Source organism: Euphorbia lathyris, chromosome 1, assembly GCF_963576675.1.
Source record: "Euphorbia lathyris chromosome 1, ddEupLath1.1, whole genome shotgun sequence".
Taxonomy (NCBI): domain Eukaryota; kingdom Viridiplantae; phylum Streptophyta; class Magnoliopsida; order Malpighiales; family Euphorbiaceae; genus Euphorbia; species Euphorbia lathyris.
Genome location: NC_088910.1, coordinates 12,476,047 through 12,548,135, shown reverse-complemented (window position 1 = coordinate 12,548,135; position 72,089 = coordinate 12,476,047). Strand labels below are relative to the sequence as shown.

Sequence of the window (72,089 nt, the reverse complement as noted above, 5' to 3'; positions counted from 1 at the left end):
TTTATTTTATTTGTTTCAGTTTTTTCAATAATATTATATTAATGTTTTCACATGAAAATATATATATTTTTATATTAAATAATGTTATACTATTATTTTTAAATAATAATATATATTTTAATTGAATTTATATAAACAATTGGTTGATTAATAAATAAAAAATATAAAAATACAAATCCGATTAATTCACGGCTAATCTATGTTAATTCTCGAAGGTTCTGTCTGTCCGACTAGCGTCTAGCTTCTTTTTACAACCTTGTACGACTTGACTTCATGCCACCAAAAAAATATTATTTACTTAATTCAATTGCTTAAAACTATAATCATAGTAAAAAAAAATATTTTTTTTGTTGTCATGTATCTAACATAATGATGTAAAAGTAAGTCATTTCTAATATATTTGTTATGTTATTATTCCTGTTATTATTATCTTTTTTTTGTTTAATTGGAATGAATATATTGAAATAAAACGAAAATTCAATACACACTCTATCCTAGTTGAAAAATTAAGATGATCAATAACGTAAGTAACTAAACCACATGATTGATAGTTACATGACATCCCACTTTAGTAATGTAAACTTACCAAACATTTAACATCCATGCACAACTTTTTTCCTACTCTCTCCATTCTCAAATAAGTGTCGTTTTAGAATTTATCACACAAATTAAGAAACACAATTAATATGCACTTAAATTAATAAATTTACATGGATTAACTAAATAAAAATTATCTCTCCTATAATAGTTGGAGAAAAAACTTTAAAAGCTTAAAAAACACATAAATCAAGACAAAATTTAAATGCTTAGACCAAAAAACTATACTAAATTTTATTGAAAAACGAAAACGACACTTAAAAAAGAACAAAAACAATTATCTAAAACGACACTTATTTGAGAACAGATGGAGTATTTAATAATTTGATGTACAATCTTCAATTTTATTTTGCACGTATAAAATTATATAATCTTTTGGTAACTTCTCACTAAAGTACAACCGGTAATTATGAATGGTTAACATGAAGTCAACGCGTTACATCAGCAATTTGACCTCTGTAAAAATCGAAAGTTGACCGTTCAACGCATAATCAACTCGCCACATCAACAATTTTAACATTTATAGAGGTCAAATTACTGACATGGCGCGTTGACCAGTCATAATTACTGGTTGTACACTTTAGTGGGATGTCACCAAACAATTGTATAGTTTTATATACAAAATTGAAAGTGTACACCAAAATATGAAAAATAATAAAACTTGTACATCACGTATGTAATTTACTCTAACATCTACTATTAGATATTAGCTCCTCAATTTCCACTCCAAAAAAAATAGAAGGAAGTGTTTGATTTTAAAAAAAAAAAAACAACTTTTAGCATCTATTTCAAAAAGAAAATAAGTGTCCACTATTGAAATAAAAGTTACGCAACACCAAACAATAACAAATAAAGCTCAGTTATGTTTGATTGTTTGCTCAGCTGCAAAGTTGTGTCCGTTTTAGTCTGGTATGTTGAAGTGTGATATCGACGCTGTAATTTTTCCTACTCAACACACTACTAGTTTTGATTTTATTATCAAAGATGATTCTAGTAACGTGATCGATATGATTCTAAAACGTTTGTTAATGTTTTTTATAGTACAAATGAGATATATTATGTGTTTGACTTTATTATCTCTGAATGTAAATCCCTCTATGTAGATATCATTAACTGTCGTATCAATTTTGTTAGTTGATCTACAAATCGTTTACCGTTTGTTAGTTGATCTACAAATCGTTTACCGTTTGTTAGTTGATCTACAAATCGTTTACCGCATATTCTAACGAAAGCTGCCGGTTCCAATCTGGTTGTGGAGTGAAGATGCATGCCCCCTCTTTTTTTTTTTTTTTTTTTTGTATCGTTTTACTTTTAAATTCTTAATAAAATTCTCATTTTCCTTAAAGAAAAATGAAATGTTTGTTTTCAAAACCACAAAAATATAACTTCTGAAAACATAAGCCTTTTCAAGAAAATCTTATTTTGAAACTTTTAACAAAAATTATTTGTATTTATTAAATTTTAATTAAATTATCTTAATTATTTCTGCAAAACACATTTTTTTACATTTTTCTTATTTCTATAGTATTATTATAAAAAACAAGATTTTATCCGTTAAATCAATTATTAATTTTTATTTAGTTATTTAGATTATTTTAAATAATTTACATATTACATTTAAAAAAATTTATATGTTGGTTTTTTTCTTTGGTTCATAAGGATACATCACCGACAGTGGTGACTAATCCCTTTCGCAGATGGATTGCACCTCTATGGATGGAACTGCTGGCCACGGAAATTCTTTTCATTCCCAAAAGTAAGGATCAAATTCTGGACATTTGATTAAAGGAGGAACCTTTACCATTCTACTACAACCCCGTGATTTGGTTAATTTAAAACATGCTCATAGTAAAGATTTTACATACTAAATGCAACAATTCATTACAATTTTAAACACTAATAATAAATTTGTTGACAACAAACCGCTAACACTAATAATTAATTGTTGACAACAAAAAGCTAACTGATACAATAAACAGCTAATTGAACACCAATCTATCAACTAACAACTGCATTTGATACATGCCTTAAGTATGCATTTGACACTGCTTTCTATAAAGCAAACAAAAATGAAACTTACTTTCCTTATAAAAATGAAAAAGCTAATATTAAATTTTTCTTAGAGAAAAATTGCCCTCACTTTCACCTTAATTTCAAATATAGCTTTAACTTTCAATTCAATTTCAAAAATACCCCTAATTTTAAATTTTGATATATATTTACCAAACATTTAACCCTTTTTTACCATAACAGTTTTTCCTACATCACCTCCCCAACCCCACAACAAAAAATTCTGAAGGGCCACAAAAAGGCCAAATTGACCCTAAACAAGATTACTTAATTGTACTCTTAATAGAAATTAATTAAAAAGCACCAGGCTCCACCATAAGTCTGTTAAACTAACACACCCAAATTAACTAAATAATGAAATAGTAGTATCACATGCGAAAGCCACTTGCAAAATCCACATGAAGACATTAGATTTGAACAAAAAATATACTAATATAAAAGCTCAAGATTCTGCCCTGGTCAGCATATATTTTTGGAACTTGACCCACATACTTGATCCAGGCAAGAGGGGTCACTCATGGTCCACACCGACCACAATACAAAATAATCCCTTTTAAACCAAGATCAACGATCCAGATAAACTATACATTTTTCAATTTCTTTTTCTTTAAACTACTGTAATATTTAATACATGAAAAAAATTAATTGCCTGGCGCCTCTGTTAATTTATTTGAATCTTTTTTTGGCAGCATTCCCAAACTTCTTTCACCCACTACACAACAAACTACACTGGGAATATTATTATTTCTTAAATCTAAACTATATTATCATATAGATTAACAAAATTAGCAGATAAAAACAAATCAAGTAGGGGGCAGCTCAAGAAATACCAGAGAGATTCCATATCTTTCAGTCAATAAACAACTACAGGGACTACTACTAGCTATAGTTAGATCAGTAGGAGGAGAAAGAAACAGCAGTAGTAGCTTCAATAGAATAGATAAAATAAAACTAAAAGGACATCAACAAGAACAGTAATAGCTGAAAGAAAAGACCCCCTGCCGCTTATATACAATATCTAATTAAAAAACACATACCAATGTCTGTGATAATTTGATTGACTCGATCCTAAAGATTGATTCTCTGTTTCTTTTTTTTTTTTTTTGGAAAAAAATTGAAGAAAAAACCATAACAGAAATCTCAAGAATAGTAGCTAAATGCTGAATTCTAGATGGTGTTTTTGAGGTTACCGTTAAACTCTGTTCTATTGTGTTCGATCAGTCCGATTCCTGCTACTGTTGTTATTGTGTTGATTTATCTGGCCTTTGATTGTTGATTCTTTCTTTTGCGGCGAGGAAGAGAAGAGCTGGCCGAATCCGAAAACGGAGCCTGATTTTGAACTTCCTCTGAGAGAACAAACAGGAACATTGAGAACCGGAGTGACTCTTACATTGGCTGAGTATGACCTCTCCATTCCTCGGTGTTTGTATCTTGGACCGCCGTTAAAGCTACTTGGACTGCTAGAACTTCTCTCTAAGCTCTGAAACACTATTTTACCTGACGAGTTCATTCTCGGACTATCCACAGAAACACCTCTGCTCGTCACTCCACTTGATTCTCCCCCGGACGACCTTCGCATCGGACTCCGGCCATTCCTTGTCCCAGCGGTTGGATTATTGCAGTTATTGTTGCTGTTATTAGTATTAGACTCTGACCTTGGCTTCACCATTCTCATTCTAGGGGGATTTGGATTCCGATTGAGAATAAATGGATTTGGATTAGGACTTTGCAGAGGATTTGGTTTCTCTGAATCAAGGGAGAGTCTAGGGAGATCCTCGTGTTCGTGGCTCGAAGACGAGGAAGAAAGCGATAATCTCGAAGATGAAATGGAAACGGACTCGCAATCAGAATCCTTCAACAACGGCAGACTCAGAGACTGATCTAGAGACGCGGAAGAGTTGCAACTGCAGGATTTTGAACTCCTATGCAGGAAATGCTTCAACGATTTGGGGTTAGGGTTCGAAGAAGAAGAAGATAACGAAGACGACGACAAAAACGACGTCGAATTCTTGTGAGCTTCAGCTTTAGCATTTGCGTTCTGGTACAACTTTTTCAACCCCAACAACTCCTTCCATCTACTTGAACACCTGGGAGCTTTAGGCGAAAACAAGTAAGGATCAGTACCAGATATTTCCATCTCCATTGTACGGCAAGATTTGGCCGTATCCGGCGATCTGATCTCCGCAAAACCATTAACAACAACAGGCTTAAAACCAGCAGCCACTCGAAGCGGCATCAGCTTACCGTCAGCAAAAAGCTCATCCGCCGGAAGCATAGTTACAGAATCATCCAACCGGAACTCAAAATCAACAGGATCTGGAATCTCCAGCGGATCTTCCGCGGCCGGATCACACGAAACAGACGGCTTAGATCCTTGTTGCTTCGAAGCAGCATCCTCTTCCCGGCTGAAAGAGATTCTAGGACTCAACCAACCATAGGAAGAGTAAGTCGCCGGCGGGAACTTCTCCGGCGACACTGCAATGTTGTTCACGCATGCCGACGCCATCACCGAAAATCACGGAAATCGAATGGGAGTGAGCGGAGGGGTTTCGTTCATTAACGGAAATGCTCAGGTGATTTAGATCTAGAGAGAGAGAGAGAGGGGTTTTCTTTGGCGCTTATGTTTAGGGTTTGGAATGTGTCCAAAAACTTTCATTGGCTTCTTTTATATAATAGTAACAGCGATGCCATAAGTACTATTTCCTTCTCAGGCGGGTCCGACGTCGTTTTCAGATTTTCACTTGTGTTATCTCTTTTTCATTATTATCCAAATCTTTGGATTTTGCCTAATTAAACTTTCAGTTGGTGCAATTATTCTTTCACATTAGTTTAGGTTCGGTATTTATTACTTTAATAATGCATGCATCATATGGTGATACTATGTAATCAAATTTAAATCTAAAGTATTAATTGCTTAAATATCAATTATATTGACATATTATAATTAAATTTATATTGCTTCAAAAAATAATTAAATTTATATTTTTATAGGAATTCTTGTATTTATTTATTTATTTATCTAATTTTCATATTATTATTGGCAAAAAAAAACACAATTAAGCCCTTGAACTTTGCCTATTTTAAAGGTGAAGCCTCAAATCAATTATTTTTCTACATTAACCTCTTAATCATTGATTCTATTATGGATTCAACCTATTGACGTGGAAAAATAAAAATAAGAGTTTTGAGTAGGAGAGATAGAAAGTAAAAAGTAAAAAGAAATCACAGAAATCAATTTGGAGTAGGTTGTTCCAAACTCGATTTTCTCCTCTCCCATTTCGTGATTTTCAACATTAGAATCGTCAAATCGATCTCTCCTCTAACATCAAAATCCATTTCTAGGAGGTTCAAGCTCGATTTCCAATTTGGAAGAACTTAGTGAAAATCGATTTCTCAATTTTTTTTAACTTTTTACTTTCTCTCTCATAGTAAAGAAACTTATCTTTTTACTTGTCACATGGAAGTGAAAATGTCCATTGTGAGCATGTCAAATGCCTTAAAGGCTCGTATCATCCAAATTCGATGGAAAAATTAAGGTTATGATTTAAGCTCCCCAATTTTTAGAGTGTGGATACTCATTTTTGTCCGAAATATTTTTCAGGCTCTCAACAAATTTCTAACAAATTTTATGAATTATGTCAGAATAATAGTAATTTTATCTTAAATAAATTTATTAGAAATAACTATATTTTTTATTTTTTGATTAATTATATTCTGAAACATACTTAAAATAAAATTCGCTAAATAGAAATATAATATTTGATGTTGAAAACCATTGAGATCTTACATGTTATTTCAATCTAACTCGATTTCATTATGAATTTCTCGTTGAAAATATACGTCAATAATGTTTTAAAAAATAATTTATTGTATTAGTATTGATTAATATAATTGATTTATTATATTAATGTTGATTATATAATTGACTTGTAGCTTAGTTGGTAATGCATATTGAGTTTGTGGAAAGAGATCTTAGGTTCGATTCCTATTAAATACATCCGCATGAAGGGTTCAGGAGTTTTAAAAGTGACTTGATAAAATTTAAAATTAAGTGCTGAAAGAGATCATAGGTTCGATTCCTACTAAATATATCTGTTTCAATCCTTCAACTGTTTAAACGATACTAACAAGTCCAATTTTTACAGTAAGTCTGACGAGTTCTAATCTAATTTGTAAACATTCCAGCGACACCAACGTCCATTTTAAGGCCTCAATGACAAGTTTATTCCTCTATTTAAATTACACATTTATTTCAATTACCATTATAAGTCAACTCAAGGCTTTATATTTTTTATAAAATATCAGAAGACAGAAGGTCATGTCACCCATCTCTCTCTCACCTAATTAAAAAAAGGCATATGTTATAGGTCTGTAAAGTCAGAAGGAGATCATTGGACGCACGTCTCAATGATCGACAGAAGTCTGAATTCAAAAACAACTACTTTCCTTAAACGGCAAAATCGGCAAAGAGATAAGAAGTAATAGAGAAGAGCAGAAGTTGTTTCTTTTTAACGGCTTTCTTCTTATTCAAACAGATAGTTTGAAGGTCTAACCTATAAAAGCCAATCTCAAGCTTCATTTTCGCAACTAATCTTCACGCGAACAAAATATAATTTGCACAAGTGAAAACAAGAGCAAAGAGCAAGTATACAATTAATTTCATATTCGTGTAAGCATTTAGAGAGAGATTAGTTCATCTAAATTTCCAATCAAAGCCTTTCTTTTGAAAACATCAGAAGCTTTATTATTGCTTCAGTTATAGGCAAGTAACAAGAGAGTGGTAGTTGAGTGTTGTAGTAAAGGACGGTACTTTACTCAAACTTAGCCTAGTGTGTAAAAGGTTTTTGTGCTCTACCTGTGAAAAAGTTCTTTAGTGGATTAAAACTCAAAAGAATGAATTTTGAGGGCTGGACGTAGGCAGAAGGTCGAATCAGTATAAATTTACCGAGTAACTTCTTTCCCTTATGCTTCCTTTTATTGCTTCTAAATATTGCATGCTCTAAATACTTATCTCGATACGGATCTTTAGAAGCCCTACTAAAAGAGTAGTCTTCTAAGTGCAAGAGTCAAAAGTAGAACCGGGTTCAGTAGACTGAAAATTTTGTAGACTGAACTTGCCTTTGATCTCGAGAATTGCATTTGTGCTGAAATTGACTTAAACATAAAAGATTCTAAAGGTTTAAATTACTCATTAATTCCATTCACCTCCTTTTAGAACTAATCTACCATATTAGGGATCAATAACTTTCTGTTTTATTTTATTCATTTTAAGTAAAAAGTTAAACTAGTTAACTTATCAAGCGAAATCGGGGCCATGAGGATTTTTTTATTTTAAGTTAATGCATTCTCCGTTCAATCGTTCTGTTTTAGAATTCAGGTTTAAGCGCATTCATCGTATTAATTACAATTATTTCATTAAATGCTAAAAATATCTACTGTTCTTGAGAGGAAATCTTTCTGGCACGTCCACACTTATACATTTTTCCACGCACGCAGTAAATTTGAAAATTAGCATATATATTATAAATATATCGCCAACAATATTTTGGCATGTCGGGACCTCGAAATTTTTTTTACAAACGTTTTTTGTTTTAGTGATGTAACATAGGAACAAAAATTTTACAAAATTTCCTCAAATCGATATTTTGTGATTTGTTATTTATGTATTAATATCACTAACTATCTTTCGGTTTACTCCCAAAATTTTTTGCCACCTTTTCCAAGTTGTTAGTCAAACGTTAATTATTTTGGCATTGAGTTCTTTGCTTTAGTTTCTTCATATCCTTGATCTAACTGTTTTTTTACTATTAGTAATATTAATTCACTTTTTACATTAGTAAAACGTTTCTAATCGTATTTTTAGTTGAGATGGAACCCATGAAGAATATAAGTCGAGAACAACCTATTATAGACTATGAGGAGAATCAAAGCATGAACCAAGATGCCAATATGAATATAAATATCCCAAAAGGATTTGTTACAGAAACTGTGCATCAAATGGAAGGTGATAGTCAACCACCAATGCACATCTCAATTCTCGACAAAATTGTCGAAAGACAAATTATGAATTTGTAACATGGAGAAGTATTTGGATGATATTTTCAGGTTTATAAAAGCTAATACCAACGTTTTTACAAGCTCTAAGACAACCTACTGACAAAACTAGGATTAATAATATCAATAATGAGTTTAACAGAATCCCAGAAAGATGTCCTAAAATTGTTTATAAAAATCTGAATTCTCAGAATGTTGCAGAAAGCGCATGCAAGAGAAAGCATTCCCCAAGGAGAGAGTTATCGACCACATGTTCCTCGCGAGGAGAATTTACATTTAATGAACGAGGAGATCGAAGAACCTCAAAGCATGCTTCAGTACCAATAAACATGCACCACATCAGGTCTCAAACATGACCCAATAAACACTCAAAGTATTACAGGGATAACCAAGCTCATAATTTGGAGGGTAATTTGAGAGGTCAATATCGTGAAAACGTTCAAGAAAATAATAATAATCATTTTCCAAGTGTACGAAGTGAAGGTTTTATGAAGCGGGAGATAGGCAACATATTCGAAACATCATACATGAAATTTATGGACCCATGGCCCATGAAGTATATTGTCCGGATTTTCAGAAAGTGCACCTCAAACATCAGTTTTATCTGTTTCTTAACAATTTTAGAATTCTAGATTTCCTTGTTTTCAGGTGAAAATGGACAGTTTACAATTAAGCATATCACTCGATTCTCGTTTCAATACAACAAAATTAACATGGAGCAAAACTTCGATATGCTTCATTTATGTTTATTTCCCGGATCATTGATTGGACAAGATTTTACTTGGTATACTACCTTAGAACCCGAATCTGCCACCACTTTGGGACGCATGGAACAATTATTTCATGCTCAGTTCCATTAAACTGAGCCCGAGGTATGTGTCGTTGAATTATCTCGTATGGTTTAACACAGAGGTGAGCCCGTTGAGACTTTTATTAATCATTTTAAGAAAACGAGGCATCATTACCGAGTTAATATTACCGAAATTGAATTTGTTAAACTTAAGAAATTCCAAGGAGTTGATTTTTGTGATTATTATGAACTTGTTGCTACAGTTTCTGAATATGAATAATTAATGTGTGAGGATCATCATAGAAAGACAAATTCTATAGGTAATTATCATGAACCTTGACAATCCTGACACCGGGACCGCCCACAATGCGTTTAAACGTAAAACATACCCTATTACAATTTACATGTGAGTACTTATCTTAAGGATGGATTTAAGTGAAAACGACATTTTCAGTGAAATTAAAGTGTGAACCGACAAGATTCGAAATAAAAGGGGACAAAATGATACTAATATACTCTATAGTCAAAGATTTTAGTAGACTGACTTCATTTTATCAACCAAAATGACGAAAAAAGGGAAAACAGACTAATGTGCAAACTAAGGTCAAACGCCTCTAAAAGAACCCCGCTAAGGTCGATCGACTTTGTCTAACACACCCTCGCATTTTTCCTTGTGAAGTTAAGGTGATCGACCTTATTCTTTATCCTGATAAGGTCGATCGAACTCGGTTTCCAAAAAACACACAAAATCAAGAAAATCAACCTAAACACAATAAATGCACAAGATCTTTAGGTCTTTTCATCTGTCATCTTTGTAGCGTGTCTTGGAGCTGTCTTTAGAGGTTTAATAAGCTGATTTGGTGATTCTCATCCTTAGGACTCGTAGCCAGAGTTCCTTGAACCCAACAAGACAAACTAAGAGGTTTTAACACTTTTAGTGTCGAGCCAATGAATTCCTTATTCCATAGCGAGATCTCCTTCCATATTCACTTGGCCTTAAGGTCGGAACTCTTATTCTTCTTCTCGATGAATTCTTCGACTATTTCGGATGTTCATTGTGCTTTCCGAACAAACTTAAACTTGTGAGTGTGTTGGGATGGTTTACTAACAGATTGATGAGATATTTTGGGTGGATTAAAGCTTTGAAACTAATAACCTTCTTCCTTCTCACTCTAGAATATTTTCAAGTTAGGAGGATGAAATCTCTCTTTCTCTCTTTAATTCTCTATGAATCAATTAGCAAAACCAACCCCTCCCATTTCTGGCACGCTGCACGGGTTATATACTAAGAGAGAGGAGGATTTGACATGCTACAATTGAGGTATGACTTACTCTTATTTCCTAAAATTGATGGCTGATCGACCATTTCTGAAACTTTCTTTAAGGTCGACTAACCATAGTAGTTGATGACATGTTGTTCTTACAATATATCAATAATCAAAACTGAGATATTTTACGACATGAGCGATTTATCTTGAATTGGGTTGATCGCCTTTAGGCTAAGGCCGATCGACCTTCTATGTAAGTTTTGCAATTATTATTCTTGTCCATTTCCTTGAAACTTTGACTCGTTGTCTTAGGGCGAGCTTTCGTCAGCAATCTATAGTTCAAGGTTAACAATTCATACATCATCGAAGTCATAAATTTTTATGCTCGTAGATGGTTCAACTGTGGTTATTAGTTGTTTATTGTTTGCTATTGTAAAAAGGTAGTAGATATTATTAATATATCTTAAAATTAAAAAAAATGAAAATTAGAAACACTAGTAAGATTTGATTTTTTTTTTTTTTAAGAAAAAGGTTTAGGTAAAGGTAGGCCTACCCACTCTCAAAGTCAGGACAAACCAACCTCGATGAGAATTTAAAGTGGAATTTACAGATCACCTACCAATAAGAGCTAAATTTTAACGGAGTGGGGAATCAAACCTCAAACCCGACAAACAGAGATTTAACTCCTTACCACTTAAGTCAATCCTCATTAACTAGATTTGATTTCCTTTTAAAGCTTCTAGTATTAGAAATGCAATTTAACTTCAAAAAAAAAAAAAAAAAAAAAAAAAAAGGAAAAATGTACTCATAACCATTAAGAGAAGGACAACATAAGTATATTTGAAGATAATGTTTTAGACATTGAATTTGTAGTTGGTAAAAAGGCATAATAATTCATGCTTTTGGAAATTGATCTCAAAAGCACAAAGTATAGTTTGTGTTGGCAAAAAAAAGTAGTAATAATAACAATATTAATAATAATTGGTCAATCATTTATTTATCTCTATTTTTTCATCATAAAGTGGGTCAAGGTTTGCATTCAACTTTGTATATTATTGTACATTAAGATATGAATTTATAAGTTTATAAATAAATAAAAATAAGATATGGATTTACAAAACTAAAAGCCCGTTGTCTCATTTTCACGCCACCTAATACATGGGTTTTTTTACATTATCTAATTATTAAATTATGTTACAAAATTTAATTTCTAAAATATCTGTATTCACTTTATATAAGTACGATTTTATGCCTAACTAGTTTTTGACCCGTGCGATGCACGGATTCATCTTAATATATAAATATTAACAAAAATATAATTAATAATTACAATTAATGATATAAAAAAAGAGGAAGTGACACCTCAGCTCCATCGTTACTGTTTTATATTATATATAGATATGCAAAGAAATAGAGAGATTTTAGGGATTAATTTAAATTATGTAAAACTTTTAGATATAGATATGCAGAGAATTAGAGAGATTTTAGAGATTAATTTAAATTCTGTAGAACTCTTAGATGTAGTACGGATAAAATAATCTTTTTATAAATAAATATAATAATATAACTAAAGTTAATATATTATATTTTTTATTATATTTTTTATTAGTAAAAAGGAGGAAGTGACACCTCAGCTCCATCGTTACTGTTTTATATTATATATAGAATATAGATATACAGAGAATTAGAGGGATTTTAGGGATTAATTTAAATTATGCAGAACTTTTAGATATAGATATACAGAAAATTAGAGAGATTTTAGGGATTAATTTAAATTATGTAGAACTTTTAGATATAGATATGCAGAGAATTAGAGAGATTTTAGGGATTAATTTAAATTCTATAGAACTCTTAGATATAGTACAGATAAAATAATCTTTTTATAAATAAATATAATAATATAACTCAAGTTAATATATTATATTTTATATTATATTATTTATCAGTAAAAAAGGAGGGAGTGACACCTCAGCTCAATCGTTACTGTTTTATATTATATATAGATATGCAGAGAATTGGAGAGATTTTATGGACTAATTTAAATTATGTAGAACTTTTAGATATAGATATGCAGAGAATTAGAGATATTTTAGGGATTAATTTAAATTATGTATAACTTTTAGATATAGATATGCAGAGAATTAGAGAGATTTTAGGGATTAATTTAAATTATGTAGAACTCTTAGATATAGTACGGATAAAATAATCTTTTTTATAAATAAATATAATAATATAACTAAAGTTAATATATTATATTTTTTATTATATTTTTTATCAGTAAAAAAGGAGGAAGTGACACATCAGCTCCATCGTTACTGTTTTATATTATATATATAGATATGTAGAGAATTAGAGGGATTTTAGGGACTAATTTAAATTATGTAGAACTTTTAGATATAGATATGCAGAGAATTAGAGAGATTTTAGAGATTAATTTAAATTCTGTAGAACTCTTAGATATAGTACGGATAAAATAATCTTTTTATAAATAAATATAATAATATAACTAAAGTTAATATATTATATTTTTTATTATATTTTTTATCAGTAAAAAAGGAGGAAGTGACACCTCAGCTCCATCATTACTGTTTTATATTATATATAGATTTTAGAGATTAATTTAAATTATGTAGAACGTTTAGATATAGATATGCAGAGAATTAGAGAGATTTTAGGGATTAATTTAAATTCTGTAGAACTCTTAGATATAGTACGGATAAAATAATCTTTTTATAAATAAATATAATAATATAACTAAAGTTAATATATTATATTTTTTATTATATTTTTTATCAGTAAAAAAGGAGGAAGTGACACCTCAGCTTCATCGTTACTGTTTTATATTATATACAGATTTTAAGGATTAATTTAAATTATGTAGAACGTTTAGATATAGATATGCAGAGAATTAGAGAGATTTTAGGGATTAATTTAAATTCTGTAGAACTCTTAGATATAGTACGGATAAAATAATCTTTTTATAAATAAATATAATAACATAACTAAAGTTAATATATTATATTTTTTATCAGTAAAAAAGGAGGAAGTGACACCTCAGCTCCGTCGTTACTGTTTTATATTATATATAGATTATATATAGATATGCAGAGAATTAGAGAGATTTTAGGGATTAATTTAAATTCTGTAGAACTCTTAGATATAATACGGATAAAATAATCTTTTTATAAATAAATATAATAATATAACTAAAGTTAATATATTATATTTTTTATCAGTAAAAAATGAGGAAGTGACACCTCAGCTCCATCGTTACTGTTTTATATAGAATATAGATTTATAAGGTTTGAACCTCAGTTTATAAATTTCAAATCCTAAAAAAAAATATTTAAACCTCTAATTTATAAAACATAATCCCTAAAATATATAAAAAAAACGATGATTTATTTAATTTGACATTATTTAAATTAGTACTTAACATAGTTGTAAATAATTTTTGAAATCTGAATTTGTGTATAAGTTCTCTAAATGAATTTAGACACAGTTTGTTTGTCGAAAAATATTATGTACCCAAAAATATTTGGTAAGAGAAAATAAAATAAATATTTTCCGTTGTTTACAACACCGGAAACAATGGAAAATGGGAAGAAGTGGTGGTGTATTTTTAAAAGGTAAGAAGGAATGGAATGTCGAATACAAGATTGCTCTACTGGAGGATTTTACACATCTGTACGTAAAAAATGCTAAATCAAACTTATTCAAATTTTATATACATGTTATCATCTATATGGTCCATAACTAATTTTTTCGTACCACTATAAAACGTCTTATAATTGAGTTAGATTTGGACTAAAAAAGTAAGATTAGTTCGTTTTGAACAAAGTTAGAGAAATTATTTCTCATCATATATTTCATCAAATTGGGTTTTGTAATTAAATACATGCTCAATGAGCTAATTAACTACCCCCAACCTTAATTTGTCAAAGATTGAGGTCTAAATCATCCATGATAGGAGCAGTTTCGGCGATATGGAACCATCCTAGTAGAGTTTTGGACCCTTTCTCGCCCTTGGGCATGGAGTAGAGTTTTAAAATCTTTTCAAACTGGTAAAACATTTTCTTCATACATATATTTTCTATTGACTAACATAAAATTTTCTATTGATTTATTTTTCTAAACAAATAAACACTAAAAAGTTAGGAAAATATTTTTCTACATAATATTTTTCGACAAACAAACATGACCTTAATCTTATATTCTAAGGTTTTAACTTTATTATTCTGGTTTTTGAAGAATTTATTATTTTATTTTAAATGTTAACAAATGAATAAATATAAATTAAATATGTGTTACCATTTTATATGTCAAAACGAATTCCTATAGTGTATATTTAAGGGAAAAGTACACAGAAATTCATCTTTCAAAAATTATTTACAACTATGTCAAGTCATAATTTTAGATTATGTCAAACTAGTAAAATCAGTACTTTTAATATATTTTAAAGATTAGAATTTATAAATTAAAAGTCTAGAATATATTGTTCAGAGTTTAGAATTTATGAATTGGAATCTAAAATTTATAAATTAGAAGTCTAGAATATATTGTCTAGGGTTTAGAATTTATGAATTGGAATCTAGAATTTTTAAATCGGGGTATAAAATCATAATAGAAAATAATGACATATTAAAAATTAAGTTTGGTGATATATAATTTAGTTGTAATGAACGTTTACTTCCTACCCATATCTATGCCGATCTTTGTAAGAAATTTACTTTTTTGGGGCTAAACGCCCCGCATGAACGGCCAGATGAGATGGTTACGGTCAGTTCACCGGGAGGATCGCCCTCCCAATTCGAAGGTATAAGTGAGGAAGAAAAGCTTTACAACTGCAATCACCTGATCCCAGCTAGGTAATCTCATAGGATGTCTTCTTTTCTCAAATAAACGAACCAACCGTTGTTAGCCTGCGCTTTGGGCGCTTTTCGCCCATTGCGGAAAATTCCCCACTGCTGCCTCCCGTAGGAGTCTGGGCCGTGTCTCAGTCCCAGGGCTCAACCCTGGACAGGCGGTGGAAAACATTCCAAAAAGTAAGCAAAGAAGTAAGCAAAAGGTTTTATACTTAATTATGATATTTTGGAACCATTTAATTCACATTCAGTAGTCAGTAGTCGTTTATTATTAGCTAATAATAATAATTATTAGTGAAATTGTAATGAAAATATTACTGTTAATATATATTAACATGTCTCATACATATTTTAAATTAATCAATAAACAAATTATAAAAATAATAAATAATAAAAATTAAAAGTAATAATTTAATGAATAGAGAACACCCTAGAATAATATCATACAAAATGGAATAACATTAAAAAAATATGCTTCATACAAATAAAAACTAATTTTATCAAAATCAAATAAATACAATTTTTTTCAAGGGAAAAAGCTCTTTGGATAAAAAAAACAACCTAAAAATTATTGTTTTACAATTATAACCAAACAATATTTTGAGTAAAAAGCTAAAAGTAACTTGGAAAAACTAGAACAAATACCGCTTGTTTAACATTGTTGCTATCACTGAGAGATGACAAATGTTAGCAGATTTTTTTTTTTTTCAAAATAGCTACAACAATTATAACCAAACTTGTTGATTAAACTCAATATATTTTAATTTGATATATTAAACAATTGATTAAAAATGCTAAAACGCCATTTATTTCTATATATACATGAGAATAGAGAAACAGGAAAAAAAAAACTTATCTTTAGTTAGATATTTATACAGTAAAAAAAAACTTATCTCAAACTATTGTTTTAACTAAATTAGGTATTCATAACCAATTAAAATATTATATTTCAAAAAAACTTAACAAATATAAACTTAACGTGTACAATTATATATTTAACAAAAAATACAATATGAAAAATTAAAAGATCACCTAAAAAAGAACAAACACGAACTTAAAGATCACATCCTTCCTCAGACTCAAAGTTCGAGTCTTATTAAAGAAAAATTAAGGATCGAAATGCCCCCTAAGTTGGGGGCTAGATCAATTTAGCTGACATTGAACTTTACACATTAGCTGAGTAATTTTTGACAAATTAACTCAAATTTTAGGTATTAAAACTGATTATATTTACACTAATTTATCAAGATTTGTCGACTTGTGGACTGAATTGATACCTAAAGTTCGATTTCGATTTGAAATAACCTGATTGTCTAACTTTAAAAGTCATTTTGACCCTCAATTAAAAAAAAAAGTTCAACTTTTCCACTGCTTGCTTGAAAGGCCAATAAGATATTTATTTGTAGAGACAACTAGCTTGACACGGCGTCCGGTTAACTTGACACCCAACTCGGCAGATGCCAATCTCACCTTGCACAAAATGTTAGCACATACTTTCAAAAGAGCTTCTTCATCCCTGAAAGAAAAACAAGAAGTTAACTTCGTATATGTTTGTTTCCAGCAGGCAGGGGCATCGAGCAGCTCAGCAGATCCTCCCCTGCAAATGTAATCAGCTCCGTTGGTAGTTTTGGTTGGCTATACCCAGAGTTAGATGCTGCTTGCCACGAGATCGTCAGTCCTTCCCTACAAGGAGAAGAAAGTACGCCAAGTTTAGCTTAATGCTCATAAAACTAATGAAGGGTGCCCAATTAGATAGAAATATCACGAGTATTTTAGTTGCAAAACGGAATACTATCATCATGAATTTTTCATTAAGCACAGCACATGAAGTCTATTTATTCGACTCAAATTAATAAGAGGCAAGGGTTTGGAATTCTGGTTAATGTGACAATATTTGATCAATCTTTAAGAGTTAGTTTACAGATGAAATGCAAAAGAGGCTTATTTCTCCGACTATATTTCCAGGTTCGATTCAAATGCAAAAAGATATTCAATAGTTTCACATCCATTAAGATCTTTTTTTCTAGTTAAAACTCACAACAGCAACAAGAAGATTTTAATTTTTACTTGGTTACTTCCTCTTATCATTTTCAAAAGGGGTGACACCATTTCAATCCCCAACACTTGTGGCATACCCCAACACTTACAGCATAGTTGTTAAAGGTGCCCCTAGGGAACAAGGCACTTGCGCGCTTTAGCACCTCAAAGGCAGGTGTTGACACCAAGGCAACGACAAGGCGCGCCTTTGTGTGCCTGACCGTGTTTATAGAAGGAGCATCATGGCACGCCTATATGTCACATAGGTTCTTTACGGGTATTTAGGAACCTTTTAGGGTTTTGATCTCCGCTATTGGATTAGACAAATTTGGTGTCCAAAATAAACAACAACAAAAAATGAATGAGTTTGAAGACATACAAATACACAACTTGAGACTGACTTTGTATATGGGTATGATGAGGATGAAGAGATCAAATCCTTGAACAAGAATTTGGTGATGGTAGAGATAACAAGAGTGATGGTGATATATCATATGTGATGAATTTGGAGACTTTGATGAGAAGTAGCTATTAGCCAACTTAGGATTTAATATCTAGTTGAACACTTGAACTTTAATACGGGGTGATTGAAAGATGTGAATGAGAACTTCACTTCCTTTCATCATCTTGTGAAGAGTTAAAAATTCTGAGGGGAAATCAGTTATCCAGAGGTAAAAGCATAATAATCAAATTAAACTTCATGTTTTAGCTTCCACCGTATGAATTTAGATGTAATTATGAGAGAGAGGCAGTCCTATCTTCTTGACAAAGTCTTACATTTGTGGTTTGTTATGGTTTTTTCAGCATGTTCTCGAATTAACCAGATTTCAGTATAAGTCTAGTTACAAGCAGAATAAACATGAAAAAGGAGAAGAAATAGAAATACCTTGTGGAACTCCTACAGATAGCATCCGATCAATATTGTCGATCCTCCGTTGTATAGATTTCAGCACCAAATTCAACGAAGAAACTCTCTTCCGAACAGCTGAAATCTTTGCAGCATGTTGCATAATGAATGGCAAAGGCGCATCTTCTAATAATTGATCGAGCTCTAACACCGATCAAATGCAACAAAAAATCATTCAAATTGAAGATACAATAACCATCTTAACAAAGTGAGAAACACTGATGATTACCTCGGGTAAGACGATCTATGGTGGAGTTAAGATAGTCCTGGCTTTTGACAGTGCTCTGAGCTTTAGATTCAAAATCAGTTATGACACTGGTTAACATAGTGGATAGAGATCTGGCCAATGCATCATTGCGATCTTCGATTTTGTCTTCAGAGAGTAGATTTGCTTCATTTTCGTTAGGGTTTTCTTCAGAGTGATTTGCATTTGGGCTTTCCATTTCGATTGTGGATTGCAGGTGTCAGTTGGAGCGAGGAAGAAGACGATAACCATATGAAGCTAATACGATACCCAGAGTGATTTTATTGAAACAAATTGAAGTTGAGTGGCCATTTTAAGACAACCATGTACGTCTAGTGACCAATGGTGTATTTAACCCCTCCTACCATTAGAATGTTGCTGCACTTGGAAAAGGAAAAGTTAGGATGCCTCCTACCATTTAGAATGTAGCTGGACCGGCAAAAAAAAAAGTTAACTCAACTAGTAACTGGAAAAGCAAAAATCTTTAAGTTCATCATCCAATTGATCAACCATAAAGCAAACAACTTAAGCATACCAATCAACATATAAAGAATAGTTGCATAACAAAAAATAACATTGATCAACCAACAACAACATTATCAACCTTTAAGCGATCAAATTCAGCATACTAATCAGCAATAGAGTGGACCAAATTGGAAATAATCCGTTTCAAATAACAGAGACAAACAACATAGATAACCATACAGCAAACAACTTAAGCATATATCAATCAGCAATAGCACATAAAGAGAGGCGTTCAATTGGTTCAATTGAGGGGAACCAGTTGGAAATAATTCAGTTCAAATAACAGACACAGACAACAACATAGATCAACCCTAAACAAATAAATTGATCAAACCAATCACAAATATGGCATTAGAAATACAAAATTAGAGAGGACGTTAAATTGAGTGGAGCAAGTTGGAATGAATCTATTTCCAATAACAGAAACAACACTTGCTAATTTTCATATGGAAAGAAACACCAAGTCATTACAAATGATCTGGATTCTGGACCACTAAAATGAAAAAAGCAGAAAGAATACATAATCCTCTTAATTAACATCAAATGAACTTCCTAAAGTGATCAAATAAATCTCCTCATTTATAAATAAAAGACATATTTCAGAAGTAAATAACTTCGATTTCAAATATACTGTTTACATGAAAATAGTACTGTTTTTTCATATGGTTGCAGTCTAGTTCATCATCCACAGAGTGCAATTAGCAATCAAACAGATCATATGGATCAGAAAACACAATCTCGCAAGCAACAGAAAACAAAGACAAATCTACTGAGATTATACGATTCAAAGAAGAAGAAAATTCCAAACCAAATGTATCAATCACCGAAGAAATAATGCAACCAAACAAACAAATTAAACACAAGATAATCAAACTTGAATAGCAAATACCTTAGCTCTCATCTTCGATCGTGCTGCTACCGGCGATTTCTGAGGAACAACCAGATTTTCTTTTCTAATCGAAAGCCCTAGTTGAAGGGTATTTTCGTAATCCAGCTTGGAGAGGTCCATTACTTGTCAAATGGGCCAATTAAGATGAGCCTCCGCTCTATCAAAATAAAACGTGGGCCGGACATGAATTTTTCTCAAAATAATACTTCTTCTAAGGCTTTGCTAGGGTGGCACGGGACGGCCCTAACGTTTATGGGAACGGTTTTGAAGAATTATCATCAAAATATTTGGAGACTTTTTTACTCTCATTCTCGTCTCATGCGGATCCCTACAGGAGACGGACAATCCTCACACCTAAAAATAAAATATTAGTTATCAATTAAAACCAATAATTCATTTATTCTATTATAAACTAATTAAAGATCTGCACATTAAACGAAATATATATTACGGGGAATATATATAGTACTGTTTAATTTTATAATTGATAGTTTAAAATATTATATCGACATTATAATTTTTATTATTTTTTTTACGATAATATTTGGATTATTGTTTTATATTTTTGAATAAGTCGAAATAATAATAGATAAAAAAAATTATATATATATATATAGGTGCCGGCTATTCTCACTAGTTTTGAAAACAAAGTATATGTACTTTGTTTTCTAGACCAATAATATAAAGACACATCACATCCAATTCTTTTAGAATTGTATATCGATCTACTTGCTACTCTTTGTACCAGTCACTTCCACTTTATGTTTATCTTCTCTTAATTGTGGTTGCATAGGACTTTTGGTTCTCTTCTTGCTTCTCATCAACTTTTATTCCACTGGACTTCTCTTTCTTCTTCTCCTCTACACATCCATCTTTTACATTAAGATTTCATCCAATTTCAGTAATTCTCAAGCTTGGGTACTAGTTTGAAGGCTTGAAGGAAGAATAAAATTGGGCTTCTCTTTCTTCTTCTCCTATACACATCCATCTTCGACTTCAATACCTAAACCTCCATTTACGTTCAGATTCCATGACCAATTTCAGTAATTCTCAAGTTTGGGCACTAGTTTGAAGGCTTGAAGGAAGAACAGAAGAGTCGTATTCATGATTTCAACAACCGAGGTGTAAAGAGAAGTTTCAGCCAGAAAAGGCCCATTTGACCATCTTGTACTCCAAAAAAAAGGTGAGCAATCTAACTGTATAACCCTCATTCTATGTTTTTGATAGTTTGTTACTTGCACTTAATTCAAATTTTTTACTTAGTACTTGTCTCAATTTATATTCGTTATTTGCTATGGAGAATCTACTTTTCCAATTCAGTTTGTTAAACTAGTGTAGACTTATAAGCCCTCAATGTAATGCAGTAGACATGCATTTTTTCTCCTATTTTTCATGGTTTATCTGTATTAGGGTGCTAACATTGTAAACCTTTTATAATCAATTTTTTTCTCTCACATTCATTTGCAGATTGGATTCTATTGTTTTGTTTTGTTCAATTTAGTGTTATGTTATCTATTGTTATGTAGAATATCAATTTCAATGTGTTATGTGCTTTTGCTTGTTTTTTCTTATTTTGGTAAGAGTTTTTTTTTTTCTGCTCAATGTTGTCATATTTGGAGCAAAAGTCAAATTTTCCAGTTGTACAAAGTAGTCTCAAGTGAATTAAGATTTTTACTTTGTGTATGGTGTGTATGTAATATACTCTAGATAGTATGAAGACGGCAAGTGTATACAAAAGTTTGTGCACTCGGTAACTGTTGAATCCTGGAATTGAATCAATTGGGTTTAGATTCAAACTTTTAGAGCATGATTTACTTGCTATTATGAGTTATTGAACCATTAATATATGAATGTAAATTTGTGTGTATAAGTTCATTTTATAGTGATATCAATCAACCTGTGCTCTGGTACTATATTATTCTTTTTAATGGAAAGTCATATTTCCAATCAACCTTATTTGTTACTACTTTAGCAATCTAATGCTTATTTGTTAGAAATCAGACCAAAGTAGGCATCAAACTAAAAAATAGATTGGCTAAATTGGCTGCCAAATTAATTGGGACAAATGTTGTTTTCTTCCCCATATATTTTTTTTAGGTGAGGGAAATAACATTTGGTTCTATTATAGAAGCTCCTACTAAGAATATCAATATATTCTTGTGATAATATCATGACAAGGCTAATGAATTCAATATAGAATATCATATCCAGATCAATAGCATGTTTAACAATATCATAAAACATTCTTTTAGGGGAAACAATCTCAACTGTCCAGACATAGATCTATAATTCAACAGAAAAACTAAGGAATTTTCTTCATTTGCCTAATTGTATTGATTCATTAAGATTTATCAACATGAAAACTGAACCCCTTGATCTATTACAAAATAAATAGACCACCAAAGTAATTAAAGAGATCAGTTAGTGAAGCTTAAAATTAACTGTATATTTTTTTATGGGTTCCGATATTTACATCCCTAAGGGCTGTAAATAAAAGCCGACAAATTTCTATTATTAGTGTTAATTTAGTTTTCCAATATATAAAATTTATTGATACTTAAATACTTAAATACATAGATTCATAATATATTGTCATATTTCCAATACAAATAAATACTTATTTTAGAATTAAAATTCTTTTTTTATTAAAAATATAAGAAAATATGCGAGTAATTAATGCTTATATACAGCTGTATATATCATTTGCCTTTTTTTTTTATAGATTTCTAAATTTTCTAGTTACATGTGATTTTCAAGATATCCTCATAAAAGACTACTTCATGTATTTAAATGTTAAGAGTCGTGTTTTATTTTTATATATCTAAGCCACAACTTCTCTTTGAATACATGCACAACCCCTTTAAAATGAACAAACAAAATCACATGGGAAACCCATTCCCATATAGTCTAACAAAAACTACATAACAAAGAGAAACTCTGCCTATAGATTTGATCATTTGATTTCATTAAAGTGGGACAAGTTCATCCCTGGAAATATCATTGTATTTTTTAATAGATCAGAAGTTAATACTAATGGAGGTAGAACCCTTGAGGATTTCTATTGATCAAGGAGAATATAAATACCCAAGAGTTTACAAAAAAACAAGCCCTATAATTATGCTAATGTGATAATTACAAATCAATCAAATAATATATTTCCTAAACAAGGTAATTACATATCTAACACACCCCCGTAGTCAAAACGGGAGGAGGATGAACGTTGAGACTAGAACGGAAATTCTTCAAATAGAAGTTGTGGAAGACCTTTGGTGAAGATATCGGTGATTTGATGTCGAGATGGAACATGAAGAACCCTAACCTCGCCTTTGGCAACCTTTTCTCGCACAAAATGAATGTCCATCTCTATGTGTTTTGTGCGTTGATGCTGAACAAGATTACTAGACAAATAAACTGCACTTACATTATCATAATATACCAGGGTAGATTTCTGGATCGGGTAGTGGAGCTCAAGAAGAAGATTTCGAATCTAGCATGTCTCAGAAATGACATTAGCAACTCCCCGATATTCGGCTTCAGCGCTAGAGCGAGATAAAGTAGGCTGACGCTTGGCGGACCAAGATATGAGATTGTCTCCAAGGAAGACGCAGTAACGAGACATTGAGCGACGTGTGTGAGGATAACCACCCGAATCAGCATTAGTATAGGAAACCAAAGTGTTGGGGTTTAGTGTCCTATAGACAATTGTTCTAGGATACAAACTTAATGTAAATGAAGTGTTCTTTATATCATTTGTTTTAATGAGATATGGTTTCATAACTATATAAAGGCAATCCCTTTTAAGAACTAAATAAAGTTTAATAAAAGGAAATCCATAAGTTTGTTTAAAGTGATTATAAAGTGTTCATACAAGCATGAAGTGAGACGAAACTTTATAATAAACTAATAAACTTAAAACCACCCCAAGTCAAGTAATATGTTTAGGATTGACATATCACTGCTGAGACTTGCATGTAACAATGTCTTCTGTCGAGACAGAAAGCTGATCTCACAAGCTTCATATATATAGATATCTGGACAGTTACGTGGATCCAATGAAAAGGAGTTCATTAGGATTGGGGACCCGACTTGAGATAACAGGATGGGTAGATTCATCCTTGTCACTTGTTCATCTCATTGGTATTAATAGGTATAAGTAATCCTCAGACTCAAAGGAATGTTAATTAGTGATTCTGGATTACGGAATGTGATGCTTTGATCCTGTTGTAACACGATCCATAACAGAGATGACTCTGGGGTGTGAACAGTAGACGTTGGGTATCACAGAAAGTAATTGCAGGATAATTATACATTGGATTGAGCATTTGTCACTCCCGATAAATGGGAGATACGTCCAAGGATCGCTTGTGGAAGACTCGACTCTAAATCCTTGCAAGGTGATAGCTTAAGACTTGAAATACAGATTTCACTTAACCTATCTAATTGGAGTTGACTTGGCCTGTACAAGTAAAAGGAACGTCTCGCTATATGTGACTTGACATTATCCATAGTCATAAGATTCAGTTCAAGGATGTAGTTGATAAAGGATCGAATTATACTGTAACTAATACGGAAAGGTCAACGACAGAATCAACCTATATTCTTATAGCTCTGGGGGAATGTTTCGGATTTGCTAATCACATTTCGCGTACTCATTCCGTTATGCAAAGATTAAATATAATTCTGTGAAAATTAATTTAATAGTTGCATACGGCTAGAAGCAATAAGAACCTAATGGGTCACACATAAGACTTGGAGCCCAAAAGAGAAACAGATGTTAATTAATTAATGGAAGCCCAACTGAGTCCACTAAGGCCCAGTAGAGAGAGGGGGCGATTTTATGTATGAAAATACATAAATAATTTAATTTGATTTTAACAATTCTAATTAGATTATGACTGTGAATTAAATTAATGAAAGGATAAATAAGTTAGGAGGTTTAATGAGATTAAAATTACTCCTATTATTATCCTATAAGGTTATTATTATTATCTTTATATTTAGATATATTAATAGATAATAAATAAGAATTATATTCCGAATTAAATTCTTATTTAGTAACCTAATTCTATCTAACTAGGGTTTAGATACAAGAGAGTATTTATACCCCCCTCCTATGTAAATTTCGGCCAACCCTAGCCAGAGATAGAGAGAATTTCGACCCACTAGTTTGAGGACGAGATTGTCTACCGCTTCCTTCCGTTCAATTGATTTTCATCTCTTTCTTTTATTCATTGATCTTGTGTTGATTGATTAGAGGCAATCTATTCTTGATTGCTTTTATACGGTTGATATCTAACTTGATTTTGGGTTGTGTTTGTTTTGTGCTCGTGAACTCGGAGTAAGAGTTGAGGGCACTTCGCTTGCAACGGTAGATAGTTCATCAAAAGGTATTTCCTTTTATCCCTCTTTATATGAAATAACGATTAACGTATCTTGGGTTAATGGAAAAAGGTTAAAATTTTTATATTTCCGCTGCCATACGTTAGCCTTAAATTCCATCACAAAGTGCTCAGAGAGGAAGGTGTGAGTGTGAGACCGAGATCAAGGGTGCCTTTTATGTACCGAAGTATCCTTTTGACTGCTGTCATATGTTGTGTTTTCAGATCATACATGAACAAACAAACTTGCTGAACTGCGTAGGAGATGTCTAGCTGAGTGAGAGTCAAATACTGCAGAGCACCAGCGAGACTCTTGTACTCGGTTGGATTATGATATGGAGAACTAGATAATATGCTTAGCTTTTGTTTGGTGTCAACTGGAGTGGCACATGAGTTACAAGAAGTGAGGTCGACCTTTTTGATGATGTCAAAAGCATATTTCTTTTGAGACAAGAAAAAAGTTCTAGAAGTTCGAGAAAGCGAGATGCCCAAGAAGTAGTGTAATGGACATAAGTCCTTCATAGCGAACTTAGAGCTTAATTTGTTGATGATAGAAGTCCGAAGATTATCAGAGGAAGCAGTGAGAACAATGTCATCAACATACAATAGTAAGTAAGCTATGTCGTTCCCTCGGTAAAACACAAAAGGGAGTGGTCAGAAACACTATGAGAGAAGCCTAATGTAGAGAGAAAGGAGGCAAACCATTGGTACCAAGCCCGAGGGGCCTGTTTGAGCCCATTGAGTGACTTTTTGAGTAAAGAAACATGATCCGGATGTTCAGGGTCACAAAACCCCAAGGGTTGATGCATATAGACTGTTTCATTTAGATCACCGTGAAGAAAGACATTCTTCACATCAAGTTGATGGAGACTCTAGTTTATAGAAAGGGCAATGCTTAAAACTGCTCGAATTGTTGCCGGTTTGACTACTAGGCTAAAAGTATATCCACAATCCACACTAACCAACTGACTCATCCCATTGCCAACTAAGCAAGTCTTATACCTCTCGAATGACCCATATGCATTAGTTTTATGCCTGAAAATCCACCAACTACGAATAATATTAGTATCTTTAGGATGTGGTACAAGTACCCACGTCTTATTTTTAATAAGAGCCTTGTATTCGTCGTCATAGCAAGTTTCCAATTTGGGTCACGTAATGCAATTGAGGGATTTATGGGTATGAGAGAAATATGTTTAGGAGTGGTTGTGTGAAGGTTTAGGAAATGACGAGGTTTAAAGATACCATATTGGGCTCGGGTAGTCATAGGATGAGAGGGGGCGACAAGGGGAATGGTTGGGGCGGTAGGGGGAGTATGTGGTGTTGGATCAGTGGCACAGGTAGGAGTTTATGGTGAGTTATTTAATATAGAAGAGGGCGAGTTGGGTGAGGGGTGAGGCGAGTGAACTGATGAGTTGGAAGGAGATAGTATGGGTGAGGTGTGGGACGGTATGGGAGTAACAGGTGGTAAATGGGAAGAGGGTGTAGTTAGAATGTTATGGGAAGGTAGCAAGGTGATATTGTTTTTATGCATGGGTGCTGGAGAATAATAAATAGAGGGAGAGAGTAGACCTAAGGTAGGAGAAGGAGTAGGCATTGGTTTTTGAAGAGTAGCAATTGGGAATACTTTTTTGTTTGTCATATGATTTTAATTTCCATAATTGTTTCAATTATGTAATCAAGTTTAGTTTTAATAAGTTTAAGTCATTTGCTAAAAATCCAAATACTTTTTTTATCATCAAAAAGCTATATTAAACTTAAGTCTTAACAATATGAAAACTATTTGTTGAGCTAGGATGGTATATTATGAGTCTGAATCTAGAGCAATTTTTTTCTGTTCAATCCAAAAATTACTTTCTATTTGTTTATTTATCAGTTGATTAGACCAAAGGCAAGAAATAACAAATATTAATAGCTACATTGTACAACTCAAATGCATTTATATTCTAGAAAATGTAGAACATAAATGCATTTATAATAAATTTATATTTGTTCATTTATCACCTAGTTAATTGTACAGAATCACAACTATTTGAAAGTTGTTATCTTAAGGAAATCATTTAAAAAATTAGAAATATATGTAAATTGAATTTTTTAAACACCAACATTAATATAATGGAAAAAAATGAAAACTGCTAATATAATAAATATGATAAGAGAAACATACCTGCAGTTTAGAGTTTTTTCCCAAATGAAAGTGCTGTTGAAATTTCAGTGGAAAGACAAACTTGCAATCAAACTTAAAAACAAGGTAACAACAAGACAACTAAAGTCTGCTACTGCTGATACAAACATAGAAATATAGAAATTCAAGCATGCTAATTCAAAATTAGAAATAGTAAACACATTTCATTTGCTTATTCATGTTCAATGTGGCTTAAATTTTGAAACACTATTCATTTTGTACATGGGTGAGGTTTTGTGCGGTCTTACAGCTATTTCGTTTACGAGCCTTTGGTTATAGAAAACAGTGGTGCAAAAGAGTAGAAGATGCTTCAACTTGTGGTGCATTAGGGTACCATGCTTGGCGTAAGTTCTTTTGATGCTACCCAAGACTTATGAAGTAGTTTCAAATTTGCACATCCAGTAAAGCATATGAGCTTCGTGTCATTATAGAGTTTCTTGTGTTTTAACTATTTTCTTCTAATATTTGTTATAATTTCTTATTATGTGGTTAAGTTAATATTTCTTTTGACATTTTTCCTGATCAATTTGAGTTAAATTTGGCACTATATATATTGTCCATTATACTTTCTTTAACTCTATAGTTTTAGTATTATGTGATTTTACTCTGCACATTGTGTTTCCATTGCAGGTCAGTTCACTTGTTTTTGGAACAGAATATACTTTTCCAAACTCTTTTTATATTGAGAGGTTTAAATTGTTCTTAAAATCATTCCAAAATTAAATTCAAACAATGAAATCGAATAACATGAAAAATAAGATGGAGGAAATACCTGATGGTAATTTCATATCACCAATGACGCATAATTGGATTGAAGTAGAAAATCAACCTCTATTTTTTGGTTCTTCATTCTACATTTATGCATGAAAACAAGGAATCTCCATAAATTGAACAATTTACACCCTGTTTCTATCTTCAAACTTAACGCAGACTTAAATATTTTCATTCATTGAGTTTTGGACATATCAATCGATTTCAAACTTATACAACGACCCATGTTCTTGTGTTTTCAATAGTCGTCGTTAGTTTCAACTATTAGTTATTTTTTTAAAAGAAAAACAGATGTGACGGTTTGTATGAGATAATCAGTTTTTTTGAAAGTTTGTGATATTTTTAGATTTTTTTTGGGATTTCTAAGATAACTGTAAATATATAAACTAAACGTGAGTAATGTGTAACCAGCCCTATGATTTTCATGTGACCAGCCCTAAATTTTAGAGGAAATTACACATGAACTCATTTTTAGATTTTTTTTATTACATTTAAAGATGTTGTTTTTTTAGTTATTACTAGAGAATATTTCTGATATCAAAATATCAGATTTGAATATATTTATTTATTGTTTTGTCATACTAACAGTTGTTGTTAATTAATTAATTTATTTATTTTAAATCAAATCCATCATATATCATATATTCACGTTAGCCACTATCTTATTACCGTTTCTTTCCATCTTCTGCGTTTTTTATTTTCCTATTTCTTTTCCGAAGCATCTGGTTCTTCATTTTCTGCGTTTTTCTTTCAAATTTATGTTTGTAGTTATGATTTAGACACATCAATTTCAGAAACAGATAACTATCTTCTTCAACTTACTGAAATTCCCTTTCAAGATTGTTTTTCTGCTAATTTCTAGTATGTCGAGGTTTTTTTTTTGCTTTATGATTTTACAGTGACTGTTTCTATAAAATTTCCATGGTCGAAGATTTTATTTTCTTGCTTTATGATTTTACAGTTACAGACTGTAAAAGCTGAGTTTTAGTTTGTTGTTCTATTTAACTCACCTGAATTTCAGATGAAATCGGAGTTTGTGGTTTTCCCGGGTCTCTGCAACTATTTTTTTTTTTATAAAATTTCCATTGCTGATGCTTTTTTTAGAAGGTTATTTTCCGTCTTCTCCAATTTATTGCTTTTTCCGTTCAAGATTGTTCTTCTGCTAAATTCTGGTATGTCGAAACTTTTGTTTTCTTGCTTTATGATTTTACAGTTGCAGACTGCAATACCTGAATTTTGAGTTTGTTGTTCTATTTTTAACTCACCTGATTTTCACATGAAATGGGGTTTTTCATTTTTTTGGGTCTCTGCGGAAACTTTTTTTTATAAAATTTTCATGTCTGATGCTATTTTTTTTAGAAAGGTGTTTTCTGTCTTGTTCAATTTACTATTTTTTTGTTTAAGATTGTTCTTCTGCTAAATTCTAGTATGTCGAAACTTTTATTTTCTTGTTTTATGATTTTACAGTTGCAGACTGTAATAGATGAATTTTGAGTTGGTTGTTCTATTTTTAACTCACCTGATTTTTAGATTAAATTGGAGTTTTTCATTTTTTTTGGGTCTCTATAGCCATTTTTTAACTAAAATTTCCATCACTGATGCTTTTTTTAAGAAAGGTATTTTCTGTCTTTTTTTTTTCTTTTACCATTTTGCTGTTTGTTTTGTTTGTTTTTGGTATTCCTCTTCCTTACATTTTTTCATTATATTCTCTGTTTTTTAATGTGGTTTTTTAAACCCATTGCTGTATCTTTTTATTTATTTGACTTTGTAGCTTTTATTTCAAAAATTCCTGACTTTCCTGAATAAAAAGTTGGGAAAGGTTCTATTTGTATTCTTCATCATTCTGAATATACGTTTTCAGTATGTTTTTCTTACCCTGCTTAAATTTTAAGTGAACTGCATTTTAGTTTTTTTTTCCTAATACTATATGATTTTAGAAATCATAAGTTTGTTTCTGTATTACAATTGAAGTTCATATTAACTGCTAAAATAGGTGATAAATCTTTATTGTCTCATTTAAAGCAGTAACTCTTTTTTTTATCTCGATATGCTTTTCTTGCTATATTTTAATTGAAAATCTGATACAGATAATCCAATACTATATGACTTTAGAAATCATAAGTTCATTCTGTATTTCAGATGAAGTTCACATTAGCTCCTAAAACAAAAGATAAACTTTCATTAGCTGGGAAATAATAAAAAAGGAAAACTCATTAATCTGATACTAATTCTAAAATAATTTTCAAACTTGATCAATGACTATTCCTTTTCTATTAATCCTTTTTTTTGCTTGGTCATTGTAGATTGTATCTTTGGTTTTGGTTTGTAGCATTAATATGTATTAGTTGTAACATTATTTCTTTAAAAGAATGATCAATAATCTGATACTCATTTTTATAACCAGAATTAACTCAAGATTTTAGTGATTCATGCTATTTTGTAGCATTATTATTCATTAGTTGATATATTATTTCTTTAAAAGGAATTGTCAATTGATTAATCCTAATTATTTATTTCAATGAATATTGCATTAATGTTTTTTTTTGGCTTTAAATGGTATTTTAATTCATGTTAGTTTAAATAACGTAACATTTCATTTTTGTGTTAATTATACAGAGAGAGCGGAGTTCCAATATGTGCATTTGCGGAGCATTTCATCGAAAATAAGCCAATACCTAGAAATATCTTTGTTGATTTGCAGCGGAAGCGGTATACAATGTTACTATACCAGCACAGACTTATAAAGGCAAATGAGTGCATAGATAGTGATATTGAATTAAGTAATTTCAGTTCGAGTTAATTAATATGTCTTTTTTATCATGAATGATGATAACGAGATTTTTGAAATTTTTTTAAGCAGTTCTTAAAATGAACAAATTTTGTTTGTTGCTATTCAATTTTATTTTATTGTTGTTTGTTGATGCCTCTATTTTGATATATCCACCAATGAGAAGATATATATTATTTTAAAGGAAGTTGTGTAATATGTTTTGGTCACTCATAGGATCATGAGTATGCAAGTAATATGTGGACATGAGAAATGGAGGCTACATAAATATTCTAATTCATGTTTCTACTTTAATAGTAAGTATAAAGTTGGAGAAAGCCATAATTGAAGTGAAGTGGAGAACGTTTTTTTTATAGCCATGGATGTGTAGACATTTGGAATTCAAAGAAGCAATGTCAAAAATAGGACATCATTTCAAAATTATCAAGGTACCTTTCCTTATCCCACTAACTATTAAAGTAGAACCAAATGGAAAATTTGATATTTATCCCTAAAATATAGAAATCATGATATGTTTTTTTTAACATAATACAATATTATCAATTGGGATAAGGTGCAAAAATACCACTAAAGTTTACACCTAGGAGCAATTTTATCCCTAATGTCTAAAATGGTGCAATTTTACTCTTAACATCGGCAGCTAAGATCAATTTTACCTCTAACGTTGACAAGTTTGGTCAATTGGAGAAATTATTCAGCAAATTGCCTTCTCAGTCATGAATCTTGTCATTTGCACTTCACATTTGCGTCTTTTTATCACTCATTAATAGACCACAAACATATGATTAAATGTGAAAAAAATTAAAATATATTTTTTAATATACTGTATTTTGTACGAGTTGGATAAAAAAATTCAAATATTTCATCGAATTTATAAATATATTCTTTCACTCTATTATTAAATCACAAAAAATGTGAAAGCTTTTTTTTAGATTCAATTTACATAGGGATAAGGTGTAAAACTACCCATGCGGTTAACATCTAGGAGCATATTTACACCTAATGTCTAAAATTGTGCAATTTTACCTTTAACTGACAAGATTACTTTTACCCATAACATTTTCACAAGTTGAGTCAATTAAGTATTTTTACCTTTTTATGAATTTAGAATGATGTAGTGAGTTTTTTTATTAAAAAAAATTCCTACAAATTTAGCATTTTCCCGAATGCATTTAGCGTAGTGTCTCATATATATATTTTATAGACTATAGTTACCTTTGTGACTAGATTGGCACCATCATTGAAATGTTGTCCTCTATAATCACAAAGTCATTAATATTTAATCCCAAATCAATGCTAAAAGAGACATTAAAAAGAAACTTTTATTGTTAAGTTAAGGTAACATTTATCGGATTTCGTGCAACATTTCTTATTTTACTATTTCAACGATGTTTTTAAAAAAATCTATCAATTTTAATTGAATTGATGAGAACACACACACATATATATATATATATATATATAACCACAAATAAGATAAGAAAATAACATAGAATGCAATTCAATACATTTTCCTAAACTTGTATAGTTCAATTGAACATGTTTCCAAAAAAGTGCAATGCGATGTTACTTCAAACTCATCAACAATCATATGTGTCTACTCTCTCTAAAAACAATTATATATGTCTAACTGACAATATATTCTTCAAACCCTCAAAAACTAAAATACTAAGCAAAGCAGTTCATGTTCTCCAAACATCTTTTAGGGATGAATCTCAACAGCTGACATTACTATATTTGTAAAGTGTTGGACTGATGCGCACAAACATATAATGAAGGAATATGCATTTGGACAAGGAAATTTAGAAATAATTGCAATGAGTTAAGCATATATGAAATCAAGATTTAAGAAATCCAATAAACATATTTTAGACAAGTTCTGGTGCATAGAATGAGAAATAATAGTGTGGAAGTTCATGGTTTCCCTTATGAAGGAAATAAAATATGCTAGAAAGAATTAGCTACCATATACAACTAAGTTCTGGTCTGCAAGATAGCAGTCCCACCGATGAGTGCAGGGAGTACAACACCATAACCTTGAAAATCAATAACCATAAAGAGTGTAGCTGTTGGTTATAAGATAAAACATTTACAGTAAAAATTAAACAAATAAAACATCGAATCAAGCTTAGAGATATCAACAACAAATGATGTTAATTAAGACAAGTGACCTTGTAAAATGACTCGGCACAACGTATTCAGGAATATAATGACTTACTCTTTGAATCCGTAACGGTCTCATATCATCCCATGTCTGTTGAAACATAGAGAAATGAATGCTATTAGGGAAACATAGGCATACAAAAATCTCTACAATTCAGCAACTTCGGTTATGTCAGTGCCAGAAGCTTCTGAATTATTGACATACTAACAATTTCACCATAAGCCACCCCAAGGTAGTACAACCAAGTCATATATGAATATCAATTTTAGATAACTAAGCAAAGAACCATATTGTTTTCATAAATGAAAACTTTTAGTTGAAAAGAGACACTGTGAATTTTCTATTGATTAAAAACATGTAAAACCAAGTTTCAAAAGTTAAAATCCAGCTAAAATAAGTAATTTCAAAAATTCAAGACATTAATCTGAAAACACAACCAAATTGAAATGAAAATCCAAATAATGAAAGCAAAAAAAAAAAAAAACTTGTTTTGGAAAACATACGCGCTACTTATATTATTAGGAGTTAAATAGAAAAGATTTGTCAAAATCAGATGCTTTTTCATATATTCATTTCAGTGAGTATTTCAGAATCAGACGGGTTTTGCAAACAAAAGATTGTGCATTCATTTGTAATCAACAGTGAATGAGCAAATTCACATGCTCATTAAGGTGCATGTGAAAATTCCTGTGTAATAAAATGTTTGCATTATCTTAAACATCTACAAATTTATTATAATATGAATTACATAACATGAGTTTGAATATGGAATCACAAATATAAAGAATCTATCTATATATTTAAATCTGCTTACATCTTGCTGACATGACAACCTCTCAATTTTTTCCAGTAATTATCTTATTTTTGGCATTTTTTTATTGTCGACTGCTGATAACACACGCTCATCGTGATTTCCTCAATATCCGTTGTCTTTCTCCATGACCTAACGACCTTTCTAGATTCTCTAACCGTTCCAATTTCACTCAACTGCTTGGAATGGTAACTCCCACCTCCTAGACGGTTTCATCTTATTATTAGTGTCCCCTTTCTCGCCCACTCTCCCCATTTGAAGTCTGCCGTTATATTCTTCCCTCTCTTCTCATTTTATCTCCTCTTATTCCTATGTTCAAAGTTTCCTTTTCTAGAGTCATTTTTGGCTGATAGAAATACAAAACAGATGTATTCCATAGTTTCTCAAATTTGTTTAAATTTTGGGTAATTTTTAGCTTCAACAAAAAACTACAATTACAATGGTCTTGCTCTCACTCTCGAATCCGTTTCCCTTTTTGAGTTATTTCCTTATCTCTCTAACCTTTTTTTTTGTGATGTTGCAGTGTTCATTGATGACAACCTTTTTCTTAATGATATAATTTCATGGAATTGCAATCGACTATCTCCTTAAACTGGTGCACTTTTATTCGTTTCCTAAATTTGTTTACTCTTTTTGCGTTTCTCCACGAGGTTAATGATTCTTGATTGATACACTTTTTTTTATATCTGATTTTTTAAATTTTGATTTTCCATCAGTTCTTACTATTACAGTTCATTTTCATTGATTCAATTATGTAAAAATTGAATATTTTGGTTTCTACAAAAGTGGTAATTAGCATCATTGATGCAATTCTAGCTAATTTCAATATTAATGTTATAATAGATGATGCAGACATAAGCATAATGTTGCTTACAAATTTTGAAAGGTTTTACAAGATCATATGCTTATGATTCGTATCCTACAAGTAAAAATGAAATCAATAATCAGTGTTTTTATGCAAAGCCAATCTCCCGATTCTTATTTTTCATATTGTAATGCTTTTAATAGTTTTATTTTAGATATGGGTCTAGTAAGGTGTTTATAATTTCTTCTACCTTACTTTGCTTATATCATTTGAGCTTATTTTTCAGATTTTTATGTTTTTTTAACAATTGTTGTATTTAGGATATGGGTTACTGTTCTAGTTAGCAATCAACATTTTAGCAGCTTTTTTTTCATCTTCTTATTCTCCTTCTTTGGTACTCTTTCTTATTCTGTTTTGAATGATCGATTTTGTTCTCGAAGATCCCAGTTAGAACCCTCTGCTCATTTTCGTTCACTTCTTTGTGTTTTGCAGTACAGGTTTTCAAAATGACATATTCCTACCGATATTTGACTTCTTTGGTACATTTGTGGTTCATATATTTGACCTTTCATTAAAGAGTTGCATCTATAACTACATACCACAATTAACTCACTCTATTAACTGATATCTCTTACCAGAACTTTGCGGTTTCTTTTCTTATTCTTGGTTTTACAGTTTATATCCCATTCCTCTTCATATCAACCCTATTTGTTCTCTCCTTTGGAAAAGGTCCAATCGTTTAATTTGAGTATTAGCATCTTAGATGTTCTGATTTAGGGTCTTTATATTGTCTATGGCTTTCCAAAAAATATTCATCACCATCATCCATCTTTTCAGTTGGTTGGAAATTGCAAGAGTTCCATCATTTTCCCATCAGCATTTTCAAAACCCAAGCTTCAATTTCATATGTTCGCCTTTTTGGTCGTATCAATTTATTATTATTCGCTTATAAGTTCAGTTTCAAGAGTTTTCCTGACTTGCTTATTAGAATCTCTTGGTTATTGAATTGAATATGTTGTTGGTTATTTTCGTTGGTTGTATTTATGTAATAATATTAGCAGTTTTGGTCATGTTCATATAAATCAGTAATGTAATGCAACTTATGTAAATGTAAATTAGTTGATTAATTTGTAACTATTTGTATTATTATTTTACATTTATCCTAGTTTTGTGCATTTGAACATTTTGGTGTCACTTCAATTTTTTTAACTTTCTTGCTGATATTAATTTGGTTACAGTTTGAATACGATCTCTAATCTCTAGCACTTCCTTACACTCCAGTTTGCTTTATTCTCTAAATTATATGATGCTAATCGGTCTGATCTCTTTCTCAAGCTTCTCTAGGTTCATGCTCTCAAGTGGGGTTGGTAATTTTTTAATTCATCACTATTTTGAATAAAGTTGTTGATATTTTCTGTCAGATATCTTTCTTAAGCTTCTCCAGGTTCATGGTGGTGTTGAAGTGAGGTTGGTAATTTTGCAATTCATCATTATTTTGAATAATGAAAAGATGTTGATATTTTCAAAAGTGAGGCTGAATATATTTCTCATTTAGCATTTAGGTATATACATTTCCCGTAGTATGTAAGCTCTAATAACTTCTCATAAAACTTAGTTTTATGTCCTCTCAAAACATTGATATCAATTATCTATGCCGATTAGTTTGATTTATCTTCCTTTTTCTTCTATTTGCATAGTGATGGATTCTCAACTATTCTCTTCTACAGTCCTCAAAACATGAGCTTTGATCTGGTGTGTCCCGTGAATAAATGCAACTTTCATTTAAACAAAATTTATTGATTTCAATTTTTTAAAATTTATTTAGTATAATAATTTTTTGGTAAAATTGTTCCATTTTCTTATTTTATTAGAAAATTATAATATATCCCATGCATTGCACGAGGTTTCATACTAGTGATGGTTTTAGAGGAGAATGGTACTTACAGTTTCTAAATCTCCTTAAATGTTAGTTCAGTTTGCTGCTAATTTACTTTTTTCAGTTATTTATAGACATGCTTTTGCTATTCATCATGATCTCGTATCTTTTTCTTATCATGATTCTCCGATGGAATGTTGGAAGTGAAGATGAAAATTAATTTTGGCATTTAGTTTGATTTTTCCATTCCCAATAGATGAGAAACGAGAAAGATGAAGAAGCGATAGTTTATTTTTAATAATCGTGTTTTTCTTTTAATTTTTTATTTCAAGTTATTATTAAAAAATTTAAAAAGAAATTCACCCCTACTTTAAAAGGATGTGTTGGTTAATGATAAAAGTAGTTATAGTTTAAATTATTTGACAAAATTGGAATTTTGTTGATTGGCATAAATAATGTGTAATATATCAATTATTTCTTGATATCTATGTAATTTCTCCTAAATTTTAATAGAGTTCATTTCCAGCCCACGTTTTATTCTGATAGAGCGGAGGCCCATGTTAATTGGCCCATTTAACAAGTAATGGACCGTCTCCAAACTGGATTACGAAAATACCCTCCAACTAGGGTTTTCGATTACCAAAACCCTATCTCCTATAAATATTGAAGAGAGGGCCTTTTGTTGCCTCTCAGAATTATCAGAAAAGAAAATCTGGTTGTTCCTCAGAAATCGCCGGTAGGAGCACGATCGAAGAGTTTGATCGAAGATGAGAGCTAAGGTATTTGCTATTCAAGTTTGATTATCTTGTGTTTAATCTGTTTGTTTGGTTGCTTTATTTCTTCGGTGATTGATACATTTGGTTTGAAATTTTCTTCTTCTTTGAATCTTATTATCTCAATAGATTTGTGTTTGCTTTCTGTTGTTTGCGAGATTGTGTTTTCTGATCCATATGATCTGTTTTATTGCTAATTCCACTATGTGGATGATGAATAGACTGAAACCATATGAAAAAACAATACTGTTTTCATGTAAACAGTATATTTGAAATCGAAAGTTTTTTTTTTTGAGAACTGAAATCGAAGTAATTTACTTCTGAAGTATATCTTTTATTTATAAATGAGGAGACTTATTTGATCACTTTAGGAAGTTCATTTGATGTTAATTAAAAGGATTATGTATTTAGGAAGTTCATTTGATGTTAATTAAAAGGATTATGTATTCTCTCTGCTTTTTTTAGTGGTCCAGAATCCAGATCATTTGTAATAACTTGATGATATGAAAATTGTCAAGTGTTGTCTCTGTTATTCGAAATTGATTAATTCAAACTTGCTCCACTCAATTTAACGTCCTCTCTAATTTTGTATTTCTAATGCCATATTAGTGATTGGTTTGATCAATTTATTTGTTTAGGGTTGATCAATGTTGCTGTTTGTGTCTGTTATTTGAACTGAATTATTTCCAACTGGTTCTACTCAATTGAACGCCCTCTTTTTATATGCTATTTCTTATTAATATATGCTTCAAGTTGTTTGCTTTATGGTTGATCAATGTTTGTCTCTGTTATTTTGAACGGATCAATTCCAATTTGGGACACTTCATTGAAATGAGTTGTTTGCTTGATGGTTGATCAATGTTGATGGTTTTTGTTATTAGAAACGGATACCTATTATTTCCAATTCGGTATACTTTATTGAAATGAGTTTGTTTAGTCAATGTTGTTGTTTGTGTCCATTATTTGAAATGGATTATTTCCAACTGGTTCCACTCAATTGAACGCCCTCTTGTTATATGCTATTGCTGCTTGGCATGCTTAAGTTGTTTACTTTATGGTTGATCAATGTTGATTGTCTTTGTTATTTGAAATGGATTATTTCCAATTGGGTACACTTTATTTGAATGCCGTGCTCTAGATTTACATGTTATTGCTAATTGGTATGCTGAATTTGAACACTTAAGGGTTGATAATGTTTGTTGTGGGTTGATCAGTGTTGCTTAGGTTGTTTGCTTTATGGTTGATCAATTTTGTATATGCTATTGAACGCCCTCTTGTTATATGCTATTGCTTTTTGGCATGCTTAATTTGTTTGCTTTATGGTTGATCAATGTTGATCGTCTTTGTTATTTGAAACCAATTATTTCCAATTGGGTACACTTTATTTGAATGCCTTGCTTTAGATTTACATGCTATAGCCAATTGGTATGCTGAATTTGAACGCTTCAGGGTTGATTATTTTGTTGTGGGTTGATCAGTGTTGCTTAGTCTTGCAACTATTATTACATGATATATTGACAGTATGCTGAATTTTAACGCTTTAGGGGTGATAATGTTGTTGTGGGTTGATCAATGCTGTTGTTTTGTTATTCAACTGTTATTTGATGTTGGATGAAATGATCAATGTTTGTTATTTACTCTTTCCAGTGGAAGAAGAAGCGGATGAGGAGATTGAAGAGGAAGCGCCGAAAGATGAGACAAAGATCCAAGTAGGCTCGTGGACAGAGACATGATGGAGTTGATTCCTTGATATCTACAGTTCTTCCTTCGTATCAAGTGAATGACTGATGGATGCTTATCAGGCAGAGCTTCATTTTTTTCAGTCCTCTAGTTTTAGTTTTAACATTTGGTATTAAGACACTAGTAAGACTTTTCTTATGATAAAATGTTTTGAGTGGTACTTGAATCAATATTTTCCTATGCTTTTATATGAATGATTGAGGTTTATCCATACAATTATATCTGATGTCTCGTATTATTAAATTTTGCTCTTTCATTTGAAGGGGCTCGTACGTTTTCTGTACAAGCAACTTCAATATGCATCAATTGTGCAAAACCAGTTTTTTCATCATCTTCAGTTAGTTTTACTGTCGATTCATGGGATGTTTGGTTGTTCATCTCTTTTTTGCCTTTTCACTTCGAAAAGGGGAGTTTCAGATGTTTGGTTAGTGATCTCTTTTTTCCAACAGCATATGTTAGGTAAAACAAATGGACAAAATCATATCATACAAGTAACTTCAATATACATCAATTGTGCAAAAACAGTGTCTGATTCAGAAATCCTTTATTGGGCAAAATTATATTACAATCTGAAACCCTTTGAGCTGTGCTGTACAAGTAATTTCAATATGCATCAATTGTTTTATTGGGCAAAATTATATTACCAACCTGAAACCCTTTGAGCTGTGCTTCTACAGATAAGTGGAGCTTGAATATATGTATTGTTTGCGTTCGAAAGTTTATAAGTTGATTGGTAAGTTAAATCTCGATATTTTTTGAACAAGTTGACTGCTAAGTTCAATCTCGATATTGAATCACAATACAATGTATGCATGACGAATTAATATTTGAATACAATTCGTTTGATATGATTATTATTATTTTTATTATATTTATATCAAATAAAATTGGATCAATATATGGATAGCATAAGATGATTACGACATTTAAATCCGTATTGACACCAGTGTATTGACACTCGTAAACACTAGAATTACTTTCCGTCAAGACAGTTCATGAATCCAGATTCTCTGATCTTTATGTTTATTCTAGTTTAAAGTTTCGTCACAAATTATTCAAGTATGGAACTGACAAATTAAGTAACATCAATATGCATCAATTGTGAAAATAATTAGTCTATATAAACAGTTCCTTCCTGACTTTCAGTTTCTTCAAATTTCAATTCACATATCCTTTAACGGGCAAAATTATATTATCAACCTGAAAATCTCTGAGATTCTTGATGCCATCCATGATCTTCAACCTGCAACTATCTTTGTTTTTCTTCTTTCTACTCGGGTTTTCGGGCGCGCATAGTCTTTCTTCACAAGGGTACAATCTCAAGGTCATATTGCATAAATAGTCTTTCAACTGTGTTCTGAGTCATTACCTTTCTCGCATACAACTCACTTAAAACTTCTGCTCCTAACTTCTTCTTTCCTTCATGAATGATGCCTTCTACTATGATCGTATACGTTGTCTCGCTAGGAATGTACCCTTTGTTCACCATCGTCTCGAAAACCTTCAACGACAAATCTGTTCTCTGAGCTTTACAGAATCCTAGTATAAGAGCATTGTAATTGTCCACATCAGGCTTGTAATGATCTTCCTCCAGTAACTCAAAAACCCCCATTGCTCCATATAGCATTCGCTCCGTGCATAGTCCTCGTATCAGCGACGAATAAGTGTATGAATCCGGAGAAAATCCGTACTTCGTCATCTCATACAATAGCTGAAATGCTGGATATGTGTTCCCTTTTCTGCACAAACTTGACACCACAGCTTTATAAAAATCGTGGACCGACGAGTTCTGTTTGTTCCCCAAGCTTTGAATTAAAGAGAACGCCTCCTGCACCATCCCCTCTTTGCAGAGAACCGCGATGGCATTGAAAGTTCCCTCGTTCGGACTACATCGATGATAGATCATTTCGTCTAGACACTTAACCACAACATCCACCTTCCTCTCTTTGCAAAGACGGGCAATAATCGGATTATAGCTCGTAGCAGTAGGCCTAAACGGTCCTCTCATCATTTCATCGATAATCTGAAGAGCATGTTCTGTCCTTCCATGGAAGGCAAGTGAACCAATTAGTATATTATACGTAACAATCGTCGGAGCACGTTCTCCACCATCCATCTCGGATAGAAGCTGATTAGCCTCTTCCCATCTCCCATCATAACAAAGGCTTCTCAACAGGATATTATAGCTAACAACATTGGGATTAAACCCTTTCGAAGGAAAATCCCGAAAGAACCGAATCGCATCCTCGATTCTTCCTTCCTTACACAACCCAGTTAAGAGAACATTATAACTAACCAAATTAGGCACGCCACCCTTTGCAATGATCTCATCCAAAAGCCCCATTGCTGCATTCACTCCCTTCTCCTTATAAGCAGCTTCAAGCAAGGAAGAAAACGTAAACGCGTTCGGAATCAAACCTTTCCGCATCAATCTATCTAGAAACAACAAGCTTTTATTCAAGTTTCCATGCATACAAAGGCCTTTAATAAGTGAATTATAAGTAACAGTACTTGTTGGATACCCAAATTCCTCCATTTTTTCAACTAATTGCATAGCATGTCCAATGTTCCCCTTTTTGCACAAATGATTAACCAAGAATGTATAAGATGCAGCATCAGGAATAATACCAGACTCAATCATCATCTCCATAACTCTAATTGCCTTCTTCATCTTACCTGATTTGGACAAATCATATAAAAGCTGTGTTGCTTGAACAAAATCAGGCTTGTTTCTCTTCTTAACTATATGTTCTAAGTGATAAAAAGCATCATTGAGCCTAATTTCTCTATTTCTCTGGTCACTCTTTCCAATTCTCCAATTGGGTAGTGAGATAACAGAATCTTTTGAGGAAATTGTAATCTGGGTTGATGCTAAAACTCTTCTAAATCCCTTATTGGGTGAAAATGAAAAGAACCCAGAAGCTGGATTAACTGAATTTACCAAGATTGCCATTGGCAAAACAATGTAACAACTCAAACCCTAATCCCCAAATCCCCAAATTCAAAGGTTTCAACTTTAACTTCTTCGGATAGAAAGAATCAAAGAAAAGACGAATTGGAGCCCTAACCTAAAGGTATGGATGGATGAAAATGCGAAGAACACAAGATTGGCATTTTTTATATATGATTGAAACAAGAAATTAGAGAGAAGCAAAAGGGGTTAACATACAGTAAGTGTGGGTTTGATCGGTTGAGGTAGGAGGAGAGGAATCTGAGGAAGATGAAGGTCGCAACAATGGCTGATTTGGTCTGGAAAATGGAGGAATTTGGATGAGTGAGTTGGTTCAAGTTCAGTTGGCTGAGTTGCTTCTGTTATCCGAAGAGGAAGAGCTGTGGATTGATTTCATTTCATCTTGGCTTAGATTCGTGTAGGATACGCTGTCGTTTGGACTGCTGGAAAAAAGGCTGAATATATGTTTATTTATTTTCTTGTAAGAAGAAAATAATCTGGATAAGTTACAATTTTGCGTTAGTCGGATACAATACAATTTTATTCTTAATAGTTCTTATCTTAATTTTTTTTAGCAGATTGTTAATTGATTACCGCTTTGATTTTTTTTTTTTTTTTTTGAAACGAGAAGAAATTCATTCCTTAAATCGAATCAGCAATAATAGTATCCTGCAACCACACCGGAGCAGAAAAAGATACGAACTCGCTAGCATTGGACAGGGCATGTCGTGCAACAACATGAGCGCCCCTGTTTGCTAGGCATGGAGAAAAAGACACTTTATAATCGTGTCGACTACTTAACAACACCTTACAATCCTGAATAATTGACCCATAAACAGACAAGTCTAGATCAACCGATTTGACACTATTAACCACACTCAAAGAGTCACTTTCAAACAAGACATTAATACAATTAAGATGGACACACCAATGCAATGCCTCACATAGAGCTAATGCTTCAGCTTCCCTAATATCATCAACAATTGGGAATATGCGACTACGACAAGCCATGAAGGATGCATCAGAAGATCTAAGTAAAGCTCTCACCCCACTTCGAGACTCAGCTTTAAAGGTAGCCGCATCACAATTGCATTTGACAAAGCCGAAAGGGGGGCGAGACCAGCTAATATGTCGTACCTGTGGCATTGTCGCCCGCGCTGAATGTTCAATGCGATGGGCAGTAGTGTTAACGTTGGCGTTGGCGTCGCTGGTGATGGAAGTGGGCAACCTTCGTAGCGCAGCTGGGCGGACGGTGACCGGTTGGCTTGCCCGAGGAGCTGGATTTGGGCGATTCTGTGCGATGCCGGCTTCGGATTGGACCACTGAGGGCGTGGACAGGTGACAGACAGCCACAGGGAGGTTCTTCAGCTGGGACTGACGCCAGGCAGCAAGGTAGTTACCTGCAAGAGAGATTGCCGTTTCTGGTAGTTGGATTTTGCTCTCCCAGACTATCTGATTCCTTTGATTCCAAATGACCCAAAGCGTCATTGCCATCTTGGTTATGGTCTCCTGATCATTGGACAAAAGTACCTGCAAAATAGAACCCGTTAGATAATCAGGTTGGAATACATCCGTATTGATCCCGGATAGGTTCCAACATTCTTGGGCGTATACACAATCCACAAAGAGGTGATGGTCATGCTCAGTATCAGAGTGACAGAAGGGACACTGCGTTGGGATTGACAACCCCCTCCCTGCCAGTCTATGTCTAGTGGCCACGCAACCCGAAGCCAACTTCCACACAAACATTCTAACTTTTGGAGGAACATGCATCTTCCAAATTCTACTTCACCCATCATCCTGATTCTCACCACCATATCCATCACAAAGCGCTCTATATCCTGATTTACTTGTGTACATGCCATTTTTGGTAAAATTCCACATTGGTCCATCTTCTACTTCTCTTGTTGGTAATACCATCCTACACACAATTCTGGCATCTGCCTCAGTCAACAGCTCTTCCACCTTTCCTCTATCCCAGATTTTCCTACCCTGAATAAACAGGTCAGCCACTTTTGTATCATCCTGCTGCATGACAGCATCACCCTGGGTCCTAAAAGGTGCCACAGTATTCACCCATGGGTCTTTCCACACATATATTGACTTACCATCCCCAATTCTCCATCTAACACCCAGTCTCAATACCTCAATGGCTCTCCAAACACTCCCCCAAACAAAACTAGGATTATTGCCCAATTTGGAGGAAAGAAAAGGGTCTCTAGGGAAATATTTAGCTTTGAACATTCTACCCACTAAAGAATTTGGAGTAACCATCAACTTCCAGGCCTGTTTACCTAATAAGGCAAGATTGAATTTTTGGAGGCTCCTAAAACCCAAACCTCCCTCTTTCTTATCCCTACTAAGCCTATCCCAACTTTGCCAATGAATCGATCTCCTGCCCCCTGGTTTCATACCCCACCAAAAGGAATTCATAATCTTCTCCAAGTCCAGGCAAAGGGATTTAGGAAGTTTAAACACACTCATACAAAAAGTTGGCAGAGCCTGAGCAACCGCCTTAATTAGCACTTCCTTGCCCGCAGCAGAAAGGAATCTAAAGGACCACGCACTTAACCTCTTCCTAAGTCTATCTTTAAGGAAACTAAAAATTGCCACTTTGGACTTCCCAATAAGTGAAGGGAGACCCAAGTAGCGACCAGTATCCAGAGGATGAAAGACCTGAAGAGAGTTACATACCTCATTTCGCAGTTCCAGGCCAACATTCGGACTAAAGAAAATTCCAGATTTTTGCAGGTTGATAGCCTGGCCAGAAGCTACCTCATACTCAGATAGGATCATCCCAATTTTGTTACACTCATCCATAGAAGCCCTGAAAAACAAGAAGCTGTCATCTGCAAAAAAACAAGTGTGTAATAGTTGGCGCACCCCTAGCAATGAGGCACCCATGGAGGGAACCCTCATTCGCCGCCCTTGTAATCAGGCTAGATAAGACTTCGGCACACAGTATAAAAAGGTACGGCGACAGGGGATCGCCTTGTCTCAGGCCCCTTCCAGGTTTAATCGGGCCCACAAATGTACCATTAATCAACACAGAGTACTCCACGGTAGAAATGCATAACATGATCCAATCAATCCACAGCCCAGGAAAGCCTAATTTTTGCATAACACGTCTCAGGAAGGTCCAATCAACCCTATCATAGGCCTTGCTAATATCCAATTTTAAAGCCACCTCACCAATTCTACCCCTATTCTTTCTCTTTATAAAGTGTAAAGACTCAAAGGCCACCATAATGCTGTCAGATATAGACCTGCCAGGGACAAAAGCTGATTGAGACTCAGATACCAGGAAAGGTAACACAATCTTGAGCCTGTTGGCTAGGACCATGGCAATCAATTTATAAAGCACATTGCACAGGGAAATAGGGCGAAAATCCTTCATACATTCAGGCCTATCAATCTTAGGGATAAGAACAATTATTGTGTCATTTATATGTGGAGGAAATTCCTTACGGGCCAGATAGCCCTTGCATGCGTTAACAATCTCAGGGCCAATGAGGTCCCAAAAATGTTGAAAGAAACCCGGATTTAACCCATCAGGACCAGGGGACTTATCAGGATGCATTTGAAACATGGCAGTCTTGAATTCTTCAAAAGAAAAAGGGGAGCACAGGTCAGCCTGCATTTCAGGCGTAACACGCGGGACAAGAGTATCCACGGCATCATAGCATGGGCTAGTAGGGCCTGCAAACAGATCAGAGAAATAATCTTTGGCAATAGTCCCCATATCATTCACTCCTTCCACTACCAGACCATTCATATCCTTAAGACGGCGAATGGTGTTCCTCTGCTTTCTAGCTTTGACACAGGCATGGAAAAACTTAGTATTTTGATCTCCCTCCTGTAGCCAGAAATTCTTAGCCCTTTGTTGCCAATGTATAGCTTCACAATCAAGAAGGGAATTCAACTCACTCTTGGCCTGAAGGAAGCTGACCACATCAGCCGGGACACTACTATCCACAAGCCTATCCAATTTCTTCTTGCATCCCTCAATTTGCTTTCTAAACCTTAGTCGATACTTCTTTCCCCATTGTTCCATGCTGCTGGCACAGGCAACCAGCTTTGCAGTAAGGTTATGACAGCTACTACTTAGCCAATAGGTTCTCACCAACACCTTGAACTCAGGATCTAAAAGCCACTCTTGTTCAAATCGAAAGTGGCTACGCCTCTCATTACTAACCGGATTATCGAACTCTAAGAAAATGGGTGCATGGTCAGAATAAGCTGAGATCAAAGTACGAAGCCGATGAGCTGGGAATCTGTCTGCCCAGGCACTAGTGACCATAGCCCTATCCAACCTCTCCCTGACCCACATTCTAGAACCCCGACTCCTCTCCCACGTAAATTGACTGCCCTGTGTAGGGAGATCAATCAAAAGATTCTCTTCCACCGCCTCCTTGAACCGGCGCATCAACCCTTGAGGGTAGCATGGGCCCCCAACCTTCTCTGAATCAGAAAGAATGCAGTTAAAATCCCCAATAACCAGTAAAGGTAGAATCGAGCATGAACACAGTTGAGTCAAGAGACTCCAGGACCACACATGATTGGCTCGATTAGACTGTCCATAGAACCCTACCAACCTCCAATCCCCCTTCTCAGCATCATGCATCTGAACTTCAATATGGTGATCAGAGAAAGAAACCACTGAAGCCATATCAGACTTCCTCCAAATTAGGGCAATACCCCCACTCCTACCTCTACAATCGACTGCAAAAGAACCTTCAAATCCAAACTTCCTCTTTAGCCCATCAATACAGGATTTAGTAACTAAAGTTTCAATCAGGAACACCAAATCCGGCTTACTTGTCTTGACAAGCTCACCGAGAGACCGAACTGCCCGGGCGTTCACCAACCCCCGGCAGTTCCAGCTTAGGCAATTCATAATCCTCGGCGGACCTGCTCCACAGACCTCGCCGTTTCTGTATCATGTGAAGAAGAAGAATCTACTAGGCTTGTAAAAACTGTCCCCTTCGGAGTATTAAGTACCTGATCAGACCCATTCCCCTGCAGCTTATTCACAATAGCCTGGACTGATATCGAATTTGGGCCTGCACGCCTACGCTTTCGATCATCTGCCAGCTCAAGTCCCTCATCATCACTATCCACGGCCATATTCACTATCTCCCCCTCCTGCACTGGCTGAATAATTAGGTTCCATATTCCTGCTACCATTTTACCCTTCAGCTTTGCCCCCTCCTGACCCCCGGGGATATTCTCCTTCCCAGCTTCCTTACCCCCACTCGATTGCCCTGCTTTCAGAGTTTTAACAGTGTTTTCCAAGGTAGATCCACCCCCAGAATTGAAGGTCATAGCCTGACTACCCGATTCTCTCAGCCACTTCACACTCAACACATCCCCGCCCCTGCGAACAGGCGCCTTCAACCAGTCCCCCCACTCCCTAGTGATCTCCTCAGGTTTCAGAGTGAAGATCTTATCACAAAATCTATCAGTGTGCCCCAACAGGCCGCATATATAGCAAAACGATCCCAGTCTTTCATATTTGAACGAAATATAAGCCCACTCCTCCTTCCCTTTACGGATTTTCTTCATCCTCTTTAACGGCTTCCTCACATCAATAGAGACTCTTAGCCTCATAAATTGCCTATGTAACCCGGTGTTATTATTGATATCATAAGCCTGAAATTTACCAATAAAATCCCCAATCTGTCTACCCACTCCCTCCGACATAGACCCAATAGGCAAGTCATAAATCTGAACCCAGAAATCGGCAATATACAGGTCAACCAAGTCAGGTGACGGTTCATCTTTCCAGAGAGAAACCACAAGCAAATGATTATCAAAAGACCAAGGGCCCCCTTCCACCACACATGCCAAGTCAATAGCATGGTAAAATTCAAAGACATATTTATTGTTGGAGAGCTCTGATATAGCCACTCCCCTGCCTGGCCTCCATATTGTGGCCATTCTAGTCTTCATGGCTATAGTGTTAATAGAACGCTCTGTGAGAAACCGACCAATCAAGGTTAGGCCTCTATTTTTAGCAATAGGATTGGAAGACGAACCACTAAGGTCAAGAGCTTCCTCCTCACCATCTGACAACGACAAGTTGCCTATTGCTTTCTCCACACCAGCCATTATTATCAACAAAACTAAGAAAACAGAAGTGTCAGACAGCAGGCCAACAACCAAAAAGCAGGGCACTCAACCCAATCAAAATAGCCCCAAACAGCAGAACGCCCAAGCCTAAGCACCAAACAAACAATTCTAAAATCCAAAACACTGACCAATGTCCACAACACTGAGAAAAACAAGAGCCAAGGCAAAACCAAGCAATCAAAACAGCCAAATGCAGCACAATATCTAGCCAAGACCAAACAGAGAGATCAAGATAGAAGCAACTAACCTGGCTACCTAAACGGTAGAGACGGAGCCGAACAGAATGAAGAAACGAGACCAACAACGTCCCTGAAGTAGAGGAATGGCGAGAATGGCACACCAGAACCGACGGGCGGCGGAGGAGGCGGCGACAGGAGCGGTGGATCAGAAAAACCTCAAGATCGGACAAATCGAAACCCCGCACGAGAGGGACAGAACCGTGCGATAACTAAAACCCCCACAGACACCACAGCGCCGGAAGGACAAACGACCTCCCACAAACCGACGGCGGCGGAGAGAGACAACGGGCCGACGTCGGAGCTAATAGGTCCCTGCGGCGGAGGTGCTGATAGACGGGATGGCGGCGGTATCGCGGTATATTTTGCTATATCGCGTCGTTTCCATATTTTGGTCTCTTTTTAATTACTTTTATTTAAGTTTTCTATATTTCACCTTACCACTTTGAATATTTTAAATAAATTTATTGATAAATTAAAATAGTTTCGTGTACTCTACTATACATTAATAATATATTAAATATTTAAGACATTTTTTGATGATCAGTAACACACGATATATATTTTAGATATAATAATCTGAAAATAAACAAGAGATGATTATAGTAAGATTCATCAAGAGAGCCCGAGTGATAAAAATTGGGTTTGGAAATGGTAACTGGAGGAATGGATTCAGGTTGTGACTGTGGACAAAAGACTCGGGTATGTGGTTGATACGAGACATAAGGTGGTGTAATAGGTTGAGGGTAAGAGGAAGATGCTGCAAGGTTAGAGAATAGATAAGAGTTGGTTACCACACTATGGTTTTGTTGCTCCTCTTCACACTGAAAAGGAGAGATAAAACGCCATGGAGGTATAATGACGTCAGGGATGAGTCAGTAGCCGTAACCAGGGTGAATTCAGAATTGGCTAGAGAGAGAGAAAGAGTTTTGAGAGATAATTGGATTGGACTCAGCAAACCGTGAGCTGTAAGCCGGATTATTAGTGCCTTGCGGCACATAGCTAGAGCTCTCTGTCGGTAGTGCAGCAGACGAGTTCATCAGATCAATATCGAATGTTTGATTTTTTTATATAACTTTATAGGTTGGAAGTAAATCTGTAATTTTCTAAAATAATAAAAACAAATTCAGATTTTGTTACAAAATAATATTATAAGGAGGACATTTATTCTTTTTGTAATTACTAATATTTAGAGTAAATAATTTATTATTTTTTTGATTTTATATATTATATTAGTTTTTTTATATAGTTTATTGGATCCTCGGACATCCTTTAGGTGAATTCTCTCTCAATTAAAGTTTTCTGCGTATGTTAGAACTCGAACTTGAGATCTAGTTTAAGCGATTTGAAACCCTTAACCATTTAAGCTAGCCTTAATTAGTTATATTAGTTTTTATATAATATATAATCTTTCTATCTATTTTTATGTTTTATTTATTTTTTTAAATTATTATTATTTATAAGATTTATTTAAAATGAAAATAATTTAATCAAATATATATATTTCTAATATTGATTATAATTTTTGAAGTATTTTTTTATTAAAAATATTTCTATGAAAGTAAATTAAAATTTATTATCAATTATTTAATTTTATATTTCGGGCTTAGTTGGGTGTGATAGAATTCTAAAGGTGCCAATCTAGTTGATATGTTTAGTCCTTTCGACCTTTTCTAGTTCCGACTTTTAGTTAAAAAAAATATAATATTAAAAATGTTGAATATAAGCAGGTAATATATTTTATTATAATAAAATAAGATACATAGCAATTTTAATTTTTCTAAATTTTAAAAAATAAGTCATTTGTATAGACCCGCAACATACTTTAAAATAAATGTGTAAACCATAATATTTTATTATAAGTATACAAATAATACATTCTCATTGGTTGTTAGTTCCAAGTAGAATGCTTACTAGAACTTTGAAAGAATATTGTGTTAAGAAGAAGTATTCTTTATCTTCGTATTACAAAGGCTTCAAGTATTAATGGTGAAGGAAATCGGATTCAAGATGCAGGATCTTACAAAGTTCAATTACATTTTCCAAACACGGTTATTCGGGCAAGGGCTAAAGAAATTCAAAAAAAAAAAAAACGCTTCAAACGTATGTGATTCATATGTAATAGATGTTGCGGTTATAAATGAGGATAAAGGTGGAGTAATCCATGACAGTTCGGAAATTGGAGGCGAAAAGGGAAATAAAATTAGGGAAAATTACACAGAAATTCATATTTTAAAAACTATTTACAACTATGTCAAGTCATAATTTTGGATTATGTCAAACTAGTAAAATCAGTACTTTTAATATATTTTAAGGATTAGAATTTATAAATTAGAAGTCTAGAATATTTTCCTAGGGTTTATGATTTATGAATTGGAGTTTAGATTTTTTAAATTGTAGTGTAAAATCATAATATACAGAGAATCCTGACATATTAAGAATTAAGTTTAATGATATGACTTAATTGTAATTTTGTACTTAATTATGATATTCATGTATTTGACCCATAAAATTATCAAACTTTGCCCAAAATCCGGCCCTATGTCGGGTGTGAACCGGTCCAGAACTGGTTTTGGGGCTATTTCTTGCCCCAAAACTGGTCCAAGCCCAGCGATGGCTTGGGGTGCGGTTCTGGGCAGAAGCTTGCCCAGAGCTGGCGCAAGCAAAGCCTGGGCGTATTTTGTTTTGGACTTTTTTTTAGGGTTAGTAACTAGGGAAATTTACACAGAAATTCAGGTTTGAAAAGTTATTTACAAATATGTCAAGTAATGATTTTGAATTATGTCAAACTAGTAAAATCAACATTTTTAATATATTTTAAGAATTAGAAATTATAAATTAGATGTCTAGTATATATTTTATAGAGTTTAGAATTTATGAATTGGGTGTAGAACTTTTAAATTATGGTGTAAAATCATACTTTATTTGTAATATATAGAAAATAATGACATATTAATAATTAAGTTTGATAATATGATTTAGTTATAATTTTGTAGTTATTTATGATATTCATGTATTTGACCCGTGTAACTATGATGGTTAAATTAAATATTTACAAGTTTTTAAAACTAATTCTTTTTATCAAGCGGTCTGTAATCAATATAGTCGATGTGTTAGCCAAAGCGACTTGTTCTATGTCAGATAGGTCTATGAATAATGTAAAAAAAATCGGAGCTGTACTTCATAATAGTGAAGGCCAGTTTTGTGGTGTGTTTTTTAAGCTTTTCCCAGACAACTATCAAGTCAGAGATTGAGAAGCAGTGAGTATAAGGGAAGCGCTGAGTTGATTAAAAAATAAAAGGTTATAATACTAAAGGTTAAGGTGCAAAAATACTCCTAACATTTTGTATCAGGAGCAATTTTACCCATAACATCTAAAATGGTACAATTTTACCTATAACATTGGTAGTCAAAAGCAACTTTACCCATAACGTTGATAATTTAGGTCAATTTCAGACATTATTATAAAACATAGATATTTTTGTTCCTTATTCTGTCCAAATTTCATATCAATTCGTTTGAAAAAAAAGATTTCATGTTTTTTATAATTTAACAATAGAATTGAAGATTAATATTTATAAATTCGGTGAAATTTTTGAATTTTTTTATCCAATTCATACAAATGACAGCATATACTTATTTATTTACTTGTTATTTTTTTCACATTTCAACATATGTTTGTGATTTGTTACTGATAAAATGACGCACGTCTGAAATATAGACAGGACCGGCGCGGGACTACTTGAGACCCTAGGCGAAATATAAAATATGGGCCCTTATATACAAGCAAATCTATAAAAATAAATAGATGTATTTAAGTATAATATCATCCTCTCTTTGTTTTCTATATTTCTAGACTCCTCCGTAACCATTTCATTTTCTGGTTAATGTGATGTTGATGTAGTTTTTATCAAAAACTTATTAAAAGCCCCCTTTTTGTGATTGTACGAATTCTTCAGCTCTTTTTTTCTTTTGTTTTTTTTTCATAACTATATTCATATTAAAAGCCTATTTTTGTGATTGTACGGATTCTTCAGCTCTTTTTTTCTTTTGTCTTTTTTCATAACTATATTCATATTTTCTCTTCATTATAAATTGCAATTTTCAATTTAAATAAAGAAAATATATAAAAGTAACAAACAAAATATGGAAACTATAAAAAGTATAACAAAGTCACCTAAAGAAAAATCAAAGGAAGTATTAAATGGGGAACAATAATTTTATACCTGATAAGATGAATCGGTGAACAAAAGTCAATCCAGATTAGAATAGTTGAGCAAAATTGTAAGTGAGTATGAAGAAAAACTTGTAGAGAACCAGATTAGAATAATTGTAGTTAAGCACAATTGTAACTGAATATAAAGAAGAACTTGTAGTAGAGAAATTTAATGGCTGAAGGTGTTATTTAGCCCCTGACCTATTTAAAATTTTATTATTTAGCCATTGACCTATTATTCGGTCATATTTGGCCTCTGAACTATCCCAATTGGTGAAATTTCACCTAATTTAGATGGAGATTTGACAAAACCGTTATCCTCCCTCATATATAATGATATTTTGATATATGAGCTTGACATGTCACACGTCTTAAAGTTTATTTGTCACATAAACTCTCTTATGTGAAAATAATTAATTAGATTAAAAAAAGAAAAACAAATAAAAATAAATCTCTAAAACTCAAATTTATCAAATTTAAGTGTCAAAATATCGTCACGTGTTAATAGAATAACAATTGTGTTAAGTCTCTATTTAAATTGGGTGAAATTGTGCCGATTGGGATATGTTAGGGGCCAAATATGACCAAATGATAGGTCAGGGGCCAAATAATAAAAAATTTGATAGGTCAAGGGCCAAATAGTGGTTTAAGCCAAATTTAATTGTAAAGTACTCAATTTGTAAGAACAGATGCATATAAACACCTTGTCTTTTCAATGTTTTTGAATGTTAGAAAACCGATAACAATTGAATATGTTTTATGTCACAAGTCTCTGATCAAACACAAAAAGAGCAGATTATGATCTACTTACTAGTATTTAGTCAATTGAGTGAGACATTTTTTTATCATTCCAAAATAATAAAATATGGCAATATTTTGTACTTTCCAATCTCCACATTAAATGAAACTAACAAATTTTTTTTAACTTAAAATCGTATATATGTAACAAATTTACCTCAGCTTTCTTTTTTACCAATTAACCAAACTAACCTATATATTACTATAATAATATATATATGGGCCCTAATTTTTAGAGGGCCCTAGGCAATTGCCTAGGTTGCCTAGAAGCCCAGCCGGTCCTAAATGTGACAAAAGATGTGGATTGCTATTTACCACCCCTTCTCGGACACTTTTGCCCTTTTCATTTTTTAAACTCAAAAATTGAAATTTTCTCAAATTTCTTTGAAATTCAAAAACCCGAATAACATTTATGGGACTTAAATGCGGTAAAGAAAAAAGACTAATTATTCCTCGGATAAGTGTTTTTATTTGAAAATTGAATCGAAAACACGAGTTCCATAAAAAAAATTCATCCAAAATGTACTAAACGGGTGATTCAGACCGTTCCATCTAAACAGAAACGGATAGACGGATCATCCATTTCTGCCACGGCGGAACGGATATTCATAAATTCACTTTAAGCCTGTTATAAATTCATACATGCAAGAGATAGAGAAAGAAAGGAGACACGTAGAGAGTCCAGAAAGACACTTGTCAATCTAAAATCATATACGGTGTCATAATCAGGTACTGAAATATGGATAAGATAATATTGTAATTAATCTCAACCGTCCTGTATATATATATACCACTTAACGAGACAGCAAAAAGGAATAATTAACAGAAAATTTTTACAAAAATGGCAAAGAGCAAAGACGATATAAAATATGGAACAGCTCAGGCGAAGCTATCAGAAGATGAAAGTCTAAGGGTTGCATATAAACATGGTACTCCTCTTGAAGCTGGCAAGATCGCCGATTCTCAACCGCTTGATCTTTTCACCGCTGCTCATAATATTTCTGATTCTGATCATCATCATGCCTCCTCTGCTGCCGCCGGTGATGATCAATCTGATCAGATGAAGCGCCGCCACCCTCATCCGGCCACCACCACCGCCACCGCCACTACAGGTGGTGGTTGAGATACTTGCTTCTCATGTCATGTATGGAATATATATTTATAGTTTTTAAATTTAATAATATGTAGTTTGGTTTTGTAATCAATCTTCAATACATACAAGGAACGTAATAAATGGATGTTTTACCCTTCAAACTTTAAAATATTTGGCTCCAACTAGCTCTGTAAATGAGCCGAGCCGCTCATGAGCGGTTCGGTGGTCAATCCATAAAAACTCGGCTCAGCTCGTTTACTTGACTCGGCTCGATTACTCAGATTCGGTTCTCGATTCGGTTCGATTTATAAACGAACCATTCGTGTATACGATTTTACGTGAAGAATTTGAGCAGTTCAAAATTCTAGAACATTTATGAAGGTTTTTTTTTGTTGAAAATTATATAGTCAAGAATTTGAGCAGTTCAAAATTCTAGAACATTTATGAAGGGTTTTTTTTTTTTTTGGTTGAAAATTATATAGTTTTATGTTTTTTATTTTTAATAATAAATAAGTAATAGACGAAAGTATTTTTATCGCCGTAGGCACGGACATGTGAAGTTGGTGACCATATAAGGAAACTCTATGAACACAATAGAAAACTCTATGAACGTTTTCCCAAGACCGAGAGAAAAGAGCTGAACATTCATTCGTAAGCATTTTGTTTATTTATTATTTTGTTTATTTATATAATTAAAATGTTATTTACTTACAAATATTTACTCATAAATAATTCATCATTAGATAATTTTCTTAATGAATCAAGCTCAAAAAGGATTTTGGGCTTGAAACAAGTTTGAAGTTCGGTTCGAGCTCGTTGAGATTCGATTCGGGTTCGAGCTTGTTAATTTTATTATAGCGAATCAAGATCAAAATTCGCCAACAACTGACGATCCAGCAGTTTGTAATAAAATTTCCTCTGTATTCACTGGATTTAGCTTGATTTTATTTCGGACCAATTAATTATTCGGTAAATTATTCCAATAATTCTAATATTTTCCACTCATATATATTGGAATATAATTCCAATTCTCATGTGCCAATCCCCATCTTAATTTTGCGCGATGGATATAATCATGTTCTTAGTCTATAATATAAATTAGTCCTTAGTTATATGATATTTGTGTAGAAGTGTATTTACTATTATATAGGAATACTCTATATAAGAATAACCTTCAATTTGTTATAAAAATTTCGGTCCCAATTTGGGCCGGTTATAAATAAGAATAACCTTCCAAATGTTAATTGTTATACATAATCCAAGTTCCACCTTTAGAAACTATACCTCTATATATGAATAATTATGTAAATAATGTATATATGTATTAAGGATTTAAACAAAATTTATTAAAAAATTTAAAAATTATTGAGATTAAATATGAGTTGACACACAAATTCCAACTTTAACTATAAATTCTTACCATTTTCCCATAAAACTCTTTTCTTTATGTATTGGAAACTAAACTCAAAACTCTTCCAATTTTTTAGGTATTGAAAATAAAACTCGTCGACTTGATATGCTAAACATTAATTTGTTTTATTAAACTAAACTCAAAACTCTTCCAATTAGAGAGTTCTTATTGTTGTTAAATTTATAAACTTTAAGTGTTGATTTTTTTTTTTGGTACCAAACTCTATATAAAAATAACCTCCCAATTGTTATACAAATTGTCCGGTCTCAAACGTATTCCTATATAGAGGTTTTACTGTATTATTCAAACTCAACATAAAATCTGAAAAGATTAACTATCTAATTGACTTCTACAATATAAATTAGAGATCTAAATTCATTTATGTTTCCAAAAATCCATTTCCCATTAACCATCCAAAATCACAATTTCATAATTTTTCTATACCTCAAATTTATCTCATTTTTTGAATCATTATTTATTGATTTGTATAAGTAATGTAATTCGTACTTTTTATTTTTTCCTTTTTTTATTGGTTGAAGTGTAATTTAATGGGTATTATTATATACCGCATCCAAATTCCTTATCACCGCATCTATTGGACCATTTTGTCCTTGTCAAAATTGGGAATTTTTTTTTGAGAGAAAATTAAAAATTTAGCCTAAACGGATGCGGTATACCATTCCCACCATGGCGAGAACGGATGCCGCAATGGTGGGAATGGTATACCGCATCCATTTAGGTTAAATTTTGAAATATGCAAAATCGTAAAATTTTTAGTGACGAAAAATACTAAATCATTCCATTTTTTGTGACGAAAAATTAAAAATTCTTCTATTTTTTGTGACGAAAAATGCAAAATCGTCATAAAAAATATGTATTATTTTTATGAGTTCGATGTAAATCTTAATGTTTCTGACTTGTAATCATCCATTTTCGGGGTTCAGATTGTCACACATCAATTATTTTCATAATTTCAATTATTGTTGTTTGGGTTTATGATTTTGGAGAGAGAATTTTCAGTTTTTGATCAAAATTATAAGAAGGGCAAAAAAGTCCCAAAACGACGGTGAAAAGGAATTTGATGGCGATATTTAGCAGCTCACTTTAATGTAGGGGGAGAAGGGGACAAATGCTATCTCTTTTAATTACAGTTATGCTATATGCCACTCCTTAGTTTTGCCGTGTAATCTTATTTTGTTAAATGTCCGGATTCATCTCTTTCGGCCGATCGGGTTTCAGAGAGACTTCAATTGGCATTTTCTTCCCATTCTAATTCTATTTCTATATTCTAATCCTAATTAGGGTATTTATGTTTTTTTATTTTTATTTGGAAAAAAGCTATATAAACCTCTTTATTTTATAAGGATGATCAACTTTTCATGAATTGAAATTATTAGCTTCCATTAGAGCAGAGTATCAATCTTTTTAGGATTAATTTCATTATTAGTCTCCATTGGAGCAAAAGATATCAATTTTTTTTAGAATTAATTTCTTTAAGCTATGATTGTGAAGAAATTTTTTTTTGTTTAGGATCAAAACCATCCATTTCACATGAAACCGTATCACCAGTCTTCCGTTGGTGATAGCACTTTTTATTATAGTACTATTTTAGTGTTTGTTTGGTTTAATCGTTTATATTGCTGTTAACTTTTGATAACTTTTGATGTTGCTTATGGAGTTTAATGATTTTCATTCTAAAATAGCCATCTATGATATAGTTTAATTGATTTTCATTCTAAAATAGATAGTTTAATTGATTTTCATTCTAAAATAGCTATCTAGGTGACCATTATTTCGGTTCAACGGAATCGAATAAATTCACTAACCAAACCAAATTTTATCGGTTGGATTTTGTTACTAACCAGTAACCAATCAAAATTTATTGTAATAAGTTACAAAATCATAAAAACTATAAAAAAATCTAGAATAAATATAAAACAAAAAGATTAAAAGATAGTAGTAAATATATTAAATAAATAGTTACCAAAAAAAATATTAAATAAATAAGTAAAATCATAGACTAAATACTATATATACACATATAAATTTTATTTTTATATTATATATACATAATCGATTTTCCGTTACAACACCGATAACCAATAACCAAACTACCTCAGTTTTAATTTAAAACCGAACTAAACTAAACTACATTTTTAGTTCGATCATCAGTCAAGTTTGCTGACCCCTACGAAACATTTCTATTCTACAAATTAGAGTGAAAACAAAAAACAAAGACGAGCTACGAAAAATAGAACCCGGAATTCGATCAAGCCGGAATCCTCTGAAACACTAGAGACTTCATTATATCTTTCTGGTGCAGGCTTTGAGAGGTAGTATGAACATTATCAGATTGATACATAAAAGGAGCTAATCTTGCAACATTTAGAGCAGCCTTAGTAAAAGATTTTGAAAATTGTTTTGGAAAAAGACATTCCCAATTTAATTGCTTCCATGTTTCTGATATTTTGTCCATAACATGTTTTCTTGCTTCTTCAACTGAACTCCCTTCATTTTCTTTCATGTAGCATAACATGTACGGTCCGTAGCTTTTATCTCCGTTCCCAAACTGCATTTAGTTTTCGATCAATTATAATTATATATGTTAAGTTTCGATCAAAAGTGTATCAAGTATTTATTTGCATTTATAATTACACAGGTATTTATTTAAATTGCAATTTTAACGGTTTTTTTTTTATGTCAGATGTGGTTATTAAAAATGTTCGAACATTCATTTCGAACTTTAAGAAGTGACTTTAAAAGCAGATGAATAAGCACCTATGCTTTTAAAATCTGTTCATGCACTGGGCTGGACCTGATCAGATATTGGGTCTAACTACTATATTCAAGCTCAACCCATTCCACACTGTATTTACATTGGGTTCGGGTTATATTAAGCTAGACTAAAAAAAACTAATTCCCAAACTTAACCCAGTCCAATCCATCCACATAATATATTTATATTAAAAGTTAAATTATAACTCAAAATTAAATTATAATTATAAATAATAAAAATTAACAAATCATTTTAAATAAGAAAAATGTAACAACATATATTTATAAACTATAATTTAATAAATAAGAGTTTGGAAGAAACAATAAAAACATGTTTAAAAGATCAATCGACTGTAATTTAAAACTAGTTACAAATAATAATACGATAAATTTCAGAGAGAGATTGACGATAAAATGATAATGGAATAATTAAAACTAAAGTAAACTGTAATTAAATTATATAAAATTATTTTATAGCTTGGCCTAGCCAGGTAGACTTGGATTTTGAGACAAATATCAAGTCCAACCCATTTTTTGTTCGACCTTTTATAGGTTTGGACTGGATTGGGTTAAATTCTAAAGATGTATATTCAGGCCCAATTCATAAAAGACGGGCTTGAACGGATCAGCAGGCTCATTAATTGGATATACTAAATTTATTCATGAATCGTGCTTGGACGGGCTTTAGATGCTCGCACTTAAAAACACACAGATCAGTCCGCTATCTAATACGGCTCGAACATAGCTTGAATTTGAAAATCGAACTCCAAGAAGCCCAAATGCGTCCACTAGATATCGTATGGGCAAATCGAATTCCAAGAACCTAGCATTTTGAACCGAGTCTAATATAATTTTTTCCTATTCAAGTCTCACCCACTAGATACGGAATGGTCGAATCGAATGGGTAACCCCAATCTGAAATGGGTAGCACAAAGATGATAATGAGGCACGGATGAACTAAATCTCAATCGAAAATGGAGAAAGTGAGTTTGTAATACACATAGATGTGTTTTAAAGCCTCGGTAGACAATATCTACATAGTATTAGACCAGACAGTGACAATCTAAACCCGTAAATAGGTCCATTCTTAACCAAATTTGACTTTTTAAACCAAATACTATGCAAACAAAGGATTTAGTATGTCTAATTATAAGTAATCGAGAGTTCAAATATCGAGTTACCTTAGCACTTCTGGAGTCGTTCCAGAGCCGAAGAATGGTGGAAACAGAAGATATAATTCCAGGATTGTTGTTTATAATTTGAACACTTTCCTTTGTAACACCTTCATTAAGTAGGAAGAAAGTATGAACTAGAGCCAAATTGACTCCACAACTCAAAATTGTGTTCTTCAAATAATCTTCTGCCTTTGGTAATTTCCCAATTGCTAACCATCTTGCATCTTCTAGTAATGCATTGCACAGTTTTCTCCACTGATTTTGAATCACAACCCCCATAAAAAATTTGTTAATTAAGATTATACGGTCTGATAACACGATACGAATTTAATGGGTTAGATTAGTGTTTTATTAAATAAGTAATCAATTCAAATATATCACGTCAATAAAAGTCAATATTTTATTGTGTCACGTAAACAAAGTCAACAAGTCAATATGTCATATTTTCAAAGTGAATTTATCTTGTCATTGATGACTAAATTAGTCAATTTTCTTTTTCTAACTTTGTAAAGCATGATACCCATTTTTACAAGAAAAAAAAAACTATTTTGCAAATTCATGAAACTATATAAATTTTATTTGTATTTACCCTAAAAAAATGATATAAACATTTAGAAATATTGTGACATCCTCTTATATTTTTTTTAATAATGTTAGTAAATTACATCTGACCTACGAACATGATACAAACCCGTTTTAATTAATACGATTACGACACGAAAGTATTTGGATTGGTTCACGTTGACCCATTCAATGACTGACACGACACGTTAACAACTCGAGTAAATACCTCTTTGTGCAGTGAGAGTATTGGGTTGTATCCAAGCTCTTTGTGCATATTGTGAGCAATTTCATTAGTAATGTCATAAATAGCCTTGAAGCAGATCTTCATATAATCTGGCAACTCTTCTGCAGCTTCAATTTCCCATCTATTTTCGTGCAAAATTAAGATCGAGTCAATTCATGTTTTAATAGACCGTAAGGTGTACAAGATCCAGATTCATTGAGAGAAGTGTTAAGCATGATTTATGAATGCTAAATTGATATTTTTTTAGTGTTTTTATATAAAAAAAATTAAAAACCCGTTTACAGTTTTTATAAAATTTTCATTGTTTTCCAATGACTAGTGGGTGTTCAAGCCTCTCAAAATCCCCAATCCATTCCAAACCGCAACGAAATAGAATACTATCAAGTAAGTTCATACTTACTAGACAATAATGAAATAGAACGATATGGCCCATACCAACTAGGCACATCCATGTGTATATGGGCTGAGCTGATATGGGTCTTATCAGAAGATGCCCCCCTGATGTAGTGGAGCTAGCATTAATGCAGCCATAGAATAAAATAAAATAAAAGGTTTTTGAATATCACAATTAATTATAAAATTACAATTAAATCATATTATCAAATTTAATTTTTAATATGTCATTATTTTCTATACATAATAAATATATATGCTTTTACATCCTAATTTAAAATTTTTAATCTCAATCTATAAATCATAATCTCTAGATAATATATTCTAAACATCTAATTTACAAACTCTAATCCTTAAAATATAATAAAAATAATGATTTTTATTAGTTTGACATAATTCAAAATTATAACTTTGATATAACTGTAGATAGTTTTTTAAAAGTTAATTTATATATAAATTTCCGTAAAATAAAAAAAGGGCCGATTTAAATTTATTCTCAATGTTTTTGAAGAAGTGTATATACATCTAACGTGAGAATTGATAAAATTTTATTTTCAACATTTCCAATATGGAATAATTTTGGACCTAAACATTAGTGCAACTAGCCTTTAACTACTTGGAGTGTATAAAATGAATCCAACCCATATGAGTTGAATTTGTTTTTTTTACCTACCTAGGCCATAAAATGTTAACTGGGAGTGGTTTAATCAACACTTCCCGCAAATTAAGGAGGAGGGCCCGTAGCAGAGGTACCACTCTTATAAAAAGGAGAAGTTCCACTCAGATGATGCCACATCAATAGTTGGGTTGACATGACATTATTTGAGTAGACGGGATAAATACTAGTCCTGTTCCATTATAGAATTTTTTTTATAAACAATGGTTCTCGATAGTTAGAGTCACGCCAACACTCTTATGTCCTTTCTCTGTCTATAGACCCTGATAAGAGTCTTGACTTGTGAGTTTTATTATATTTTATTACATGAACTCTAAATTGTTATGTGTACCCTAATAAAAAAATATTAAGAATTTTTTTTTACCATTTTTTAATTTCTCCGGGGTAAATCGGGAACTTATTAAAATAAATAAATAAAAAAAATTAATTACCTATTGACAGCATGTGCAAAGAGGGAGAGTTGATCAATGGTTCCAACAAGGTCAAAAACGTCAATTACAAGGTTGAGAAGTGAAATGACTTTTGCAACCTCCACCCTTTTCCTAGAAAAGCTTGGATCAGTGAAACATGCCATGGACCAAAGGAACCAATCCAATGGCTTGTCTCTTGGAACTTGTAACTCTGATGATATCTCCAAATCTCTCCACCATCTAAAATTCACATCAAAGGGTAAATTAGTCATTTTGCATAATCAAAATTTTACTACAAAATTTAGATATTAGTTCAGTTTTTAAATTTAACACTTTTTTTTTTCATCAAATCAATCCTATAAATTATAATATTAATAAGTCGGATTGAGCCGAGTTAGAACATTCTATTTTTATAAATTCAAGCCCAGCACAAATTCGGGAGGCCTGATCGGATTTCGTCTAATGTCATTTTCTTATATTTAAGTCAAGTTCGGGCCTAGAGCTTTTATGTAAAAATACTCAGCCAAGTCTAAACCAATCTAACCTACTATTAATTCAAGCGGGTTCAGGTCGGGATGAATTTGGGTTTAAATATCAAATCTTAAGTCCAATCCATATAAATTCATCTAAAAAATATACATAATTTTTAGTTATAAAAAATATAGTTTATACTTAAAAATAAATATTTAATAAATACTCCGTAAATATCTAAATTCATTGATAATATTGATAATATAGCCCGTCCAGAAAACAGCTAGACTTTAAAAGGGCTGGACCGAGCTGCATCTAAGATCATTTTCATTGTCCAAACTCAGTCCAAGGGACATGAGCCTAGACAGGTCGGGTGGGTATCCGCCCGTGGACAGGTCTAGATTCATTAAACACGGATTTAAAGGACTGAGTGAGTACTTGAATCCATTAACACGTGTACACGTACACATATTATTCTTAGCGTTATTAAAGACCAAAAATGGTCTTGAAGTTGACAACACATGACAAATTAGTTAACGCAATTAGTTTTACTATCTAAAAATTTGTAAAATTCAGATTAATTTATCAATTATTGTCAACTTCAACACCTAATTCATACTTAAACTTCGATTTCCTAAACCATTTTAACCCTTAATTCGAGTTATTTCAGTTAAAAATATATTAATAATAGAGTAAATCCGATATTTAATGGAAAATAAAATTACCATAAGGGTAAAGTAAAACTTACATGGAAATCTGAATAATTTCTTCTCGATGGAAAGACTGAATCATATTGAAATCAAACAAAGCTAACGGCCGGAAAATCTCTTCAAAATCATCTCTTTTTCTGCAACTATCCAATAAATCTCTAACCAATGGTCTTCCAAAACTCCGATGGTACGGATACTTCAAAGTATCGGCGACAATTCTACCTTCATCGCCGGCGAGATTCATCACCGATTCACCAAGAAACCCCGCACTGAAAACGCCACCTTCGTCGAGAATTTCCTCTCCTCCGACACTTAACTGAGATGCCTCATACAATCCCATCAATCCTCCGATATCCGCCCCCAATTCTCGCCGGAATTTCCCCTCTTTGTTCCTGAATTTATCGAACACAACATCCGCCGGAATATAGTACCCTTCTTGGCGTAATAATCGAAATCGAAGAGAAGCCAGAGATAGATCGGAAATTTGATCACGGTGATTGTAATGGGTCTGTAAAATTGATGTTATATCGTCCTGGAAATGGTAATCGATGCCTAATCGTTGAAGAGAATCCACCATTTTTAAACTTTCCGGCGAGGAGAAATGTTCGGATTTTTTTAATTTGGTTAATAATGTTTTAGCTTCCTTTAACTTCTTTGAACGACTGTTGCACATCTTTTCCTGCAAAATTCAGAAATTTTTTAGGTAAAAAAATAGATATATATTGTTTAAAAGTGAGATTGTTTTCATTTGTCGGAACTGATTTTTTACCAATTAGACAATAAAAATGTTTTGTAAATTTCGAAATAGTTTTTTTTAACAGAAAAATCAACTAACATAATATTTATACAGTAACATCAAACACAGTAAACAATAAATAGCTAACAGTAACAATAAACTGTTCTTTTTGATTGTCACTTCTAAACATGATATAAAAATGTTTTGTAAATTTCGAAATATGTTTTTTAACATAAAAATCAACTAACATAACAGATATATAGTAACATCAAGCAGTAAACAGCTAACAGTAACAAACTGTTTCTTTCTATCACTTCTAAACAAGAGATAAAAATGTTTTGTAAATTTTGAAATAGGTGATTTTAAGTAGAAAAATCAACTCTACTACGTATCAGTAACAGTCAATAACAGTTAACAGTAACAATAAACTATTTTTTTTTGTCTATTACTTCTAAACAAGGGATAAAAATGTTTTATAAATTTCAAAATAGATGCTTTAAACAGAAAAATCAATTACTAACTAACATCTACTACATATCAGTAACATCAAACAACTAACATAACATCTATACACTAATATCAAACAGTAAACAACTTACCGTAACAAGAAACTGTTTTTTTTGTCTATCACTTCTAAACATGATATAAAAATGTTTTGTAAATCTCAAAAAGGGTGGTTTTACCTGAAAAATGAACTCTACTACATATCAGTAACAGTTAACAGTTACAACAAACTGTTTTTTTACCTATTACTTCTAAACTGGGGATAAAAATGTTCTGTGAATTTTGAAATTGATGCTTTTTGGCAGAAAAAATCAACTATTAAGGCCTACTACTACATGTAAATCAAACAGTCTCTCAATATAAGTAATTTACATACCAAAGTGTATTCTTGAAGAATTGGGGTGAATCCAATTTTAGAGAAGGCATGATTTCTATTTCTTCTGATTTTTGCTGAGGGGAAAAGTGGGTTTGATAGAGTCGCCATTAAAGGTTAGAGAGAGAATTTTTAATTTTAATTGATTGCCTGTTAAGCGGCAAAAACTTGTCTATATTTATAGAAATGCAACACTATATTTTATATATTTTTCTTTTAGAAAACTACAAAAGAAAGTATGTGTAGCTTGCAGGCGTTTGTTGTACTATTTTTTAAATAAAAAAAAAATATATTTAAAAAATTACAAGTAGAAGTATGGAGGTGAGATGAGTTGGATCCAATCAAGGAATTTAAAATTGATTTAAAAGCCTCGTAATTAAAGAAATAGACAACAATTCAATTTGATTTTGAATCTTTTATTCGGTTATTCGGTGCGGTTTAGAGTTTCCGATATATTTATTCGGTAGAAAAACTTAAGAATTGTGATTAATATAAGTCAATAGTATGATTCAGTTCGGTTCTAAAAAAGTCAATAGTCTAACTTAAAATTGAATTTTTTTATTCGAATATCAAAAGATCAATGATAATCTCAAAATGGAAAATTCTAAGAACTAAAGTTTGTTTGAAACTACATTTCTCGTAGAAGCATCGTTTCCGATTTTCCAAATCGTTAGTTTTGATATTCTTCTTTCTAAACAATCACTTTTTATTTGCCAACCAAATATTTAAATGACTCAAAACCAAAAAGTCTAAAAATTAAAGTTGTGTCATCTTGATCAATGGTAAAAATGGGTCATTATACTAGTAAAGTGTAAGGTTTATGAATTTGAAGTTCATGATAAAATGAAAGTAATGGAAAGTTGAGGACTCATGGATGTAATTTACCTAGTGAGGTGTGACAATTTGATGTGAGCTTCAGGGGTCTTTTCGATGCTTGAGATAAGATAAAGAAAAAATCCTAAATTGGAGCCCACATGGCAGCTGCTCAATGGTGAAGGGTCGTTGTCAACTTGAAATAGTTATATTGTCCGTAACTGTAGTTCTATAAATTAAGGCGCAAGACAAGTGTACAATGTGTGTGGCCTGAGGTTTTCCTTGACCGGTCCACGTGGCGTTGATGGTTATTCTTCAGGGTGAGATTACCTCATTGGCCGCGTGTAATACAATTAATTGTGTATGATATCAGATGCCCCCTCCTAAAAATCCATAAATCGAAGTGTTTTAGGACTTCATTGTAGCAAATGACTGAATGGTGGATCTCTTAACTGAAGTTTCGATTTATATTTGACCGAAGCTAACCTTTAGTTTTAGCATGGGATGAAAGTATCCTTTGATTAAAATATTCGTGTTGACTAATTGGCGCGTGTCGTTCACTCTTTTGGTGAAGTAGGTAGGATAATTGATAGAGGCATTAGATAGTGGTGTTTAAATGTTGATAGACTACGTGAAGTTGAAATGTGACGGTGTTGAGAATCCAGAGATAACTCTCTTATATGGGCGACTTAGGGCGATGTGATGTTCGACAGAACAAGTAACTTGTTTGGATGTTTGTTGGCCTCTCTAGCCTCTATCAGCCCCTCTCTAGCAGTTGCCATCTCTGTTGTATGTTTGGCCTTGAGAATGTTCATCGATTCCTGCACAAATCCTATATTATAGATGAGCTGCTTAGTAATTTCGTCCATGCATTTCCTCCGTTATGGATCCAAGGAACCCAAACAGCCTTCCGTGCGCAAACTGAACTTTGAAGTAATCTGCAAGGGCTTAGGTGGGTTATTGCCTGTGTTTACAAGAGTTCTCGATCTTTGTGGTTGGTTTGATGACGAAGGGATGTTGAATGATGTAAGGATCACAAGACTGTTTAACTAGTCATGACTTTGTTTCTTCGCTTTCCGCTCACCACACGAATTTTACGTGTGATAATCTAAGGTGAGCTTCCTTGGGTCCTTTTGATGCCCAAGATAAGACAGAAAAAGGATCGAGGAGGAGCTCGGGAATGACGAGCCCACTCCGATGCTTAATAAGTAAAGCTAAATGAGAAATATACTGAAAAATATGTATCTGAAATGAATAAGAAGAATGACACTTTTTATTATAGGAGGATTGAATTGTGTGCTCTAAATGAGCTATAGCCACATGGCGGCCGTGCAATGATGAAGGTCTATTACAACCTAAAACGGTTGTACCGACCGTAACTGTGATTTTGTACCAAGACGTAAGACTCAGGTAGAATGTACGTGACCCTAGGATTTTCCTTATCTTATCAACCTGACATTAGCAGTTAGTTACTATTCAGGGAGGGATTAACCCATTGAGCTACATGTTATATGATTAATTGTATATGATATAACCGAGTAGAACATTATGGTATTTTTTTTATTACAAAATAAATCATATATAAGTAGATTGTGTTAATTTTTGATGATGTGACATATTAATTTGATTGGTGTAATATATTAATTTGATTGGTGTAAAATAATCCACTATTAAATTAACTTTTATTTACATAATACATGTTAACTTGATAATATAAAAATATTGTTAGTATTGGATAACAAATATTATATCTAGTCAAGAGAAAAATATCAATTAACTTTACTAATTGTCTGTATCAATAAATAACTAATAATAACACCAAACAAGACCTTTATTTAAAAAATTTAATTAAAAAAATATCAGTCTTTTTATAAAATTATATGAAAAATATTTATATAAATTTCCCTATTTTCTGTTTTCATTTAATTTTTTTTATATTTTTCTCTTGTTATTTCGTGTTTTTTCATGCCTTGTTGCGTGACAATTAAATATTAACTTATTGTGAACTGTTTCACATACCTCCAAAGCTTATGGTTTCAATTCAAATACTTCCATTGTTTGTAATATTTGATTTGTCTTTTATTATTATTATTGAATTATAATATATTACTTATCAGCTCGAGCTTTTAGTTTAACGGTTCCATGATATGGTATCAGAGCCTCTTCGACCAAACGGTCGAGGGTTTGAGGTCTGACAACCTTATTAATTTGTGGAATTGAAAACACATGACGGGATGTGTTGTGCAAACTCGAGTTGATAGTTAAGATCCAATCATAGATCTTATATTAAGATCTGACACTACAGACCTGTTTCAAAAGGAGGTAAACACCCCTACGTTAAAATCTCTCGTTTTTAGGTTTCAACTATTGTTTTAATAAACAAGGCTTAATACCTTCATAGCCCCCAAGTTGTTCCAATACTGCAGCTGATCTCCCGAACTTAGACTTGTGACAGCTAACCATTTTTTTTTTGGGGTTTAGGGGTTATTTGTTCCAAATAAGCAACTTGAAGAGTTATTTGTGCCAATTGATCTATTTGAGAGATTATTTGTTCCAAATAAGCAAGTTGAGGGAGTTAGTTATCACAATTCTAAATTCGGAGGGTCAGTTGCAGTGTTGGGACAACTTGAGAGTGCTGGAAAGGTATTAAGCTTTATTAGAACATCTCCGAAAAGAATTTTTTTTTTGTTGGGCTATAAGTTAAAATTCAAGGAGTTAGAGCATCTCCAACGGCCTTTTAGTTTGACTCTTAAGTTAAAATTTGAGGATAAAGAGTTAAATATCAACTCCAATAGCCTCTTAGTGACTTATCAAATCTCTAACAACATCTCTAACCTCTTTATTAATAGAGAACATCTCTCAATCTCTTGAGAAATTCTACTATGGTCCCGGTCCATTGGACCTTACCAATAGAAACGTGACAATTGTGCACTTTTTTTCCTTACACCAATCATCTCCCAATGAGATAGCATGATTCTCTTTTTTAATTGGTTGGGTCCATTACACCCGGTCCTGTCTCTTTAATTCATTTTTTATTAATAATTTATTATTGAGTAGTCTCTCTCCTCTCACTACTGGTAAATATAACAATAATTAATAATTTTAATAATAAAATAATAAATAATAAGTGAATATGGGGAGTATCATTGGAGAAGATATGTCTTAGTCACTCTGAAATCACCAAGAGTCAATTATTTATATTATTTTTAGAGGATACACTAAGAGTCTCTTGAAGATGCTCTCAGAGTTAAAAACCAACTCCAACAATTTTCTCGTGGTTGGAAGTGAGGGAACTAGGAGTGGAGAGAGATTCCTCAATATAAGTTAATTGATGTGGAAATGTTTGCCGCAACTCATGATAGTTTGTGTTTGCCAAAATTATCGTTATGTGATTCCAAACGTGGAATCATAGATGAATGTTAGTGTGATTCTGAAGCTCTTCGATCTATTCGTCCACGCGGCTTACCAATTATATGTTATCATTCAACTTGATTCGGTAGCTTTCTACATAGCATGTCCCTTTACTTTCTCCAACAAATCTATTTCGTATATTTACATACTATTAGTTATCACACTCTGGTTTCTTAATCTAAATAAACTGAAATTTGCATTAAAAAAAAAGTAAGGGTACTAAGTTATTTTTTCTTGCTTTTAAATTTTTTTTATTTAATTTTCTTTGAAATAACTTAAAAAAAAATTAGAAATAATAAACTTTAATTTTTCTAATATATATATATATATATATATATATAGTAAACAAATGGAACCTAAATGATGGGGGACATCTCCTTCAAAAGTTTGAATCCGGGTAAAGGGAGTCAAATGAGACACGAAGCACAGATGAACAGGCGAAGAAAAGAGGCAAAACAGCCCCACACGATGTGCCAATCCTCCCACATACCGTGTGGAATGGGATTTGGTTCGATTGAAGAGGGCACAAGGAGTTGGAACGAACGAATTCGCGCACGGAAAGCAGAAGCCATCTACACGCCGTGTGGCTTGACACACATGTCGTGTGGGGCGATTCCTGCACCAAAAAGTGTCTTGAGATAAAGCTGTCAGTTTTGTGTCCTATTTCGGGAATTAATATTTTGCCACTCATGTATTTACCGTTTTGCTATGTGAGCTTATTTTCCTAAATGCCATTTGGATATCCTTTCCCTAAAGGCAAAAAGAATCATTAGGCCACTGATCTTTCATTTTTTGGTTCATTAAGCCTCTGATCAATTATTTGAATATATTAGGTCCCTGATCATTTATTTTTAGTCCCATTAAGCCCTTTATGACCAAATTAGCAAGTTATAAACATCTAATTCTGTTAAAAATACGTTATTAACTTCATCTGTATTTGAAATTATTAAAAAAATTATTTTTTACATTTTGAATTAAGGTTTTTACTGTTTTCCTGTAGCCACATTACACATGCAAAACTGCTTTCAAACAGTGAAAAATACAAATTTTGAATATAGATGCAATGAATAACAGTCTGTTAACCGAATTTTATGTTTAAAATTAATTTTTTTGGTCATCAAGGTCTTAATGAGATAAAAAATAAATGATCAGTGACTTAATGTATCCAAATAAAAGATTAAGGGCTTAATGAACCAAAAAATGAAAGATCAGGGGTCTAATGATGTTTTTTGCCTTCCCTAAATTATCCCTATCACACTTTAGTAAGTTTTAGTAAGTTGTAACTCTAATTACGTCTTTTAGCCTTTTGTCTTTTGATTTGGAAGAGCTATATAAAGCCTCAATTTTTGTAAAGATATTGAATTTTTATCACATCAATATTATATTTTTTCTTTAAAGTTTTTGTTAAGGTTTTTAATCTTCAAGAATGATAACGTTGGGATATTATCCAAGGGATCAAAGGAGATATTTACCCAAATGACCGCGTATTGAATCGGTCGAAGAAGGCCATGGCGTATCAAGCAAAGACATCCGATGGGCGGATCACCGAGACTCCGCCACACGAGACCCGTAGTCAAACCTACGTTAGATTCGCCATCACCCTTCGATCCGCCAACTGAACAGCTGAGCCGATTCCTCAATAAAAGCTATTAATGAGCTAACAGACATACTTAAAGGGAACCAGTAACCGCCATTAATGAAGCATTAATGGAGACTTTCTAGTTACTAAAGGTTACAACTTCAAGACTATATATAGCTTGCATCTCAAGCTATCAAGGTACACATTCTCACAATCCTAGCAACCCTACTTTGTCAATTCAGTTTATCTTTCCATATTCTATACTGACTTTGGCATCAGAGCTTCCCCCCGTCGAACCCAACGACGCCCCCACAGGGACGGAAGCTAATCGGAAATTCTCCACTTGTCATCAATTGGTGCGGTGAGCGTGGAAATCCTAACCAAATAAGGGTTTCGTTCACATTATAAGACATGACGAGTGGAGGGTCTGATCCCTCCTCAGGGATTGAAACGCCCTTAGTAACCCCATCAGCCAATCCTGTTATGAACGTTGGTCGCGTTGATCCCTCCTCAGGGATTGAAGCTCCTACGGTACATGGTGAGGGAAGTATGTCACTTGACACATTTCTTGAAATATGTGCGGGATCCATAGGAAAAGAGTTGGGCCCTGAGATGGAAAGCCGCTTAAGGTCGTACATGCTAATTCCCCCGCTTCGACGTACAGCACCAACTTCTATGGCATCCCAAGGGCAAAATATCACCATAGGACCAAACGCTCGTGATTCCTCATTTTTTCACTCTCAACCTGCGGATTCCACGGTAATTACTTCTGTGGCAGCCGGTAACCCGCCATTAAATCGGCGACTGTTTTCTGACGGAGCGAAAGGGAGTTGGAGAAATGATCAAGCTTTTCCTGAGGGACCTGCAAACCCAAGGCTTAAT

General features: G+C 32.8%; 5 protein-coding genes and 1 long non-coding RNA gene across 7 annotated transcripts; 2 read left to right on the top strand and 4 right to left on the bottom strand.

Moving 5' to 3' along the window:
- Window positions 1-3,486: 3,486 nt before the first annotated feature.
- Window positions 3,487-5,318, bottom strand: LOC136222017 (uncharacterized). Its single transcript, XM_066009499.1, has one exon. The coding sequence runs from the start codon at window positions 5,171-5,173 to the stop codon at window positions 3,872-3,874; it is 1,302 nt and encodes a 433-aa protein (XP_065865571.1). The 5' UTR covers window positions 5,174-5,318; the 3' UTR covers window positions 3,487-3,871.
- Window positions 5,319-16,571: 11,253 nt separating this feature from the next.
- Window positions 16,572-20,364, bottom strand: LOC136222003 (uncharacterized). Of its 2 annotated transcripts, none has more exons than XM_066009482.1 (4): window positions 20,247-20,364; window positions 18,818-19,210; window positions 18,568-18,732; window positions 16,572-17,327 (listed from the first exon to the last, which is right to left on the bottom strand). In XM_066009482.1, the coding sequence occupies exons 2-4, from the start codon at window positions 19,029-19,031 to the stop codon at window positions 17,317-17,319; spliced, it is 390 nt and encodes a 129-aa protein (XP_065865554.1). In that variant the 5' UTR covers window positions 19,032-19,210; window positions 20,247-20,364; the 3' UTR covers window positions 16,572-17,316. The 2 variants fall into 2 exon arrangements, with proteins under 2 accessions (XP_065865554.1, XP_065865560.1); XM_066009488.1 differs by having other exon boundaries at window positions 18,818-19,261; window positions 20,247-20,325.
- A 17,296-nt stretch (window positions 20,365-37,660) lies between these two features.
- On the top strand, window positions 37,661-39,756 carry LOC136221996 (uncharacterized). The gene is made up of 2 exons (XR_010685458.1): window positions 37,661-37,803; window positions 39,445-39,756. It is a non-coding gene; the product is annotated as an uncharacterized lncRNA (long non-coding RNA).
- A 773-nt stretch (window positions 39,757-40,529) lies between these two features.
- LOC136221988 (pentatricopeptide repeat-containing protein At1g79080, chloroplastic) lies at window positions 40,530-42,915 on the bottom strand. Its single transcript, XM_066009465.1, has one exon. The coding sequence runs from the start codon at window positions 42,488-42,490 to the stop codon at window positions 40,841-40,843; it is 1,650 nt and encodes a 549-aa protein (XP_065865537.1). The 5' UTR covers window positions 42,491-42,915; the 3' UTR covers window positions 40,530-40,840.
- An 11,751-nt stretch (window positions 42,916-54,666) lies between these two features.
- LOC136216553 (SEED MATURATION PROTEIN 1) lies at window positions 54,667-55,131 on the top strand. Its single transcript, XM_066003125.1, has one exon. It carries the CDS (start codon window positions 54,711-54,713, stop codon window positions 54,990-54,992), a length of 282 nt encoding a protein of 93 aa, XP_065859197.1. The 5' UTR covers window positions 54,667-54,710; the 3' UTR covers window positions 54,993-55,131.
- Window positions 55,132-58,407: 3,276 nt separating this feature from the next.
- On the bottom strand, window positions 58,408-65,557 carry LOC136221981 (probable terpene synthase 4). The gene is made up of 6 exons (XM_066009458.1): window positions 65,408-65,557; window positions 63,830-64,470; window positions 62,632-62,850; window positions 61,114-61,252; window positions 60,330-60,578; window positions 58,408-58,942 (listed from the first exon to the last, which is right to left on the bottom strand). Exons 1-6 carry the CDS (start codon window positions 65,513-65,515, stop codon window positions 58,643-58,645), a joined length of 1,656 nt encoding a protein of 551 aa, XP_065865530.1. The 5' UTR covers window positions 65,516-65,557; the 3' UTR covers window positions 58,408-58,642.
- Between the last annotated feature and the right edge of the window lie 6,532 nt (window positions 65,558-72,089).

What these genes read in the sequence shown, in the direction of transcription:
- LOC136222017 (XM_066009499.1), bottom strand. Translation starts at nt 5,173, where the DNA reads ATGGCGTCGGCATGCGTGAACAACATTGCAGTGTCGCCGGAGAAGTTC.
- LOC136222003 (XM_066009482.1), bottom strand. Translation starts at nt 19,031, where the DNA reads ATGGAAAGCCCAAATGCAAATCACTCTGAAGAAAACCCTAACGAAAAT. An exon ending in CATAGATCGTCTTACCCGAG is followed by an intron (nt 18,733 to 18,817) that starts GTAATCATCAGT and finishes GATCGGTGTTAG; the next exon opens with AGCTCGATCAATTATTAGAA.
- LOC136221988 (XM_066009465.1), bottom strand. Translation starts at nt 42,490, where the DNA reads ATGGCAATCTTGGTAAATTCAGTTAATCCAGCTTCTGGGTTCTTTTCA.
- LOC136216553 (XM_066003125.1), top strand. Translation starts at nt 54,711, where the DNA reads ATGGCAAAGAGCAAAGACGATATAAAATATGGAACAGCTCAGGCGAAG.
- LOC136221981 (XM_066009458.1), bottom strand. Translation starts at nt 65,515, where the DNA reads ATGGCGACTCTATCAAACCCACTTTTCCCCTCAGCAAAAATCAGAAGA. An exon ending in GAAATTATTCAGATTTCCAT is followed by an intron (nt 62,851 to 63,829) that starts GTAAGTTTTACT and finishes TGTGAATTTTAG; the next exon opens with ATGGTGGAGAGATTTGGAGA. An exon ending in ACGACTCCAGAAGTGCTAAG is followed by an intron (nt 58,943 to 60,329) that starts GTAACTCGATAT and finishes AACTAAATGCAG; the next exon opens with TTTGGGAACGGAGATAAAAG.